Source organism: Eucalyptus grandis, chromosome 2, assembly GCF_016545825.1.
Source record: "Eucalyptus grandis isolate ANBG69807.140 chromosome 2, ASM1654582v1, whole genome shotgun sequence".
Classification (NCBI taxonomy): Eukaryota; Viridiplantae; Streptophyta; class Magnoliopsida; order Myrtales; family Myrtaceae; genus Eucalyptus; species Eucalyptus grandis.
Window position 1 is genome coordinate 41,553,956 of NC_052613.1, and position 60,974 is coordinate 41,614,929.

General features: G+C 40.4%; 5 protein-coding genes across 8 annotated transcripts in view; all 5 read left to right on the forward strand.

Moving 5' to 3' along the window:
- Nucleotides 1-1,647: 1,647 nt before the first annotated feature.
- Nucleotides 1,648-2,698, forward strand: LOC104432877. Its single transcript, XM_010045448.3, has one exon. It carries the CDS (start codon nt 1,828-1,830, stop codon nt 2,383-2,385), a length of 558 nt encoding a protein of 185 aa, XP_010043750.2. The 5' UTR covers nt 1,648-1,827; the 3' UTR covers nt 2,386-2,698.
- Nucleotides 2,699-5,895: 3,197 nt separating this feature from the next.
- On the forward strand, nt 5,896-14,893 carry LOC104432878 (vacuolar fusion protein MON1 homolog). Of its 2 annotated transcripts, none has more exons than XM_039307551.1 (14): nt 5,896-6,580; nt 8,481-8,560; nt 8,646-8,717; nt 8,830-8,869; nt 9,559-9,660; nt 9,823-9,944; nt 11,862-11,994; nt 12,118-12,209; nt 12,863-12,944; nt 13,039-13,103; nt 13,318-13,620; nt 13,728-13,819; nt 14,026-14,090; nt 14,403-14,893. In XM_039307551.1, exons 1-14 carry the CDS (start codon nt 6,386-6,388, stop codon nt 14,496-14,498), a joined length of 1,539 nt encoding a protein of 512 aa, XP_039163485.1. In that variant the 5' UTR covers nt 5,896-6,385; the 3' UTR covers nt 14,499-14,893. The 2 variants fall into 2 exon arrangements, with proteins under 2 accessions (XP_039163485.1, XP_039163486.1); XM_039307552.1 differs by having other exon boundaries at nt 6,477-6,585; nt 8,476-8,560; nt 14,403-14,694.
- Nucleotides 14,894-19,180: 4,287 nt separating this feature from the next.
- On the forward strand, nt 19,181-23,874 carry LOC104432879 (double-stranded RNA-binding protein 2). 2 transcript variants are annotated; one of them, XM_039307532.1, is made up of 4 exons: nt 19,520-19,659; nt 21,414-21,764; nt 22,309-22,528; nt 22,871-23,874. In XM_039307532.1, the coding sequence occupies exons 2-4, from the start codon at nt 21,714-21,716 to the stop codon at nt 23,596-23,598; spliced, it is 999 nt and encodes a 332-aa protein (XP_039163466.1). In that variant the 5' UTR covers nt 19,520-19,659; nt 21,414-21,713; the 3' UTR covers nt 23,599-23,874. The 2 variants fall into 2 exon arrangements, with proteins under 2 accessions (XP_039163465.1, XP_039163466.1); XM_039307531.1 differs by lacking the exon at nt 21,414-21,764 and having other exon boundaries at nt 19,181-19,659.
- Nucleotides 23,875-34,544: 10,670 nt separating this feature from the next.
- On the forward strand, nt 34,545-41,425 carry LOC104432880 (homeobox-leucine zipper protein REVOLUTA). Its single transcript, XM_010045451.3, has 18 exons — nt 34,545-35,800; nt 35,950-36,109; nt 36,523-36,608; nt 36,695-36,785; nt 36,912-37,007; nt 37,129-37,242; nt 37,339-37,422; nt 37,512-37,667; nt 37,743-37,817; nt 37,961-38,067; nt 38,228-38,411; nt 38,873-39,061; nt 39,363-39,443; nt 39,671-39,805; nt 39,936-40,270; nt 40,521-40,626; nt 40,727-40,876; nt 40,961-41,425. The coding sequence occupies exons 1-18, from the start codon at nt 35,568-35,570 to the stop codon at nt 41,108-41,110; spliced, it is 2,532 nt and encodes an 843-aa protein (XP_010043753.2). The 5' UTR covers nt 34,545-35,567; the 3' UTR covers nt 41,111-41,425.
- Nucleotides 41,426-53,046: 11,621 nt separating this feature from the next.
- The window catches only part of LOC104432881 (serine/threonine-protein phosphatase 6 regulatory subunit 3), a 9,167-nt gene continuing 1,239 nt past the window's right edge, over nt 53,047-60,974 (forward strand). The window contains exons 1-18 of one of the 2 annotated variants that reach the window (XM_039306249.1): nt 53,047-53,333; nt 54,135-54,238; nt 54,448-54,534; nt 54,628-54,703; nt 54,818-54,892; nt 55,119-55,172; nt 56,033-56,092; nt 56,215-56,331; nt 56,499-56,593; nt 56,711-56,919; nt 57,710-57,807; nt 57,977-58,080; nt 58,183-58,348; nt 58,560-58,682; nt 59,646-59,728; nt 60,163-60,301; nt 60,396-60,425; nt 60,532-60,602. In XM_039306249.1, coding sequence (XP_039162183.1) covers nt 53,295-53,333; nt 54,135-54,238; nt 54,448-54,534; nt 54,628-54,703; nt 54,818-54,892; nt 55,119-55,172; nt 56,033-56,092; nt 56,215-56,331; nt 56,499-56,593; nt 56,711-56,919; nt 57,710-57,807; nt 57,977-58,080; nt 58,183-58,348; nt 58,560-58,682; nt 59,646-59,728; nt 60,163-60,301; nt 60,396-60,425; nt 60,532-60,602 — 1,730 coding nt within the window. In that variant the 5' untranslated portion in view covers nt 53,047-53,294. The remainder of the gene's footprint in view (nt 53,334-54,134; nt 54,239-54,447; nt 54,535-54,627; nt 54,704-54,817; nt 54,893-55,118; nt 55,173-56,032; nt 56,093-56,214; nt 56,332-56,498; nt 56,594-56,710; nt 56,920-57,709; nt 57,808-57,976; nt 58,081-58,182; nt 58,349-58,559; nt 58,683-59,645; nt 59,729-60,162; nt 60,302-60,395; nt 60,426-60,531; nt 60,603-60,974) is intronic. The other variant, XM_039306248.1, reaches the window with a different exon arrangement.

Here is a 60,974-nt window from a genome sequence, read left to right on the forward strand (position 1 = left end):
TGAATCTCTTAAATTAAGAGGATTGAAAGAGGAACATCCCTTTCTTCTGTTTGGATTACGTAATCCGATTAAGGGAAGAATTTGCATTTTGATTGCCAATAAATTTGGTTGAGTTGAGCTTTAGGAATTCCCCATTTTTCAAGTTGATTTTGTTGAAATCTTCAATAAATTTTATTTCTCCGCCACGAATAGCTCCTTGATCTAAAGACACTCATGATATAGAGTTAGAAGAAGATGTTGACCGTCTCAACCACTAAGCCAATCTCATAATGTCAATCAACTATGGTCAGACTGGGTTAGGTGCTAGACCGGCCTAAGTCGGACTATGGTCATTTTTGTCTTTTGCCTTTTGTCAACCTTGTTTGTTTACACTCGAATGTTTTTTTAGTTCAAGAGAAAGGAAATAAGAGTTGGATCGCACATGATTATGAACATAGTTAATTAAACGATTCTGAATTCGTCCCCACCCCCCAAAGAAAAAGAAGAAAAAGTCCAGGGCATGACCTCAATGACTTTAATAAAAAGGGCATCAAGCTCGAGCCGGAGTGATCGGGTAGATGAATGCGGTGCACCAGTCAAGCTCCCATGGAAACTACCTCGTTCTGATGAACCGCTCTTGAACAATTTAATTTAATCGGGTTCCAGATTATTAAATAGCGCCTAACCCTGCTCTGGAAAACTGACTCGATGCTCATTAAACGAGTCCATGGAGCCTACTTGACGATTATCTCGTTCGCAGCCCTTCTCTCTTTCGATAAGAAAGAACGCCGATTCATTCGCTTCGGCTCCAAGTATCTTTTTTTACTCTTTTTTTTTTTAACAGGTTTTAGTTTATTGACGAGCGAGCCATCTGTCCGGCTACGAGGATTCCACTAGCTTTCTCTCATTTCGTGACTATTTACGAAAACCGTGGATCGCAACGTGGTTTCCTTTTTTACTCGCGAGTACAAGTATTATGATATGCTTGTTGGAGTACGAATCTCCATGTCTAAATCGTTCTGTTCATATATCGAATAAAATATTCATCAATGGAGCAAATATACGTCATTTCCAGGTTATCCCAAATAAAAGATATCGTGCTCCGTGGCTCTCTATCGTAGCTGCGGCGACGATCCAAACTTAATCTTCGTCAGCAAGGAATACGCGTGCCGCTATAATTTTTTCTTTTTTAATTCAAGTCGCATTTATCATGTTCGATTTGTATAATGATTAATTGTTAAAAGTATGACTAGCTAAATGGACCACGACGGAGATAACTAGACTACGAGTAGCAAAAGATAATTTTATTTCTCTCATCGATCGAGTGCAATCAATAACGCCTACGTATTTTAATGCACTTCTCGCCTAATATTCGTAATCATCCGTATTATATAATCAATAATTAGCTTGGGACAAACGGGTCCCGCCCTCCCCCGGGGGCCCCACTCCAGCGCACCGCGGGTCACCCCCTTCGTTTTATCGGGTCTCGGGGCGGGGCCCGGCCCAACGAGACCGCGGGTCTCCGGGCATCCGACGTGGCGCGACAGCACGGGGCTCAGGCGGGGGGGTAATTCGGTAATATTCTGTCGCGGGGAAGAGAGAGAGAGAAAGGGGAACCTCCCTTATCCACACACAACACAAACGCACACTCTCTCTCTAAAACTTCACCCCCGAACCCAACCCTTTATTAAAGCACGCCCACCTCCCTTTTTTCAAACCCAAAATACCACGGGCTCTCGTCTCTTTCTCTTCATCTCTCGCCAAAAATCAAATCGTATCGAAGCGCAGAGAGAGAAGGAAGAGAGTGGAAATTTTACAGAGCCAGCGAGAGATCTCGAGACTGGTTCGATGGCCGCGAGCAAGAGCTACTTCGCCAACCGGGCGAACTACCGCTTCTTCTCCAACGAGCCGGCCACCGCCGCCGCGGCCGCCGCCCACGACACCGGCGCATTCGAGTTCGACGAGTCCGACGTCATCTACAGCTCCCCGCCGGAGGTCCGCAGGCCCGCCTGGGGCTCCTCCGACTCATCCTCCCGCGCCTCCGCCAAGAAGTCGTCCGCGTCCTCCGCGGCCGCCAGGCGGGCGGACGGCGGCGACCGGCGCGGCTCGACGCCGTCGTCGCTGCCGGTCAACATCCCGGACTGGTCGAAGATCCTGAGGGGGGAGTACCGGGAGAACCGCCGGCGGGACAGCCTCGGGGACACCTGCTACTCCGACGACGACGAGGACGCGTGCGGGGGAGGGGAGGACGGGGGCCGGGTGCCGCCGCACGAGTTCCTGGCGAGGCAGATGGCGAGGACGAGGATCGCGTCGTCGGTGCACGAGGGGGTCGGGAGGACCCTGAAGGGGAGGGATCTGAGCAGGGTCCGGAACGCAATTTGGGAAAAGACGGGGTTCGAGGACTGAGCAGAGGAGACGGAGGAGGAAGGCGCGAGCTCCAAGTTTTCGCTGTTTTCTGAGTAACTGCGGAGGAATTTATTACAGAATATTCGTTTTAGGTAAAATGAAGAAATTTGTGATCGGATGGCGCCACATTTTTGTTTTTTTTTTTTGGTCTTTCTTGATAACTTCTTCGAGGGGGTTTCCTACTTTTAACCCCAAATTTTGGTTTTTTTTTTTTTTTTTGCTTCTCTTTTTCTGTGCTCTTGACTCTTGAGGTGGCTTTTCTTTTGGTATTGGAATGATATTTCTATGATATAAAATGTCCTTCTTTTTCCAAGCGATTCTTGACCGACTGCGAACTCCATTTCTAACTTTCTACGTGGGAACACGACAGAGGTGGATGCTAAAGAGTGATCGAGACACCCTCTGAAATCGATGGCTTTAGCGTGTGTTTAAAGTGCCGTGGGAACCCGCGGTGGCATCTCCGATTGACCTTCGATTTAAACCCTTTTCTCCTCTCCTTTTTTGAACGAGCTTTTATGGAGGTTTCTACGAATCCGCCGACCGCTAACGTGGTTCCCGCTTCGACTTTGTCAGTGGAAAAGCCAGCCTTCCTCGCCCTCGGATCTTAGCCGTCATTGACTAATCGATTCTCCATCGAGGTTTTCTCATCCATCAGAAAACGGGCTGAGGTTTCTCTCTCGGACCCAGCAACAACCGAAATCATTATCCCGATTGACGTTTCTTACCCAGACGGCTTTGGCGAATCCTTTCAGTTTAATCGGAGCTCCGTCGGACGAAATCGTGACTTTGTCGTACAACATTCGACATGCGTTTTCAAAGACGTACGGAGATGGATATCAGATCTGGACGGGACAAATCGCTCGAAACGCTAATCTCGCTCCGACGTACTCCTCATCAAGCGCGGAGCTTCTGTCATTGACCGACGAGGGCTTCGTTTCCCTTTTTGGGGTTCACGAGCTTCGTGCCGTGAGCGAGAGGGCAACATGGTCATTAACCGGAATCGCTTTTCGGGGAAAGTGACCAGACGGTGGCGGAGGAGGAAAGCAGGAGCTACCCTCCTTCTGAGGGAAGACCACCGCGATTATGGAGCGCGGAAAGCAGCTGCTGCCGCAGCGGAGACCGGGGGAGAAAGGAGGACCGTCGGATCTTGGCGGAGAGTGGGGCCGGAGACGGGTGCGGGTTAGCTGACCGCATTATATGCGATCTCGCTTTTCATTGGTCGGGCGACCTGGGTGGGGGTTGGGTGGGTGGGGGGGGGTTCGTGTCGTTTTGCGGAGCGCTGGAGTGTCGTTTTGCGGCTTCTTGTCGCGCCCGGAGGATTTTATTGCGCTGCGCAGCGCAGAGTTGTACTATGTACTTGTCTGACGGGGCTTCGGGTGGGGAAGGGAAAGTTTGAGACCGCAAGTCGGGGTGTCGTCACGCGCAACCACGCGATCGCCCGAGAATTTTTTTTTTTTACAGGCGGGACAGATTTCGGTGCCAATAGGAAATCGCGAAGGTACGCTCGTCCCGTCGTCGGGGGCCAGGTCTTCGACGTCCCATCATTGGTCGTTGCCAGTTGGTTGCATCGCCTTGATGCGGATGCTCCGTATGACGAGAAAATGTATAAAATAAAAGCTGGAGAGAATATATTCATCTTCGCTTCGGCCGGGTTACGGAAGGTGTTGCGTGCATCTCGAAAGTCCGCCGTGGGATGAGGAATCGAAATCGGACACCGAATTGGGTTTTTTGATTACGTTGCCAGTCTTGTCTATTGTGTGCGTGCGGGGGAAGCGTATGATGTCAAAGATCAGGCGATTTTCTGGGTTGATGGAATGCAGGTAATCCGAGAATTGTAGGGGGCGAAAAGCCGGTCCGAGGACGATGTACCTGGCTATTGCGAGTCGATCGATGGGCTCGCTTGTTTTGTAACCCCAAATCAGAACCGACGATGAAAAGAGGCCGAGACTTAGGGCGGAGTAGCGAGCAATGATGGACGGAGTACTATCTTTAGTCACGACTAGGACAGGAGCGATCGATGATGGATGAGTACTGTGCTCGTCGTGACTCCATCATCAAAGCTGAAGGACATTTTCTGTACTGTGCGCATTGTCGACGGAAAATCTCCATCGACGAATGTAAAAAGTGCTCGAATTCTTGAGGCCACGTTACGAGGGTGGACCAGGCGTGGGGTCTGATTGTGACTAGGCTGGGCCTCACCGAGCGGGCAGGTGTTTATGGTGGTACTCACCACTTGCCCGTGACGAATTCAATGATCTCCCTTAGCATTGTCACAAAAGATAATCTCTCGTTTAGCCTGGAAGAGAGATTGACATTATCGGCATATCCATCTCTTCGTTCCATGTCGTCATTGAAAGGGTCTTTAATTTGGCACTTACGACACAAAATTTTGCCGTGCATTAGGGGCATGCGTCAATTTGATCCCAACCGAAAAATCAAACCAAACTAAACTAGTCGATTCCGAGTGATTTCTAGATTCACATAAGGAATCGGACCAACAAATTGGCACATTTTATTTATTATTATTTTTATTTTGAAGCAAATCCTAAATTAATAAATTACATCTCAATTTTGATTGAAATGGAATAATGACTTCCACATATATAGAAGGAAACCCTAAGCATTCCTCTATAATTTTTTCCGTCCATTGATACATATTCTTTTATTATTTAAGACATATTAATATGACGCCATGCGATAGAGTAAAGACTACAAAATTCAGTGAAAAGCTAGTCGATTGTCAATTAGCATCGCACCCCCGATCATGTAAACATTTATTTAAAGAACAAACCGAAAATAACGCTCTTATTTTTCTTCTTATGTTGAAAATTTTCACTTGCACGAAACAGAAGAAACCAGGAAAAAAAGGAAAAGAAGAAATCACTGTTTCGCGAACCGTCCTTTGGAGCAGCCCAAACCGATCAGTCCAGTTTCACATAACCAACCGTACCTGAGCCGGTCCTAGGTTTCAAGTTGCTTCTCGTCCTCCATGTATTCCCTGCAGGTCCTTGTCTCGCTCCCTTCACTTTTGTCGACAATCCCTTAAGCTTCGACCCTACTTCACGCCTGAGTCGCGGGTTTGCCATAGGACGCCCGCGGGGCATGTGTTTAGCCCGATGACGCGACGCATGACGTTCCCGATCGATCAACTTTCTTGTAAAGGGCAGCTGCTTTTCTCTCCGGGCCCACCGCAAGTTGATGATAGGACCCAATTAAGAAACCACAATTAACACCTCCTCGCGTGACTCCAAAATAGGGGGAAGCATTGGCCAACCGGTTGGGCTCAGAATCCCCCGGTCCGATCTATTTTGGACTTCTCCGTTTGGGCTCTTCCCCTCGTCCTCGCCCCCGCTAACACAAGATCCGACCCGGAAAACCGGACTCGAACCCGGTCATCGGATCCTCTGCCCCCACCGACTGGTCTTCGCTTCGCGCGGCCACGTTTCAGCTGCGGAGGACAACGAGCCAAAAAACGGGAGAGGAGAGGAGACTGGTAGGAGGGAGGGAGGGAGGGAGGGTGGAAGGAAGGAGGACCCCCCGCAAAAGGCCGCGAATCCTCGTCAGATGACCTCGAAACCCTACGATCTCTCCCCCTCCGCGCGATCGACTACATCAGGAATCGAAATCGGAGGCCCGGATTCAGATATTCCTCGAAATATCTGCTGAAGCGAGGGGAAAAAGGGGCGAGCGCATCACTCCACTCCCCGCCCCCCATGTCCTCCTCCGACGGCGGCGACGACGGTTCCGCTTCCTCCGGCGCGGGTTCGGGGCCGGTGGTCCTCGGTTCGAAGCCGATCGAGGACGGATTCTCGCAGCTCCGCGTGACGGACCTCGCCAATGGCGGCGCCGCGAACGACGGCGACGGCGAGGCGGCGGCGGCCGAGGTTCCGGCGGCAGGGAGGGGATTGCTGCGGAGGTCGGTGAAGTCGAGGACGGAGGTGCGGCGAGCGCGAGAGCGGGAGGGCGGTCGGAGATTGAGGAGATCGGGGAGGCGCGGGTGATGTGGAGGAGCAATTCGGAGGGGGAAGGGGAGGCGCAGGGGAGCCCCAGCAGCAGCGGTTACGCGGGGGAGAGAGGGAGCAGCAGCGGCGGGAGCGGGATTGGGGAAGAGGAGGATGAGATTGAGGAAGTGAGGAGTGACGCGGTCTCGGATTCGCAGGCCGCTTGGATGCCTGGAAAACGGCACGTTGATGAGGTATTGTAAGTGTGGAAACCTTAGGCTTCATTTCTCATTCTCTTTCCATTTAAGTCTTGCATTGCTGAATTTGAGGAAATCACGAGATCAAAGATCCTGTTAGTAGCTCTTGAACATTATCCATTATGGTAGTAAATTTGCTCATTAGGATTTCGAGATATGGCATTGATCTAGAACCTGTAAACTACAGGTGTGGTTGTAGTTCGATTGATGCTTTGGTTTGGGAGGTGTAGATAATTACGTTGATTGGCTTTCACTAGTCTCAGTTAAGAAAATAATTGTTTGTTATAAGGCATTGACAGAGTAAACGACATTACTAAATTGGACGATTTTGAGCGCTGCCAGTGGACATTACTGTTCCATGTTCTCAGAACGGGCAACACTTTGATTATGCTTCTATACTGATGCACTTGCTCTTGTGTGCTTACTTAATAAGACATTTTAATGGTAAAAATTTAAGATGAGCCAATGTTGTACATCAAGACTAAAGAAAAAGGAGGTGGATGAGAGAAAAGTTTAGTTTCTCTTTTGTTTAACATACCTACAGTCCATAAGTCAGCTTTAGAGGAAATGAGAATGCCCAAATGAGCAGTAATTCAGCCTCATGCTCTTTCCTAATATTAATGGTAAAAATTTATGCTTCTATACTGATGCACTTGCTCTTGTGTGCTTACTTAATAAGACATTTTAATGGTAAAAATTTAAGATGAGCCAATGTTGTACATCAAGACTAAAGAAAAAGGAGGTGGATGAGAGAAAATTTTAGTTTCTCTTTTGTTTAACATACCTACAGTCCATAAGTCAGCTTTAGAGGAAATGAGAATGCCCAAATGAGCAGTAATTCAGCCTCATGCTCTTTCCTAATATTAACCAGCATAAAATATGCTGATTTTCGAAAATGTTTAGACTATTAAAAGATGAAATTTGGGCATAGACTAGACTTGTAGCATTCCTTACAAGATATGCACTATGAAGAGGTGCTGTGTGGGGGCTTTTAGTTTTATCCCCACCGTTTGATAATTGATTTTATGAGATGAACAGTAAAACAAAGGGTAACCTATATTGATGTTTACTGAAATTTAGTGGATTCTCCAATAAGATTGTTGTACAGATCACTCAAGGCATTAAGTTTTTATTTCTTAGAGAGCCTTGAATAAGTCAATTCCTATTGATGGTTTTTGTTTGGTTTCCTACTTGGAAGACAGCAAATTAAAATGGGATGAGTTTTCTCTCTTATGTGCAATTTTCATAAAAACAGAATTCAGCGCACTTTGACCACGATTTGGCCAGCTTTCTGACTAAAAATGCTACCATGGTGGTCACCTGGGCAATTTTCTGAACACTACCATTGTCCCCACATGGCCACCTGGGCATTGCTACATGGCTTAGACTTTAGCATTTCACCGGAAATGGCCTGATTTTGGTCAAAATGTATCAATTACGAGAAAAATGGAAGATTAGTGAATTGGGTAGTGAAATTAAATTTTTGGATTGAAAAATCTATTACAAAAAGTGACTACTGGTGAAATTTACTTGGCAATCATAAGTCAAATCAGAAAGAGTCAGTTCCCTAGTTTCTAAATAGTTGAGTTATTTCGAAATGATGACTGTTCACATTTATAAGTGAATATTGGACTACCAAAAGGAGGGTAAAGATCAAGGGAGGTTTTGTTTATGGCTAATAAATCAAGGAAAAGAGCAATAAGGGGCGCATTAAAGGGACTGCCTATAGGCTTTGAGTCATGCTACTTGAACAAAGACTGCAAAATTGACATTTTCTTTCAAAAAGAAAAAAAATGACAGTAAAGTTGCCATTTTCTATTCAAATAACTTGATTGCTCTATTAATTGTTAACTCGCCTGCTGTCAAAAACCCTGATTGATTCGTGAATGAAGTGCAGGATGATGCTTCAATTTCATGGAGAAAAAGGAAGAAGCACTTTTTCATTTTGAGTCACTCTGGCAAACCAATATATTCCAGGTTTCACTTTTGGCTCTCTTACGGTTGGTCATTCTTTGTTCACCAACAGAAGAAGAGTATAAACTTATCTCAACATTTTTTGCAGATATGGAGATGAACACAAGCTCGCTGGGTTTTCTGCAACATTACAAGCCATCATTTCTTTTGTCGAAAATGGGTCAGCTAACAACCGAACGTGTTTATTAATTCAATATTGGCGTTTTTTTGCTTTGTTGTTGTTCTACACTATAGAGGATATTGAGTATATCTCTTCATGAACGTCTTTTCAGCGGGGACCGTGTCAAATTGGTCAGAGCAGGAAAACACCAGGTGATTTAACCGGTGCTTATTCATTAATAGTCATCTCTTTCTTGTCTGAAATTTCCCCAGCCATCAAATATTGGATTCAGCTAGAACTTCTCTATCTCACCTTGGATGGTGCTGTCATACCTTTTGTCTTAGAAGAATCATGGAAGAGCTTCTATGGAAATTTCATGATGTCTGCTTATATTTGCAGTTTACTGTCCATGTGAATGTGATTACTGAACTTTGTGCTGCTTGTGTTAACTGAAAAGTGCTTTGTGCTGTATCTAATGTGGTGGAGGCGAATACACTCCCTTTTCTGCATCCCACCCAAAAAGGGACAGAAGAAGAAGAAAAGGAAAATAAAACCCAAATAGAAGACTTTTTTTTAATGTACTCATAATATTTTAAGTCGAGTTTTCTTAATTTCGATGATGCTACAACCCAAGAAGGGACAAAGAAGAAGAAAAGGAAAATAGAACCCAAATAGAAGACTTTTTTGTTTTTTAATTTACTAACAATATTTTAAGTCGAGTGATTTCGATGATGCTATAAAAGTAGTCGCCTTGTAGTGTTCTCTAGTGGTCCTGTTTGTAGGGTCATGAACTTGTACACGACATGGGATTTTTGTACGAATGAAGTTATGGATACTTTGCTGGCAATATCTTAAAGGGTCACTCTCTGGTTAGTTAAAGGTAGCTTCCTTCATATTTCAGGTAGTTTTTCTTGTTAAAGGACCGATTTACTTGGTCTGCATCAGCTGCACTGAAGAACCTTATGAGTCATTAAGAGGACAGTTGGAACTTATCTATGGTCAGGTAGTAAAGCTGATTCCTCTCGTTTTTTAACATTTCTAGTTTTCTGAACTTGTGTTTTAGCCATTCCTTAATAATCTCTCGGATTTGGTGTTAGAATTCAGTACTGATAGTATCTTATGAAGGTTCTGTACTAATTGTTTAGATGATTGTAATTTGATACAGATGATACTGATATTAACCAAGTCAGTTAATAGATGCTTTGAGAAGAATCCAAAGTTTGATATGACACCTTTGCTGGGAGGAACAGATGTTGTCTTCTCTTCCCTCATCCATTCTTTCAGTTGGTTCGTTTTTCTTCACCCTTCTCGATTTTCTCTTATTCTTCACAAAGTTGCATGCTTTCCCTATTAGCTGTTCCTGGCGGTTTCTAATTTTGGTTTCATTATATTATCATGTTTACTATATAATAAGCAATCTAGTCTATCTAGACGGTTAGTGTAAATCATCTGTCACAAAACTGATTAGAGAACCCGCAGCAAGTAGAAAGAGAGAAAGAAGAGAGAAGGAATAAAGAGAATGAGGAGAAAGAGAACGTAAAAGAAAGAAAGAGAGGGCTGTAGTTTTCTGTAATAACAGAAACCCTACACCCATTGTATTTATATTGAATATAAACTGTATATGACAATAATACCCTTATGTAAGTAAAAAAGGAAATAGAACTCTAATAATAAAGGAAACTCAATTAAAGTAACTTAACACTCCCCCTCAAGCTGGAGCATATAGGTCACCCATCTCCAGCTTGGAACAACCAGTAACAAAAGCAAGACGAAATAATGCTTTGGTAAACATATCAGCAAACTGAAAGAGGATTCCGAGCAATATAAATAGCTGTTTGATTATCACACATCATATCAATAGGTTGATTAATAGAAAATCCAAGCTCCTAGACAAGAGATTTCAACCACAACAATTCGGTCACAGTATGTGCCATAGCACGATATTCAGCCTCTTAATTTGTTTCTTCCTATAGATAGTAGAGCCCAATCAGCAATCGTAGTAGTAGTCGTCGTAGTAGCAGCAGTAGTAGCAGCAATGGTAGTAGTAGTAGCAGTAGCAGTAGCAGCAATAGTAGCAGCAACAATAGCAGCAGTAGCAACCACAGTAGTAGCAACAACAGTAGTATAGCAGCAACGGTAGTAGTAGTAGTAGCAGCGATAGTAGCAGTAGCAGCAACGGCAGTAGTGGTAGTAGCGATAGTAGCAGCAGTAGCAGCAGTAGCAGTAGCAGTAGCAACAACGGTAGTAGTAGCAGCAGTAGGCTGCAATAGCAGCAGTAGTAGGAGCAACGGTAGTAGTAGCAGCAGAAGTAATAGCAGCAATAGCCGCAATAGCAGCAATAGCAACAACAGTAGCAAAAGCAGCAATAGCAACAGTGGGAGTCGTAGTAGTATCACTCATGACGATAATCTCAATATAAATATATCTACCACAGAAATCTCGATTCAAATAATTATATACTTGATGGAAACCAGCAAGACCAGTCAACCATAATCAATAAAGTACTCCGATTCTTGAATCTGCTGATTAGTAAGTGTTGTAATCCATGTTCACAAACCAAACCTGATGAATTTGATATCTTCCGATCTCATATGTATCAAAACTTGAAGAGAAAACCGATAAAAATTACAGCTTTAGGTGGCTGTGCACCAACCCTAGGGGACTCTCAAACCAGCAATAGGATCAAGTAATCAGGTAATTAGACCTGCTCTGATACCATGTCACAAAACTGATTAGAGAACCCGCAGCAAGTAGAAAGAGAGAAAGAAGAGAGAAGGAATAAAGAGAATGAGGAGAAAGAGAACGTAAAAGAAAGAAAGAGAGGGCTGTAGTTTTCTGTAATAACAGAAACCCTACACCCATTGTATTTATATTGAATATAAACTGTATATGACAATAATACCCTTATGTAAGTAAAAAAGGAAATAAAACTCTAATAATAAAGGAAACTCAATTAAAGTAACTTAACATCATCCAAAGAGAAGAGGAAAGAAATGGATTATGCACTTTAAAGAAAGAATGTTTAGCTCGCAAAGGAAGAATTCTACAATGCCATATGGAGAAATGTCTTTTGTCAAGTTTAATCTTCTTTCAGACATGTTTAGCTTTAGTTTATTCTAGGCCACCTTCAATATCTATTAAGCGGTCAAATGTCATATGCTGGATATTGTTACAGAATTTGACAATTTTCAACATTTTCTCCAGGAACCCTGCTACATTTCTTCATGCATACACTTGCCTTCCACTTGGTTATGCAACTAGACAAGCTGCTGGGGCTGTACTGCAAGATGTTGCTGATTCTGGAGTCCTGTTTGCTATATTGATGTGTAAGCACAAGGTGGAGTCCTTTCCCTTTGGTGAATCTTCTGGTCATGCTTAACAGATTGGCTAGTTCACAGACAACTTGTCGGTCGATAATTAGATAGACAGATGCACAAAGCTGATTGGAGGTCATTTGCAGGTTGTCAGTCTTGTTGGTGCACAAAAGGCGTCCCTTCATCCTGATGACATGTTGCTACTGGCAAATTTTGTTATGTCATCAGAATCATTCAGGTAAGTAGAGCTGGCTTTTTGCGAGGCCTGCAGTCCATGAAAACCAATCATCTGCATCCTTGGTCTTTTATTGCTCCCATTATATAAGGTTTTTGAGTAGGGTGTTATTGGTGTCTCCTTTGGTTGTTGCTGGACTTCAAATGAAGTACTTTAAACCTGTTTTTTGAGGAAGATTTGCACAGCATATACGTATCATGCATGCTTGTGCATGAGGGTGCATTTTTTACTCTTATAGTGAATCAAGCCTGTTAAGCTAGTGACTCCATAATGGCCAGGGGAGTTGTGAGCAGTCTTTCAACTCAAAATAAACTCAAGCGATAAGAGTTAAAATTGTTTTTGACCTTACTGTGTCTGTCTTGTCCTTTTTCTTTTTCTTTTTTTTCCTTTTTGAAAACTTGGTCCCTATCTAGATATGATCGAGAGTTTCAGAATCCCTTATGTCATTCTTGATCTAATGATTTCAAGTAGCATCTTCATCCTGAGAGGTAGCACTACACGAGTGTGGTCCAATCCTTCCGTCACAGGAAGGAGCTGATTTACAAGTGAAATTTTCATAAACTTCCTGCAGCCTTTGTCCCTTTTTTCTTGTTTTGATCTGTTCTGTGGAAATTATGGAGGTTGTTCTCTGACCTTTAGTTCAATTCTGTTTGCAGGACATCCGAAAATTTCTCACCAATTTGCTTGCCAAGATATAATCCTATGGCATTCTTGTATGCTTATGTTCATTATCTTGATGTGAGTGGTGCTTGGTACTTGTCCTTGCCCCTTTAATCTGGGCACTAGTAAATCACACAAGTTGTGGCATGACTATAATATTTTTCTTGGGCAGGTTGAGACATACTTGATGTTGCTGACTACTAGTTCAGATGCCTTCTACCACCTGAAAGATTGCCGGTACTACATTCTTTCATAAATTTGAACTTGAAGCATCATCCCATCATATTTAGTTAGATGGATCACATGCTTGATGCTAGTGGCTTGTGCCGTAAAACAAGTAACACCATCACGTATGGGTTTTCGTTTCTGCTCAATACATAATCTGTACTTACCTTACCCAGGAGCAGCTTCCGAATGTGGTCCTTGTTAAAAATGCAGTTGATTTTTGCAGGATGCGGATAGAGACGGTTCTGTTGAAATCAAATGTTCTTAGCGAAGTCCAGAGATCCATGCTAGATGGTGGGATGCGGGTTGAAGACCTGCCCATTGATCCATTACCGCGATCTGGATCTTTACTTCCCCGGTTAGGTCAAGGTAGGCCAGTGACAGATTCTCAAGAAAGTTTGAAGGAGGCTTATGCAGGCATTGGTGGTCCTGCTGGGCTTTGGCATTTCATATATCGCAGCATATACTTGGACCAATATGTAGCTTCAGAATTTTCACCGCCATTCAACACTCTCCGACAACAGAAGAGGTAAAAATAGGGAGTCATGAAACAAACTTTTTAAATACTTTTTTCCCTTTTGAATTTGTGGTCTTCATATTCTCATTATTGGAATTAAGGAGTATGCTTATTTTCAGGTTATATAGGGCTTACCAGAAAATGTATGCCTCAATGCATGATAAAGGAATTGGAGCCCACAAAACTCAGTTCAGAAGAGATGAACACTACGGTAAGGGACCTTGTAATGCTAGTTCTTCACCTATCTATATGTAGGGATAAGCAGATGCTTCCAGTAGATGGTCATGAAATTGTTAAAGGAACTGACTTCAGTTATTCCAAGGACTATTTAGATGAACCCTTTAGATATTATGCTTGATATGACCTTCCATTAGAATGCTTTCGTGGTGAATATGTCTGCATCCTTTTTCTTTGCAGTATTACTCTGCTGGGTCACACAGGATTTTGAACTTTATGCAGCATTTGATCCACTTGCGGACAAGGTTTGGTTTTCGCTGTCATATTATTTCTTTTTCCAGATGTTTAGGGATTCCTGCCTCTTATTCACCAAACTTTAGGGTCATTATTTTGATCAAATCAACAGTGATCTCCTTTCTGGAAATTATATGGGCTTTCTCGACAAGATAAGACTTTAGTATGTCATCTCGTAGACTCTGTTTAGTATATCATCTCGTAGACCGTGCGCGCACACGTGTGACGTGTGCACATGCATGTGTGCATGCTTAGTCGCATATATTTGCTTCTCTTCACATAGGTATGCTCTCATTGAATTTGATTGATTTTAAAATTGTTAGGCGTCGGCGATAAAGACTTGCAATCGTGTATGTCAATGGGTGAAAGATGTGGAGAACGAGATCTTTTTGCTGGGAGCAAGCCCTTTCTCTTGGTGATGTATTGCCTGCTATATAACACTGGCTGTAGAGGTTTATTTGTTTTCTTTTTTTCCATTTTTTTCTCTTAGTTTTTACGTAATTTTAACGAGATCCCACAATTTTTTCCCCTCGGGGGAGCAATACTTCTTTGTACCCTCTTTCTTTTCCTCTTCCTCTTTTGGACATAGAGAATAATGTCTAGGGAAATAGGTCGATAGTGTCCAAAAGTTATCCCAATTTTTGTAAGGTTCGTTCTATAGCAGTGGACGTTTTGGTCCTACAGGGGTCAATACCGATAATGTTCTTGAAATTGCTACTTGTGAGTTTTCCACACCGTATACGTTGACATCTACGATCGGCTCCTTCAATATGATTTAAGGGCTTATATGATAACGTTCCTAACTTTATGGATACTGATTACTTATTCCTATTTATAGTGCGAAAACTATTCTGTGCCTTATAGTCAGAAGGGGTCACATATGGAGGGATGGGTGGTATCAACCTTCCCCTGCTTGCTCACCAAATGAAGTTTGGGAGTTACGCTTTTATGTTTTTTTTTATTTTTTTGGTAGTCATTTGCTCTTGGTCTTGAGAACTATTTGGAGTTGTTGAATATTGGGGAAATTACCAAAAAAAAGTTTTAAATTTATCGCATTTCAGTTTTCTGAATCTTTTAGTTGGATAAATTAAGTTATGAACATTTTCATGTTTTGTCAATGAGTACATTTAGTTAATTTTAACCGGAAATCGTGGCATGGTTGATGGTGATGTCAACAATTTTCATAAATTTTTTAAAAAATTATGAATTTTCTTTTTCTTTTTTTTTCCCTCTCTTTTTCTTTCTATTCTGCTAAATCCCATGGCCTACCCTCGCTAGTCAAAGGCGAGGACCCTTGTCAATCACAGGTGAGGGCCTCGCATGGACCTGACAAGAGGAGTGAAGCCTTTGCCCAGTGGCAAACTAGGGCCAATTGACCTTTGCTTGTGGTCGACAAGGGTTAGTTGGTCTCTGTATTTTTGTGGTCGACAAGTGATTTGCTGAATCTAGTAGAAAGGGAAAAATTAAAAATTAAAAAATAGAATTTGTTCGATGCAGCATTAACCTTGTATTATCAGCATTTATGTCAGCGATTTTTAATTAAAATTGATTAGATTAATTCAATTGATAAAACGTAAAAATATTTAGAATTTAATTAGCATAATTTAAAGGTTCATGATGTAAATAAAATTCTTATTCCAACAAAAGAATTGTACGATTGAATTGTTTTTTTTTTTTTTTGTAGTTTATTGAATTGTTTATGATTGAATCGACACAAATGTAATATATTTAAGATTTTTCTTGATAATTTTTTACCGGATATTCGAATGTAAAATCTCAAGCACGAAGTGAGGCTAATTTCGTTTCTATTTGATGGTCTGATTAATAATTTGAACGCTAGCTGTAGGATGAGATAATAACATTGTTGATTACTGCGGCTTTTTTTTTTTTTTTTTTTAATTCCGAAACCATTAATGACCAAAAGCTCGCATTTTCCTTTTGCTAAATGAATTTTTTCCCCGTCTTCTAATGGCCAGACAAGCTCAATTACTCCACTGGCCGCGCCGAGTGGGCTCGCTTTCATGAGGGGTTCCAAATCATTTAATACGCATTGAATCGAACGAACCTCAATTTCTTTTGTGGCCCTTCTTCGTTTTATGTGCTTGAGAAAAATATATATGAATAATAGCATTAATAGTCTCCAAACTTTAATCTAGTACTCAATGTCATCTCTAAATTCTAACTCAATTTATAAGGTTATTTCTAAACTTTTTATTTGTTCAATACAGTGTATGAATTATCGATAAATGTTCAATTTAATTTAAATAAATCTCATTGAACATTAGAATTCTTGTATATTATATTAAAGTTCATGAATCATATTAAACAGATTAAAAAGTTTGGGGATAACATAGTATATTTGATCAAAATTCAGTGATTATTTGTATTGTTTTTCTAACAAAATATCAGGGACTACTTTTAGGGTTCCAATCAAAGATCCCAACTTTTTCTCTGTTATAATTAAAAAAATTCGAGGCTCTGGATCTTGCACAAAAATCTCCATTTCGATTGCTTCATTTTTGGGAAAAAAAAAAAAAAGAGAGAGAGAGAGAGAGAGAGCAAAATTCAAAAAGGAGATCGGAAATGCGAGGCGTCCCAGACATGGAGATGACCTTTTGAGTGGGGGAATTTCTATCAATTTTTTCAACCGGTCAAAGCTTTCACCGATTTCGGAGATTTCCAAAAGGAAAAAAGCTTTGTTTCCCACTTACCTTGTCCCCGGCATTAAAGTCCGCTTCAATTGACGATTGAGCCCTTGGCAAAAATGACCGAGTTTTCCCCCAACCAAGGCTAATGACTAGTGGTGTTTACGTAATTTGGCGTCTCCGTGGTGGAGAATCCGCGGTGCTTTGAGTTGGGGTATTATCATTAGGTGGGTTGGAAAAAAGAGTGCGCGTGGAGGCCACCACATTTTTGCATTACCGCCGAGTCCACATCTTAATATCTAATTAATTTGCATTCTAAATCGGCGTGTCCACATGTATACATGCATATATAAATATATAAAAGATATACATACATATGATATTACATAATTTGGTGTGGATTTTTTCTATTTATTTGATTTCTATCGATATCGCCGAAGAAAGTTAAAATGTTTAGGTACAACTATGTTGAAATAAGAGAGATTAGAAAAATCACCAGAGTACATTATAAATCCTCTCGGAGCATTCAACTTCTATTGAGCCGCGACGATTCTTTTGTCCCGTTACAATTAATACCGACACAGGACATCTATGAGAATTAATCCTTGCATAACTACCTTGGCGGGAAATTCAAACTCTCGGTACGGAATCTTGGTTGGTTCGATTTAGGGATAGGTTGGGTCATTTGACCTGTTTTGGAAATGTATTTTTGGTGGACAATCTGGCTTATTTGTGATTTTTCCATATGATTTGTTAAACTCGTGATAACAGCGAATTAGATCTACCATTATAATGATGATATGTACTAAGTTCTCTAATCCCTGGCTTCATCTGGACGATGCAAACTTTTTTGTTTCCGTGGAACACTATAGCCCATGAGTTAGGTGATAAATTAATGAGAATGATGATGGAAGTCCTTATCGTTAGGTTGGCGCAGTGAATTTGACTTCTTTCGATTGTTGGACTAGCAATCACACTAGAGCTGGAGGACATAACTAAAATATACGTAAAATATAACTCAAATATACATAAAATACGTTAAGGATAAACAGATAAGTAGCGCGTTGACACTCTCGTTTGAAGACAATATTTGTTATTTTTACTCAATTTTATATTGCAATCGGAAAATGGGATTAAAAAAAGGGTATAACTTAATTGTTCAAATTTTCTTGTTGAAATGCACTATTTTTTTTTCTTTTTATCGGTGCTGGAGAATCTTGTAGTTAAATACCAACAGCATATCATACATAAACAGGAGCCAGATTATCAAAAGATAGACTTAAAACATCTCGCTAAAGAAGACGAAGAATTCGACCAAAAAAAAAAAAAAAAAAAAAAAAAAGAAGATAGAATAATTTCTGGAAAAGTCGGCATATCAAAAGCAAGAAAAACGTTGGAAAAGTGTGCAAAAATATTATTTAGGACGAATTAATTGGTAAAGAAAATAATAAACGCCCACGAGCGCGCAATTAAAATAATAATGTACTCGAGCTCATTCTCTCTCCTTTTCCTACACTGACCCGTTGATTTTTTATACTCGGACGTAGGAATATTTCACTTATTAACGTTGAAAATTTGAGCAAATTCGGGTCCGGTTCGATTTTTCTAAACTTTGAAGAACGCTAATTTCTTTTTTTTTTTTAAATCGATTAGGTTGACCAAAGCTCCCTTAGATCTTAATCTTAACGTGAGGCCAACTAAGGAGCAATTAATAATTAATTAGACGTGACAATTTAAGAGGAAAATAACATAAATGATTCATGAATTGTAACTCAACATACAATACAATTTGTGAATTTTTAATTTATTTGACATTATTTTTTAACTTTAGCCCAATACGTTAAATCATTTCATATAGTTTAGAGATTAGATCAAATGTGTAACAAAAGTTTATGAATTATATTAAACAGATTATAAATTTAGGTCATTCATTGAATATGTAAAAAAAGTCTAGGGATGATATTGTGTATTAAAATAAAGTTAAAAAATGACATGAATAAAACTTAAGAATTACATACTTAATATCATCCCCGATTAAAAAAACAAAAAAGCTACGTCTCGCGACCCCAGTGGATACGGATATTCAACGCCAGCATTAAAGGAACGACAGGCTTTGCTTACAGAATTAAAAAAAAAAAAAAAAAAATTAAAGAAAATTATAATAATAAAATCGGGAGAATTAAATGAAGGAAAAAGAAAAATAGGAAAAGGGGGTGGGGGTGGGGGAAATCTAGAGAAAGATCACGTCCATGCAAAAAAAAAAAAAAAAAAAAAGGAAGAAAGAAAGAAGGGCCTTAACGTTCAGTTGACTCCCCCACCCAAAAAGCAACACAATTTACTCCCTCCTTCTTTAATACCACCCCCACATCACCAAACCCCACTTTCTCCCTCTCCCTCTACCCACCCAGCCCTAACCCCGGCGATCCCCCCCCCCGCCACCCCCGCCGCCCTCCGCCCTCCGCCCCCCGATCCCGCCCCTCCCTCCGCCGCCGCTGCCCCCGCCTCCCGCTCTTTAGCTACTAGCATGCAGCCCCCGAGGCCGTAGCCTCGCCCTCCGTCGGCGAGCCAGAGAGAGAGAGAGAGAGAGAGAGAGAGAGAGAGAGTAGTGGGGAGAGAAAGAGACGAGCCGGTGGTGGTGGTGTGGGGGGGTGGTGAGAGAGAATCGGCGGCGGCGGCGGCGGCTTCGGAAATGTATAAGAACCAGCTGCAGGAGCTGGCGCAGAGGAGCTGCTTCAACCTGCCTTCCTACACCTGCATCCGGGAAGGCCCCGACCACGCGCCGCGCTTCAAGGCGACCGTTAATTTCAACGGCGAGGTCTTCGAGAGCCCCAACTACTGCTTCACCCTCCGCCAGGCCGAGCACTCCGCCGCCGAGGTCGCCCTCAACTCCCTCTCCTCCCGCGGCCCTTCTCACTCCCTCGCCGCTCGTATCCTGGTGAGCTTCCCCCCCGACCACCGCTGCTTCTTTCTTTCCTTTTTTTCTTTTTTTTTTTTTTTTTTTGCGAAAACGCCGCAGCTCGAGTTTCTATTTCTCGACTCCATCGCCTCGATCAGAGATTTCGAGGGATCGGGACTCGTGATCGGTGGTCAATGCCGCGCATTTCGGCGCCTCGTTGCCGTTGCGTTTCGCTATCGAGAGCGCCGTCGATCAGCTTATTTTTTGTTCCGTCCGATTGCTCTAGATTGCTGTTGCCGACGTTCATTTCCTGTCGATTGCCGCGATTTTAGCTGTGCTGTGTACGCTAGCTTCAATTTCCCTGCTGGTCGGTTCAGGCGTGCGTAGGTCGAAATAAGAGTTGAAATCCAGTGATGCGCGAGAGTTTTGGAGTTCTCTGTCACTTTGGGTGATTTCGGAAAAAATGCAGTAACTTGTTAGCGGCGGGCTTCTGAAAGTGAGAAGGGATGTCTAGCTGTAGGCCTTTTTGTTAATGCGTGGCGTACGTTGTAGTGTTAGCCTCGATGGTGCCGAGGCTCGTGTCTTCTCTTCTAACTAAAATTAGTAGTAGGTTCTTCGAGGGATGCGAAGAGGCGGTCACTTCCCATAATCAAACTAATTTTTCACGCGGTTCTTTGTGATGTGATCATGCGAAGTAATGTTTCGCCATAGGCAGGGGAACTTTGCAGTTCCCAAATAGCCTTAATGTTCTGGTTCATGCTTTTCAGCCATGGTGTCTCCAGCTTGTGCAATTAAAGCTGCAACAGTCTCCCTTCTCAGAATTTCTAATTCAATAGTACTGATTGAAGGTTTACTAAAAAAAAAAAAAAAAAAGATTGTTATAAGCTCGTGGTTGCTCTCTGCGCTCTCTGCAGCAATCCGCTTTAAGATCATGATACTGTTTTTCACAAAGGCCTCATTTGTGTTATAGTGCTGGTAGACATTAGAAGATGACCTCCCTTTATGATTAATGGAAACCTTTTTATTGTGGCTTCAGTATCTATGATATTGTATCGGATCATTCTGTTTTTTTTTTTTTTTTTTTGGTATTTGCACGATTGCACATAGTATCGGCATCCATGGTTATTAATCATTAAAGTTCACTACGGGCTTCGCTTTTATGATCTGCTGTGTTCATCTTGCCTCTCCTCGACAAGATTCTTGATCATGGTCTATGCTTACTTCATGGTTTTGAAAGTGGCGATCATTTGAAATTTTATGCTAGACAATTTGCACAATAATCTATTCTGCTCTGCTGTAATTAATTGATGAAATTATTAGTGCCTTTTTGATGCAATATGTTAATTTGTCTGTCAAGGTTCGATCTTGCTTTTGACAACTATTAAACTCTGTTGCTCAATTTTATTTTATTTTTTTAATTATCAGTGGCAATGAACCATGAAGATTTTCTTTACACTGAAGCTGTGAAATCCTTTATTGGATGATTATGAACTTTGACCGGTATATGAATTAAAAGAAAAGTTATGCCTTCATATTAACAGCAATTCTATGCCCTTTCTATGAGAATGAAGATGTTAATGGGGTTAATGGGTGCTCCCAGACACTTTTTAACTACAATTAACATGCTAGGAAAATGTAGATGTAGTTTTTGTGTATCCATTTCTCTTCTAATCTCTCTATTATTGACTTTGCACATTTGAAATGTCATGAAGATGTGATGTTTCTTCATGTAGTTGTGCTTAACAAGTGCGTGGACATACCGTTGACAAATGCCTTTTGGTGATCTTTCTTAGCTATCCAAGGGATGGAAGGACAGATTTTTTTGGAGTCCCTCCAGTCAAGAATTGGGGTGTCATAGTCGCTAGTCATTGCGCATCGACCATCATGCCCAGTAGGAGATGATGGTTTCCTAGGTGTAAAGGAACCACACAGATCCAAGCTTAGCTGGGTGGTTGAACTTTACTGGGTTGACAACACTATGGGGGAGGTCTTCTAGAAAAATCAGCTGGATGTGAGGATGATAGAAAGTTATAGTAGTTTAATTGGAGTGGCCAGTTACTTTTGGTTACGGCAGAAGCGTCTTGTATCCGGCAATGTTGATTGAACCTTCCCTTTTCTTACCATGGTCTTTCTCACTGGACAAGGTTTTTCATCTGCTGAATTTAGATTTGTTACTTAGTGTTCTTTGTTCTGCTTATCATGTGACAACTTTTCTGGTGTCAGTAACAATTTCACTGCAATAAAGTTTCCGGGTTGCCCGTTTGCTTTTGTTGTTAAAAGTATTTTTCACTTTGCCAACCATGTCAATTGTTGTTTGTTATTGCTGGTTCTGATGACATTAACTGCATTGAGTTGTCTAGAAATGTGGTGTATAGGCTTTATGTTAAAATTGGGGATTGCAGACCTGTTGTATAGCACTTGTAGTTCCTTTTGATACCATAGGAAAGCTTGGTTCTTTGCATTTGAATGCTTTTGTTGTGTCTCTTCCTGCATCTCTGCTGTATTCTCAAGAATTATAACTTGATTTTGAAGGGAAAATTGAATCGTGCAATATTTGGTACTGAAACAAATAGTTAGCCTGCGTATTTTTTGGTGTCATGCCACAATGCCTCCCGCACATGCCTGAAAACATTTATTATTTGGTTTAGCTTTTCCTGTTCTTTTCTAATCTTGCTCCACTGATTTCAGGATGAGACAGGAATATACAAGAACCTCTTGCAGGAGATCTCACAGAGAGTTGGAGCCCCATTGCCTCAATATACAACTTTCAGATCAGGGCTTGGTCACCAACCTGTTTTCACAGGGGCAGTAGAATTAGCTGGGATCATTTTCACTGGCGAGCCTGCCAAGAATAAGAAACAGGCGGAAAAGAATGCTGCTATGGCAGCGTGGTCATCTCTAAAACAATGTGAGTTTGTGTCTATTTGATCAAAATCAACCCAAAAGAAAATTTGAGGCGTGGCCACTCCTCTAGGGGAAAAGGCTAGGACATTTATCTTCAGCGTCCCCTCCCTACTCCCCCTTCACCAATGTGAACTATATATGATAGATGATGAAAAGTCAAAGAAATTGAGGACAATCGGTCCAGACAATTGAGTCTGTGACGACTCATTGGATTCCGTTTAGCATAAGTTCATGTCATTTCATATCAGCCAAAGATATGCAAATGGAGAACTGGTCAATGCATCTTTATATGATGTTATGGGGGACTAGAAATGTTTTTGTGTGGTGACACGTTCTTTTCTGACAGTGGCAAAGGAATCAGCAAGCTCGCCTGAAGCAGAGAGCAATGATGAGCTTGAACAGATAACTGTGGCACGAGCCTTACTAAATTACCGTTTGAAGGAGAAGATAGCATTGGGCAACTCTCCTGGTGGCTCAATACCATTTCCAAAGAAGTTCACTACTCAAAACGCTAGACCAACCAGCCCACAGCCGCAACCAGCAAGCACATCAAAGATCCTACCTTTAATATGCCCAAAGACGATGGTTCCTCGTAGCAGACCGTCATCACCAGCAAAGGACAATTTTGTGCCGTCACGATATTCTCCATCTCTGGAATGCCATGGGAACCGACCTCAGAAGTTCCCTGCAGCAGGAGCGTCTCCTTATGTACCGATCAGCCAATTTAGGGCATCTTGCAGGGGCCTTGCACCGCCTGTGACAATAAGAAATGCCATTCCTGTGTACTCTGCTCCGCCTCGTCCACCACCTGCCAGGATCTGCCCTTCCATAATGCAGGCCCCGGCAGTGCGGATTGCCCCTTCCGTGTCTATTAGGCAAGCTGTGCCAGTGTTTGCTGCTCCACCAGCTAGGAAGGAAGATGTACGCCCGGTCCAAAAAGAGGAACCTCCGGCCTTTGTTCCTTCTACACTTCCAAGTCAGTCCGCCCCCGATGTAGGAGTCAAGAATGCCGAGAAAAGCACCCTGCAAGACGAATCGACGGTAGTACAGAGGATAGATAAACTTAAAATATAATGGCGGTTTTGGAAAAGTGCGAGTGTAGGAAATAGCGTTATGGCTTTGGACAGTCTTAGGTTTGGTTTGTCTTCTGTTCTCTTCTTGTTATAAGAGTGCCCCTCCCTCCTCCCTCCTCTCTCTCTCTCTCTCTCTCTCTCGTATTTTTTCCTACCTAGTCCCCTGTTAAGAGCTACAGTCAGTGAAAGTTATTAGCTTCGGTTTGTAATTGACTTTGGTCGGCACATCATTGCTACTCGTGATGAGTTGATGAGATGTGCAATCCCGTCTTCCCCATGTTTCTCGAGCTAACAATGCATGGGCTATTGGCTGGCTGGCACACCGGGGAAGAGACGAACCTCCCTTGGTTAGCATATTGTTAGGCACTGGTACACGAGAATTGCAACTTTGGTTCAATGTCGATCTCTTTCGCACTGTGCCGTGTTGTCCAGTCACGGTTGCGTTGTTTAAAGCATGGAACTTGTCTAGAGAATGTAGTCTTTGCGCAATGGTCGGTCCCCATACCAGTTAAGTCTTAAAGATGAAACGTTGCTTTAAAATGTTGGTCATAAATTTTGTGAAAGCAATGGATTGGAGAATGTGTTCTGATCGTGGTATCACCAAAAGCTTAATCCATGCATATTGTCTAAATGAGAATCCTATTGTCCTAAGCTCCCCTCCCAGAGATCCACCACGGTTCATAGCAAATAATCAAAGATTAAACTAAGGAGACTTTCTCAGCGACATGCTTCAGTAACACTACACAGCTTACCTACATTCTCTTTTTGGCCTGTTAATTAGAATCTACTCTACCGTTTAAGCAATTCTCACTCTCCGAATTGTACTCTTTTTCTTTCTCTTTCTTTGGGTGATGTTATCAGCTCCCCCGTTTCTTGTCCGATTGACCGGTTCCTCCTGTCGGGGCCGCTTGTTTTCTTCAATGAAATCCTCAAGCAAGGCACCTAATGAATGTTACCACACACACATTGAACATTGTTAGACACTGTCGTTTCCAACTTCCCTATGGTTTAAAAAGACGATTCGTCCTGCTTTCCAAGAATGTCCGGGCCAAGAATTGAGAAACTGCGACATCTACCAACTCGATGGATGAGAAATGTGCAAATTGTCCTTTTGGTCTATTTATTTCCCCAAGTAACCACATGCACATGCACATAATTTAATCCTTCATTTCTATCTTCATCTTTCTCCCTGAGCTGAATCGAAGCAACTCTTTTTGTCCTTGCTTCTTTCTTCTTGGCCTGCTATATATATACACACAGTAGTTCACATCCAGAAGTCCGGCTTGAACCCAACACACAGAAGTAATGAGTTACCAAATTGTAGTCCTGCTTTTTCCATGAATGGTGGAACCAGCGAATCAAAACCATGGCATATTCCAGACTTGTTGAATGCTTAAAGTGTGAAAATGTTGTCCTTTCCGATGTATTAACTCTCTTCTTCCCTACATGATCATTCCCACTCACATGCACATGATTTTTCGTGATCAGCCCCAGACCCACTTTTTGCTGGCACCTCAATTAGGATTACCCTATCATTAAACTGATTAATGTCACCATTTGCAATTTTCAAATTTGTGCGTTCGATCCCTCATTTTTCATGGGTCAATTCTCTTTTTCCCCCAATCTACTGAGGGAGTAGTGAGGAGGCTGTTGCACGGGACAAAAGAGGGTGGCGAAATTATCATGATCATGCGGTTAAAAAAACCAAAAAGGAAGAGAGAGAGAGAGAGAGAGAGAGAACAGCAGAATGGCAAAAGTCAATGCGTTCCGTCATGCAGGTAGTATACAATCATTCTGCTTCATTTGTCCATGACACAATGATCATCCCTGAACCAACGTCATAGCACGTCCTTTCATTTGTTCTTTTCCTCCTTTTTCACCTTTGCCATTTTCACTTTCTCTTTCCTTTTTTTCTTTGGGAGGCTTTTGCAATTATCCTGCTCCAACTTACGATCGCCATCCATGCCAAAATGGGTCAACTTTCTGGTAGGTGTTACTTCTATTTTAACTGGGGATAGCATGACTTGGTTGGTAATCAATCCATTATGTCCTCTCAGTGCATAATCAGCTGTTCTCAATCACTGCATCGATCTATATCCACCAAGTTGTCACCCAAAGCCAATGTGTCTCACGCCCATTAGACCGACTTTTCTTAAACCAATGGATGAAAAGGCTCATCATGCGTGCTCTGGATCTTCACCTTAACGCCAGTAGACATTTTGTTCCTTAGACATGTCGCATGACATTAACTTGTAGAATACCAAACCGATGAAAAATCAGTTGGCGCTGACCGCGGCAGAGAGACCAGCTGCTCTGTAGGCAACCTCAGCGGATCCGAGACGGTGACTAGCAAAGGATGATGGTGCTACTCTTGAAGATAATTGGTTGCGACTGCTCTCAAGGAATAGTGGTGGTCTTTGTATCACAAGCTTTTTAAAAAAAATTGATGCCAGGAAGAAAGATAAAGTTAGGATCTTTAGGAGAGAGGGAGAGAGAAAATATATAAAAAAAAAAAAAAAAAATATCTATATATCTATACTCAGTAAATATAACGTAATCTGATGACAATAAGGAAATTAACTATCTTTATCGAATAAAAAAATAGAAATACTAGGACATGACGAAATCTTTAACAATATTCTTAATATCTAAAAACACCTCTAACGATATTTCTCTAATATCTCACAAGTATACTTCAACCCGAAGAGTGACGTATGTACAATATAAATATTCTCACCATGAAGGCTAGTGTCACTGGTTGATGCTTGAGATCACGAATTGTGTGGCACTTAAGTGTTCTTTGACTCTTTGCTTGGACACCTAAGCTCAAACTTCCCAAATGTATTGCTCACTCGCTCACTAGCTCACTCGGATTGTTGAGAGAGAATGCTTATAAAGAGTAAATTCGGGAGAGAATGTATTTTTATTGCTCATGTGATAGAAAATACAAATGAGAGAAAGAGTACCCTTATTTATACAATAGGCCTTTCAATTACTACTGTTAATATGCTTTTCAATTACTACCATTGATCATCCCTTGATCAAAAAGTAGAGATTTACTCTCCCCAACTATCATCCACTACATCTATCAAAATGGGTCATAAGCTCATTTATTAACCCGTACTCAATTGGCTAAATTATATATGTTAGTTATATTCAGTAAATGGGACTAAGTAAATAGGTTTAAACTCAACTCTATGATTCATAAGTGGGTTTAATATGGGTGATTTGCAATTTGTTTAGACAAAATCCACCTCTTTGACTCTCTCTCGATCTTGCACTTGCTTATTCCGTACTTTCACTTTAGTTTAGATATGAATTTCCCTGAATTTGTCAAATATAGAAATGTTTTAATAATATGGGTTGGGTTTGGTATGTATTGGGTCCTTTATAGGTCAATAGATTTGTATTGCATAGAAATATGTTAATTTAGGTCGGACTACTACCGTCTACCCTATTAAATATAAAACTATCATATATTTCATTAAATACAAGAAATATCTCAAGAAACCTTGAGTTTTTAATAGGGATGTGTAATAGGAACAACCCGAACTAGGAGCCATCCCGATCGGTCGATTTGGTCCAATTCCTAGAGGGTCCTAATACCTAAAAATGTAATTAGTATTTGAGCAATCTAGTTCTCGTTCCAAAAGAGGAATTAGACCGATTGCTTTTTATTTATATGTTTATTTATTAAAAGTAAACCTAATAATTCTAACTTAAGCCAAGCTAGTAGCAAGCCTCATTCCTTAAAGATTTTCATAGGGAAGTAGTTGTATTGTCCCAACTCCACCTTTGGTGCCTCCAAAAGTTATAGCTTCACTCTTGACTCAGCTACAAGCTCCTCAACTCTTGGCTTAGCATCCACAAGTCATATCGTGGAAATGCTCTCGGTCTTTGTCAACCTAAACATTATGGACATCTTCGATGGGCATTTTGGGTTGGTGATAACAATTGACTTGGTTCTCTTATCGATCATGGCATTCGTGCTATCGAAGAATTCCAAATCCAAAATAAGATCATATCCATTGAGTGAAATTACCTCGATTGAGAACTTGTCAATCCAATCACCGATGTGTATTTTGATATTCTGAGCAATGTCAAAAGCCAATACATCATCTAAGTTAACCTACCTTGAATCGATGTCCAATTGGTTCCACTAGAAGTCCTAAAATCTTCACTTCTTCGCTCGACAATAACCTATTTGATGCATCGTGTCGACCAAGGCATTACGTTTTGTCCTATTAACCTTGACTTTCACGAATGACAATCTTGTACTTAAAGGCTTCTTTGGCGGTACTTGAGTCTTCACGGAGTTGAGAATCTTTACTGCTCCAAGCCTTGCTTCTCTCTTCTCTTACTTTGGTTTCTATTCTTTCTATTCACATTGAATCGCCGAAAGTTTGCCCCTCTTCGGGCAATCTCGAGGAAGGTGAAAGCCTTCGCAAAAGAAGCACTCAATCGACTTTCCATACATTTTACCATGTGGCTTCATTCACTTGCCACTTAGAGGCTTTCCTTGTTTTTCCCATCAACCATGGATAGCTTCTTCCTCTTCATCCTCGTTATGGTGGTGATTTGCTTCCCCACCTTTTTCCTTGGACTTGGGATCTTCAAACCAATGGAGATCAACCGAGGACTTAGCTATGGCGAGAGCTTCCGATAGCTCTTTCACTTCTCAGAATTCCAATTCCAACTTTGCCCAGGCTTGAGCCAATCCAAGAATGTAAATAGTGCCTCAGATTCGGCCATATCCGGAATCTCCAACAATGGCTTGAATAACTTCCACACGTGCTTGTGAATATCTCCTTTGTGTAAGAGACGGCGTAGATTGCTCCAAGCTTCATTCTTGGCACACTCTAGGAAAAATTGTTTGTGGAAAGCGACGATGAACTCAGACCATCGAATGATCAGTTTGGCTCCTCGCCTTTCATCATTACACCGACCCCTCGACTAATACATAGTCGTAGTTTGTACCTTGGTCACATTGTCCTTAATTTCCATGGCGTCAAAGTATTCCATGCGCCATTTGAAGTCATCCACCTCTTTGGCAGGCCAATCTCCCTTAAACTCCTTTGGCTTAAAAGCTTTCACTCTTGGACTCAGCATCATGGTGACCGCTCCTAGCATTGGTTGCCTGGCAAATCCTTGAGTTCATCTTTGACTATCTCTAACTCACTTGTCATGACTGACCTATAAGCTTCGAATTCTCTTTTGACTATCTCGAGCTCCTTTCGATGGTCACTCGTCAAGGTCTCCAGGGCATCACCTCTCATATGCGGCGACCCGATAACTGCATTCAAGGCATCCGAGAATTCTCCACGAAGTGACTCTTTGATGGCGTCAAATTGCTCCTTCACCTCCTTGCATAAATCATCATCCATCATCGATTTCATCTTGGCGAGTCTCTTTCGAAGGAGGATAAGAGATCCTTGGGGAAGCTCTCTTAGCCCTCCCAGGGGTGTCTTTCTCTTGGACAACCTTCTATTGAGCCTTCTCACCAACCATAGCAACAATGGTAGCCTAATTCTGACATTCTCTTGAGCACACGGCATGCACCACAAACTTCTCTCACTCATGCTCTTTACGATACGCTGATATCACTTGTCATGGGGTAATGCTTGAGATCACAAACCGTGTGGCACTTAGCTCCCTTTGCCTCTTGCTTAGACGCCTAAGCTCATCCTTCCCGATATACGACTCACTTTCTCACTAGCTCACTTAGATCGTGGAGAGAGAATGTTTAGAGAGAGAAGCTTTACAAGAGAATGTACTTATGTTATTCAAGTGTTGGATCATACAAATGAGGAGGAGAGCACCCTTATACATACATAAGGCCTTCCAATTACTATCGTTGGTCATCCCTTTATCGACTACTGCTTATTATATTAAATACAAGACCAGATCTATTCCATATTAAGGATACATTCATTTTGTTGAAAATGTAGTGTTTTCGGAAAATGTTTTTTAAGAAGCCACTCTTCACCAAAATGTAATTATTTTCCGGTGTTTGACCAAAGCTTGAAAATGAAGTAGAGAATATTTTATGTTGTTTGATAAGGACATTTTTTTCCTCCTTGCACTCTTCTTTGATTATTTGATTATTTTATTTTTTAAAAATATTTTTATTTATCTTTTTCTTTTCTTTGTTTTGATCTTCTCCTTCTTCTTCTTCGGTCAATCATTGGCCAAAGGCGAGCTCAAGCTCCCTTGATGCCAACGAGCTTGAGACTTGCCTGTGACCAATCCCAACCATCATGGTTGGCAACTAGTCGAGATGTAAAAAAGAAAAAAAAAAAAAAATTAAGAATTCGAATTTTTTTTAAAAATGGAAAAGAAAGAAAGAAAGATTAACATAGGTGTGAGATAAAAAGAAATTAAGTGAGGAAAATGTTTTCCTTGTATTGAAAAGTGAAAAATATTTTCCTTATTTTAGAAGTTTTTTTTTCTATTAATAGAAAATATTTTCCCAATCAATTCATTTTCTATGAAGCGAACGTTGGAGAATTAAGAAATATTTTTTAAAAATTATTTTCCACTAAACGAACAGAAATGAATACAAGAAGCATCTTGAAACGGAAATATACATTTTCAACGAATCTAGTTTGAGGCTTACTCCGTTTCCATGGATCATATCTGAGGGCGGTGATGGAGACTACTTCAATAACTAAATAAATGAAAAAGGGAAGGAAAGGAGAAATAGGAAACAAGACAGAAAGGGGTAATGTTTTTGCTTCGGCAACACCCCTAACCACCAAGGGAGAAAACGGTGGTGGCATCTTTATCCATCTTCGTGAAAACAACAGACCCCGATTTCAAATCATGTGGAAACACCGGGGATCTCCCCAATTACTAAGTGTGCCCTTCAAGCAAAGTTGAATCGGATAGAATTGGAGGCGCCCCAATCAAAAAAGAAAAAGAAAAAAAAAAAAGAAAGATCGATGAAAAAATTTGAGAAAAAGAAATTGAGAGAGAAGAAGAAGAAGGGGCAGCAAAACGACACGAAACTGTGTCGCTTCAGATTTATTCTTTCCGCAAACGTTGTCCGAGAGCGGGGCCCACCTCCACTTCAACCGCACCAACCCACAGAGCCCTGCCACGTGGGCAGCCCATCGATTTACGCAATGATTTTTCTTTTTCGTTTTTCTTTTTCTTTTTTTTTTGGCCTCTTTTCCCCCACCCCCACCACCCCCCACTGATTCTCGATGTGTGTGCATGAGCCGGCCCAGACAGGGCGGGCCCACCGATCGGAGCTTTGATTGGACCGAGATGGGGCCCAAAAGGGCATTGCAACTGGCAAACATTCCTTCACTATGACAAAAGCCTCGTTGGCTTTCCCCCACAAAAAAAAAAAAAAGAAAAAAGAAAAAAACGAAGACGAAAAAGCATAAAGGAAAAACCCCCCGCTTCCCCACCCGAGCCAAATTCATCCTGTAAATTCAATTCATGTACATCAATCTCATCTTAACCGTCGATTCCAATCGATTTTTCCGTTTAACATAAATTCAGCAGGACTTTACAGCTCGAATTGAATATGAAACGATAAGCTTTTCATTTACTTCGAAGGACTATATAGATGTTTTGGTGAATACATGAGATGTCGTACAAAAGACGCGGAGCGAAACCCGAATGATCGAATTGGGGGATGGAGGGACCGACGATGGACAAGTGGAAAAGGGAAGGGGGCAAAGAGAACAAAAGAGCGAACAGGAGAAGAGGGGGGACAAAGTGGAAGGATGTTGATCCCCATCAAGGCCCCTAAAGTTTCGAAAAGAGAAAAAATAGGGAGTGTACCCATTTTGACTTTTGCCCATTTGCCTCATCATGTCCCATTGATTGTCCAGTTTTTGGACCTTTCAAAGGCCATGTTTCTTTTGCAATTAACCTCCTCCTCCTCCTCATTCTCAATCACTGTCTTTTCTCTCCCCTTTTCTTTTTCTGATTTTCCTTTCCCCCACTTCCCCTTGTTTTTTTTTTTTTTCGAAAAAATAAGTTGACCCACTCGAGGGAAAAAGTGAAAATTATGGTGAATCCTTTGAATCCATGCTGTGGCCATATTTAATTATTCATTTTACCTTAGTTGTTGGGGGTTGTTAGTTGCGAAAATAATCATTTCACCACATGGTGGAAAGGTTAAGGAGAGACCCTTATTCTACCCTTAGACCAGTTAAATGACTTCGCGTTAGTAATACAAAGAATTCATCCGGTTCGACGCCCTAGAAAATCATGAAACTTTTAGATTTTAGTTTTTCGAAAAGACACATAAGACTAGTGGAGTTTAATAAAAATGAATTGATATACCATGTTGTATATTTAAAATGGTCAAATTCATATGGGGATGTTGACCGGTGCCACTTCTCTTTACCTTTAGCTTTTCCACAAAAAGTTGCTCATCGGCTAAACATGAAACCACACAATTAAATTAATCTTCTTTTCTTTTCTTTTTTTTATGTGGATTAGTGGCGCCTGGTAATCCGGTGAGGCGGAATCCATACAAGCACGGCCTTTTTCGATTTCGGGGTTTTTAATATTGTCACGGTGTCGCATAAAAAATGCACAATCATTGGACCCGAAAAGATTAATTTTAACTTGATCGGCGAAAATAACATTATCTTATACGCCCCCTTCTTTGTTGCTTGCGATGCAATGCAGAATCTCAGTGCCTGCTTCCCTTTTCCTCTTCTTTATTTCATTCATATTGAATTTTTTCTTATTTGTTTTTTCTGGGTTTGCTTCTGAAATGAATTAGCTTGGAGAATTCTTTAAATGGGGAAAAGAGAGAGAAAAGGGATAAATGAGAATTAGAATTAAAGTAAAATTAAAATAAGGAGAAGGGGAGATGCTTTTTCTATGTAATTTGGGGGGCGAGTTTTGTGGGAGGCATGTGAGGCCTGCTTCGCTTTTAGCGCATGCCAAAAAGCGCAGGCGAAGATGGCGAGCCGCTGCATCGGTCGATTTTATTATTTCACGACATTGCATTATCGATTTTGGTGAATTTTTGGGTGGGAGATTTCGTCACTGTTTTTGGCAGCTGACCCGACAATCTTTGACCGGCCAAATGTGGACTAAACCGTGCTTTTGGAGAGGGGGGAAGGGCTGATGAAGTGGGTTTATTTCTCCACGCCCGCAAAGCGAATGCGAAAAGTTTGAGAGTGAGTGTAGAGTAAAAATAGAATAGGAATGACAAAAAAATAAAAAATCTCATTTATGGGCTTAGATATTCTTGTTTTGTGAGGATCCTACTTGGCAAAATGATTTATCATGGGTTTTGCGTAGTCTATATAATTGTCAATAAAGGAATCGTGACCGTTCAGAGTATTCCCTTATAGACTCGAATTGCGTGAAACAAACTCAAGCCATTGCCACTGCTGGAAAGCATGAGAAGCGAGTGTTATGTGGGACGGTTAATGTGCTAATCGAAATACTTGTTTTTAAAACCGTTATGAGATAATAATCTGTCAAATTTAACTGGATTACTTGTGATTTTAGAATCCCGCGTGCCTTGTATGATCCTTGGCTCAGGATCCTAATACTCACGAGAATATTGGTGATTTAAACAGGGCAATTTGCAACACCATCATATTTCGATACACGAGACAAGATGTATTACTTGATCTATGGATACAAATGTAAAATTGAGTGGATAAAAGGGGAAGAATGTCACATCATGCACTAGCTAACAATATTCGATAAATGAATAGTTTGATTAATCATATCAATTACTACACCGCGTTAAGAGAAGTTCCATAAATATCATACGCTCAAAATGTCGCTTTTCAATCATCTCAAAAGAAGAAGAAGAAGGGCATTTCACATATGCAAAAAGGAAAATTGATGAAATAACGAAGAAAAAAAAGTATAAAGTAACGTGCATGAAGTTGATGACTCCATAGAAAGTGTCTGACCAAGGCGGTCATGCGCCGATGGACGGACGGCGCCGGAAGAGACCCGGAGTATATGTATGCATGTACTTTCGATTCATGCACATTCCCCTTTTTCCTTGTTTCTTTTTTATTTTATATTTCGGGGTTACATGCGAGTGGTAATAAATGAGATAATTGGTCCGGAATTAAGAAACCGCCCCGTAGGAAAGCCAAGGTCCAAGGACAATTGGTCCCCTCCCTTCCCATAGGGTTTTTATAAGCTTGTGTCCTTTGCTTGCGTTTGGAGAATCTCGAGACTCCCATCCCTTTCTCATTCTCATGTCTTTTTCTAATTTCCCCTCCCCCTCTTTTAAGAAGAATATTCTCCTCATTCCGCTTGGTATTGATATGCTTCATTCTCTCTTCTTCTGACCCCCCTCAAAAAAAAAATTATTTTCTTCTCTCTCTCTGTTTTCTTTTTTTCTCCCTTTTGCCACAGCTATTTTCCCCCAAAAACAAATGCCCTGAGAAAAGAAGAGAAGCGAACTTTAGCTGTGCAAAGTTTTTGACTAAGTTGGCCCATCTCACTTTGATTTAGTACCTTATGTTGGGAGCTAATCGAGTTAAATTGCTATCCCTAAGTCTTCGGTCAAGTAGCAAACTGATCCTTTACCGCTATAATGCTTTAGACGGAAGAAGATGAATCTAAGGTTTATTTGAGAACATTAATTAATGAAAATATGATAGTTTATAATAAAAATCCATAATACTGGTAGGGGGAGTGTTTGTAGGGAGTGAGGGTGTAGGCTTAGGGGTAGGATGAAGAAGTAGAGTGATGGCAGACTGTGGGTGGGGGAGGCAGTGGGGGCCTGAGATGTCATTTCAGCAAAAGCTGATGGCTTCAATTGTAAAATGTATATGACCCCTCCTCCTCCTCCTCCCTTCCTTCCCCTCCTTCCCAAGCAATAAAGAGAAAACCTCAGTGCCCTGACTTGACTCTCTTGTCGTTTTGCAAGGAAATGATCTTCTTTTCCCCCCCCTTTTTTTTTTTTTTTTTTTTTTTTTGTAGTCTCTTTCTCTCCTGTAATGACACAAACGCACACCCCTCTCTCTCTGTTCCAGACCCAACACTCACTGTTTCAGCTCAGTCTCACATTTACTTCCCTCTCTCTCTCTCTCTCTTCTCTCTCTCTAGCTGGTGTTCATCTGCTGGACATCTCATTCAAAATCCCTGAATTCTCGCACAAATCTCTCTCGTTCCCCCCCTTTGTCTTTCTTGACTCTCGAGTCATGATTAGGGTTCTCCGTTCTTCTGCTCCTCCTTCTCCTACCTCGCCTTGCATGACATTACCCACCTCTCCATAGCTGCTCCGGATACTGGGCTCTTTCTTCCCAACCAAGAGCCTCGCTTTCTTCTTCTTTCTGTCGTTTGGGAATTCAAAGGAGAGATCTTTGTAGATATAACCTGGCTTAGTTTTCTTTCTTGTTTCGTTTTCTGTCGTCCCTTCCTTTCTTCTTTTAGATGTGAGGCAGCTGGGGCTCTGGGGGGCTTTTTAGCTGGTTATTTTCTTGGGTTCAGTAGGGAAGAGGAGGAGCTGGTTTCGTTTGCTTGTCTTGGAAAAAAGAGGGGAGTTTCGCGAGCGAGTTCAGGAAGAAAAGATAGAGAAGGGGAAAAGAACCGAAAAGTTCGCCTTCAAATCTTGGTAAAAAAGGGTCTTGGATCTTTTTGGCCATTTACAGCAAAAATTCTCTCGAGAGGGACGGTGTGTCTTCGTAGCTCTATCTGCCCGTAACGGCAGTCTAGAGAGAAACGAAGGAAAAAAAGAAGAAAGAGATACGGCACAAGCGTTTGTGCTGTCTGAACGCAGCCAAAAACTGAGTCCTGCTCAAACCCATCTCTTGGTTCTCTTTTTAGAACCCTTCTTCCACAAGCCTTTGCGTAAGACCGCAAAAAGAAAAGAGAAAATTCTGAAGAAGAAGAGTCCAACAAGCTTTCTTTCACAAAGAGAGGGGCTTTCGGGAGACAAGCTTCGACGGAGAAGAGTCTTTAACTTAGCACCAATATAGAGAGCGTCTTCAAGCTCGGGTTTGGTCGAGGGAGAAAGAAATGGCGATGACGATGGTGCCTCACAGGGAGAGCAGCAGTGGAAGCATCAACAAGCACTTGACCGACTCGGGCAAGTACGTGAGGTACACAGCGGAGCAAGTGGAAGCTCTCGAGAGGGTCTATTCAGAATGCCCTAAGCCCAGCTCTCTGCGCAGACAACAGCTGATTCGGGAGTGCCCCATTTTGTCCAACATCGAGCCTAAGCAGATCAAAGTCTGGTTTCAGAATCGCAGGTAAAGCACGGGTTTATGCGTGATGAAGAGAGTTCATTCAAACCAGTCTATTGGGTCGTGCAAAAGAATCGTCTTGTAAGGCCTGTGGTTTATGTCAACAGGTTTTCCTTGGTAATTTTGCGATAAAGGTTGTTGTTTGGCCTACGCAGGTGTCGAGAGAAGCAGAGAAAAGAGGCCTCAAGACTCCAGACGGTGAACAGGAAACTGACGGCCATGAACAAGCTCTTGATGGAGGAGAATGATCGGCTGCAGAAGCAGGTTTCGCAATTGGTATGCGAAAATGGCTACATGCGTCAGCAACTCCATACTGTATGTTCTTACTTCGTGTTTGCTGTGTACTTGGTCTTCTTTGTAGTTAGATCTCTTTCTTTGATCAAAGATCACGGTGAAGGTTAGAGAAACAGATCTTGAAAACTGACTAGCTTGCACTAGAGATGATTCCTCTGTATTATATGACATCTTTGGAAAATAAGACGCTGGAATTGGAATCAAATCTCGAGAGTTTTGCGTTTAGTTTTGCCCAGCCCGTGCTAGTTATCATATGATCGTTGAGAGTGGCTTTTTCCCCCTTTGAATTATAAATGTAGCTAGAGAAAGATCTTTTGGTCTCCAAACACCCATTTCGGTTTGATTTGCTTCTTTCCTTGCTGAATAAACTATTTTATATTTTCCTTTACACAATTTGACACTGCTATTGCGAATGTGTTTGGAATTATTTGCAGACATCGGCTACTACTACCGATGCAAGCTGCGACTCTGTAGTTACTACTCCTCAGCACTCTCTCAGAGATGCAAATAACCCTGCTGGGTAATCCCAACGAATAGTGGACATGGCTTGCTATTTTACCTCAGAATCTGCGATTGTGGACCTAAGATTTATCATTTTCTCGACAGGCTCCTCTCCATTGCGGAGGAGACATTGGCGGAGTTCCTCTCCAAGGCTACAGGAACTGCTGTCGATTGGGTTCAAATGCCTGGGATGAAGGTTGCCATTGCCTATCAGAAAGCTTGATTTCCTTTCACTTCTACTCTCTCTTGTTTCGTGTAGGGATGAAATGTTGTTCCCATAACTCTAAGCATATCTAATAAGATTCGTCAATTGTTGTTTCAGCCTGGTCCGGATTCGGTTGGAATCTTCGCCATTTCACAAAGTTGCAGTGGAGTGGCCGCTCGAGCCTGTGGTCTTGTTAGTTTAGAACCAACCAAGGTAAGTCATACATTGCATCAGGTGAACTTTTGGGCAGTTCTTTTTTGTTAGGTATGTTAAGAAAGATCAGAGTGGCTAATTTTTTATTAACTCGATCTCAAATCTTATTAAATTTCGGCAGATTGTAGAGATCCTCAAAGATCGTACTTCATGGTTCCGGGACTGTCGGAGCCTTGAAGTCTTCACCATGTTTCCTGCCGGAAATGGTGGAACAATCGAACTTGTTTACACGCAGGTGAAAAATCTGGCTTATGCATTTAGTTGATTATGGTGGGGTTTTCTGATTTTTCCTGGCTGTAGTGACCATTTGTTGTATGTTAAACTGCATCAGATTTATGCTCCAACTACTCTGGCTCCTGCGCGAGATTTATGGACTCTCAGATATACCACGACTCTAGAAAATGGCAGTCTTGTGGTAACATTGCCTGCTTGCTGCTTTGTTTTCTTTATTCTTGTTAGGTTTATTTCTTAATCTTCTTATTCCCTTGGTATTCTTGTTCCAAGGTATGTGAGAGATCTCTGTCCGGATCTGGTGCCGGCCCCAACCCAGCTTCAGCAGCTCAATTTGTGAGAGCTGAAATTCTTCCTAGTGGCTATTTGATTCGCCCATGCGAGGGTGGAGGATCAATCATTCACATTGTTGACCACCTCAATCTCGAGGTCTGTAGTTTCTCAAAGATGACTTTTGCCATTCTACTCAAGAAACGAAATTTCTTATTTAGCATCTAATTGCAGGCCTGGAGTGTTCCTGAGGTTCTTCGGCCACTTTATGAATCATCCAAAGTTGTGGCCCAGAGAATTACTATTGCGGTAAGTTCTGTTTGTTGCCAGATGTCACCAACTTAATTATGAATGAAGGTTTATGGTTTTGGAATGGTTTGGGAGAGGCATAGTGGAGAATTGTGGATTAAGAATGTTAGATGGCCATTGATACATTATTAATTTCTGTCAAGGCTCTTCGATACATCCGGCAAATTGCTCAGGAGACGAGTGGGGAGGTGGTTTATGGTTTGGGAAGGCAGCCGGCAGTTTTGAGAACTTTCAGCCAAAGATTGAGCAGGTAGCTATCTTGTGCAACTTAATTTCTTGGATCTTCAGGCTGGTAGCCTATATATTTTGTCTCATTATTCCTATTTTGTCTCATATATATATATATCTGTACTAATCATAATGATGAGTCACTTTGCTAATATTACCTTTCAATGGTCTACTTGTTTTAGAGGCTTTAATGATGCAGTAAATGGATTCAATGACGGTGGGTGGTCATTGATGAATGGTGACGGAGCCGAAGATGTCATGATTGCTGTCACTTTCTCTAAAAAATTGAACACTACATCAAATCCTGCTAATCCCCTTTCATTTGTGGGAGGAATTCTATGTGCCAAAGCTTCCATGTTACTACAAGTAAGTTTGATTCACTGACATCAAAGCATGTTGCATTCATATCTTGATCTATACTTTATTTTGATGTGCGACGTAGGTTTGGACTCCATTGATTAAAAATTTGTCACCAAACATTCAGTTCATAAGATGGAAGGTTAAAACTTATGAATTAGATAGATTGACTAGGACGTTGTTTAGTTGTACTGATGGAGTAACTTCATTTAGTTCTATTACTATCTTTGGTCTTCTTTTTCCCCTTGATGAGTTCACTAGGATGTCTGAACATTTTCTTCCTTTTCCTTTGGTCATTGTTATGCACGAGAGTTGTCATTAAGTATGATGATCAGTTGGCTTTGCCCATCTCCTGATCTGGAAGATGAAAGTATTGAGGAACTCTTATACTTTCTATGAGTCTATTGTATGTTTTGAACTTTTAACTTCACTATAAAGCATTTCACTGATGAAATGTTTTTGCCTGCCAGAATGTCCCTCCTGCTGTGTTGGTTCGGTTTCTGAGGGAGCACCGCTCAGAATGGGCTGATTTCAATGTGGATGCTTATTCTGCGGCATCATTAAAAGCTAGTCCATTTGGCTATCCTGGTATGAGGCCCACAAGATTCACCGGGAGTCAAATCATCATGCCCCTTGGTCACACAATTGAGCACGAAGAGGTACTTTTTAGGATGGATAGGAGGTTCAATATGCCAAACTTCGAGACTGAAAAAGTACTTGTACAAGCTTCTTGTAGTTGAAAACTTCGTCAAGCAACTTATATATACTTAAGTGCTATTCCTGAATGTATCAAGTTCGAATGAAGCAATTGAGATACATAATATTGTTTCAGTTTAGAAGAGCACATAATGTAAGAGGAGCATGGTGAATTACTCAGACAACCTGAAAGGAGCATGGCGAAAACTCAATTTCTTGCTAATTATGGAATGGGATACTTCTAACTATCATTTTCTGATGCAGATGCTTGAAGTTATCCGTCTTGAAGGCCATTCTCTTGCTCAAGAAGATGCTTTTGTATCAAGAGATATTCATCTTTTGCAGGTGCTCTTCTCAGTCCGATGTGGAGTATATATGGATAGAGATCATAGTTTTATCATTCCCGTTTGTTTTAGCTTCTATCTTTTTCATGATATGTTAGTTAAAAGATACCTATAGGCCACAGAAGGCCTTAAAACCCCAAAGAGAAATACATCAGATGTTAGTGTAATTTATCGTAAGTTATTTAACAACGGCCTTATTGTCCTCTTATCTTTACCTATTTTGGGCAGATATGCAGCGGGATAGACGAGAATGCAGTTGGAGTCTGTTCCGAACTTATTTTTGCGCCAATTGATGAAATGTTTCCTGATGATGCTCCACTGCTACCCTCTGGTTTCCGTATCATACCACTGGATTCAAAATCAGTTGAGTTGACCTGAGTTCTACTGAAGTTTTTCAGTTTTGCTCATCTCTAATGAAACCTCTAAACAGATGTTAATGCTAAATCAGCTATTAGTTATCCTAACAGGCACTAATGCTTTCATTGCTGTTCAGTCTGATGTACAGGATTCTCTAACGACAAATCGGACCCTTGATCTGACATCGAGTCTTGAGGTGGGGCCTGCATCAACAAATTGCGTTGGAGATGTTGCGCCAAGCCATGGTGCACGATCTGTTCTGACTATTGCCTTCCAGTTCCCATTTGATGCCAACACACAGGATAATGTGGCAGTCATGGCCAGGCAGTATGTCCGTAGCGTTATTTCGTCTGTGCAGCGGGTTGCAATGGTCATATCTCCATCAGGATTGGGCCCTTCCATTAACCCCAAGCTTTCACAGGGATCTCCAGAAGCTCTAACACTTGCTAACTGGATCTGCCAGAGCTACAGGCATGTTCTGATAATTTGATTGAATTGGTCTTCTTTTGGTGCATCTCACTCTGTGTTTGTTGTGATCTGCCACTCATCAAGCTGATGCTCGACTATCTCTCTCCCTCTTTCATGTGTGCATGTGCATTCAAGAGGAGGAAGAGAGATCAGTGGACCGCCTTACATAGCTAACATACCTTATGTAGAAACTATAGATGCGACACTCAATTCTTCTGTGTCTCTTAACTGATAGGATTTTGTTCTCTGGCAGCTTATATCTGGGAACAGAATTGCTGGGATCTGATTTGCTTGGTGCTGATTCTATGTTGAAGACTCTTTGGAGTCATCAGGATGCCATATTGTGTTGTTCATTGAAGGTATCAAATATCTGTTATTTGTGTTACTAGGAAATTGTTAAAAGTAAATCTCGCCATGTAATAGCAATGACTCATGAAAGTCTTCCTCTTGGTTTGGCAGTCTATTCCAGTTTTCATCTTTGCAAACCAGGCAGGACTTGACATGTTAGAGACCACTTTGGTGGCTTTACAAGATATCACTTTGGATAAGATATTTGACGAGTCAGTCCGCAAAGAATTGTCCCCCGAGTTTGCCAAGTTAATGCAAGAGGTATTTTTATCATTCTTTAAGCTACATGATGATAAGCATTTGGGATGTACGAAAATGTCTAATCTGCTCTGAATTTCATCTCAGGGGTCTGCCTACTTGCCCTCTGGAATTTGCATGTCGACGATGGGGCGACATGTCTCATATGAACAAGCGATCGCGTGGAAGGTCCTTTCTGCGGAGGAGAACACTGTCCACTGCCTCGCTTTCTCTTTCGTGAATTGGTCTTTCGTGTGAGCATAGCCTAATATATTCTTTTTTTGAACGCCCTCTTGCTGCTGTTGAATAGATGTGAAAAAACTAAGAGGGGTTAGGAGTTTTGTCATACTGAAAAAGAAAAGAAAGAACACATCCAATTCCCCAATTTTTTATTTAATGAAAATTTCCATGTGATGTGCATAATCTCTCTTGCCTTTAAGAGGTCGGTCCTTTTGGCGTGGAGCTTCAGGGTGTTGTTTCTAAGGATCCTTGAGGAATGGATCCCCACTCCCTTGATGACCATCTCAGAAAAAAAGAGCAAATATAGCTTTGTTGGTCTTGGTACCTTTTGAATATTTGTGCTACCAATGTTTTGTATGATGGCGAAAGAATTCGAGGAGACCCGACCCGACCCGTCCTAGGATCGGTCCCTCGGGATCGTAGAACTGCACATCCATTCTTTGCTGTCCTTTTCTTGGTCACTGTAGCTAGCAGCACTCGCTCTCTTTTCAAATGATACTCTTAGTACAGTGTGAACTTGATAAGTGATTAGAAAGAAGGTAGCATGAAGCTTTCTTTGTTTTTCCTTCCGGTTCTGCGGCTTTATGTCCTTGTCGGTTGCCGGTGAGAGGCTTTGTATGTCAATGCGAGAATCTTTGTTCAGAAGCCTTTATGATTCCGTTCTTTTGCAGATGTCCAGCAAAGCTGTCCACCATATTTTCCTGAATCCGTCTCACATGCTTTGCTTTATGCAGTCTCGTCTCTTTTTGGTCCTTTTGAAACCTTTTTGGCTGGAACGTGACAATGGTGGCCATGGCTGAGTAATTTACTTCATCTGCTCCTCCTCCAGATTTCAGGCTGAGGCGATCTACCTGCAGATCACTCCTTAAACCCCAGCACAGTCTGCATTAAATACAAAGAAAATTATTTTCCTCTACCCTTGTCCCTCCACCATTCATTGAAATCTTGTACCCTTTTTTCTCTTTCTCGATGCGAAGTTCATCGATTTTCTTGGAAAATTAGATTAGATGGGACTTCACAGAACACCTGTTTTAAACCGGTCGGACTGACTATACGTTTTTGGGTCTTATTGGTTTCTCATCACTAGCAGTTTGCTGGTTAGAAAAACGAGCGGTTTGAATGGGTACTCGACCTGATTGAATCGGCCGCGCAATCTGGAACTTTTTCAAAAGCTGGTCCAAGAGTCATCATTTTCACAACTGGACACCCGTACTACAAGCTAGTGGGCCGGCCGCTCATTGGCAAAGGCTTGGCTAAGGGAACCATCATTTCATATATTATGATATTACTAATTAAATTTTTCTGAGACCAGGCGATCACCTTTTTTCTCGTATCTATATCCTCCGCACTCGGCCGGCAAATTTGCAATTTCTATCCAATGGTGGAGGCTCAGCCCTACACAAAAAAGTAACAGATGCTCACAAGACTCGAACGGTCCATGGTGGTAACAATCTCCGCTTCTCCCATCTTTCTTATCCTATGAGATTCTTATCCTTCTCATAGGGGGAGCTTGCAGTAAACTCTACTAGTCCTAGGGGGCCGGTCGAACCTTATGGTACGAAGGATAACCGATATCTCAAGTCCAAGTTTGGACTAATGATTACAACTTCCTCTACTCGTTTAATTATAAATTGTTCTTCCCTGTTCGGTAGGATACCTCCAATTTGCGGACGTGAAGTTTTGAAGTTTTGGCATTTTTCGACACAAACTTATATAAGGAAACCCTATTGTTTGATTCATTATCAAGTCGAATTCCATTCACACTAGGTGGCATTTTTCCATATGAATCGATTGGTGTTGGAAGATAAGTAGAGTACGCAAACCTAACTTTTGACGTGACGTTCGTTTTGTGGCATGCAAGTTATGATAGAAAGTCAAAAAAAGCAAACCTTGATCGACATCTCAACAACACTGTCGTTCCCACCATTTTCTGTGTCATAAATATAAGGGAACCAACCCCCTCACTATTTCGATGAAAGCGTGAGTTATGGCTTTTTTCAACCCTCATTAACTCTCAGATCAAGATATGTATATATCTCCATCTCCGCACCTGTCGAATTTTCAAATACTGAATCTACATTAAGATCTATTCGAATAATAATTTCTTTGCGATACATTGATTAATGGGCTTTTTCTATGGTGCACTAGCGATGCAAAGAGAATCATTGGACAACCGAAGTTCGGGCGCCGGCAATAATATAGCTTTTGACTATGGCAACCGTATTCTTTTCGATAGTAAGTAAAGTTCCTATTTCGCAAGAGGTTGCATAAAATAGAGTGTGACTAAACTTGTCAAAATGGGTTCAAAATATCTTATCGGAATTGACAAAACTGGTCAATTTGTGTGGGGCCTTTCTTTCTTTCTTTTTTTCGGTTAGCCCAACCCAACTTGCCCATTTGACACATCCTAGGCATGATTTGAGTAAACTCTTAGGAAAAATTCTAAATAAGAGTCTAAAGTACCTTCATTTTCTCAAATAAGGATCTTAAGTGGATTTTATTTTAAATAAGGGCATTGAGTGCCATGATTTTCTCAAATAAGAACTTGAAATAAATCTTGTTTCAAATAAGAATCTGAAGTGGTTATATATGTTTCAAATAAAAGCCCGACTTTTTGGGAAATCAAGGGTATTTTACTTGATTATCTTTTTTTAAATTTTTTGCTTTTTTTCTTTCTTTTTTCCTTTTCCTAATTTTGCTTACTTCTTCACTAATGGCCGGTTGAGCACCACTGATGTCAGAAAGGGTTGGGTGAGGGCCACCCTTGCCAGCCCTTAACAGCCCTTGTTGGCCATGAGTGAGGCCACCATCGTTAGATCTGGCAAGGGTTGACCTTCCTTGGGGACAACGAGGGGTTAGCAATCCTCACCCTAGGGGAGGGCCCTTGCGACCATTGGTAGGGTTGGCCCTCACCAGATTTGGGCAAGTGTCACCTCACCAGCAGTTGGCGAGCATTGCCGAGCCCTCGTCAAAGGGAAAAAAAAGTGAAAAAAGGAAAGAAAAGAAAAGAATAAAACATAATTTGAGATCTAGGCGACCGTTCCCTCGCCAACGGCTGGCAAGGGTTGCTAAGAGTCTGTTTGGCAATGTTCTTTTTTTGTGTTCATGAAAACAATTGTTGTTTTTTATGTTCCAGGGAATAAAAAAGGAATAGAAACGCGTTTGTTTGCGTTTTTGTTCCATATCTATTTTTTTTGTTATCGGAACAAATTTGGAATAAATAAGAAACAATTGGAAATAAGAAACAAGAAAAACTTATTTCTTGTTTTTGGAACACTTATGAGAAACAATTTTTCTCTCTCCTATTTTTTTCTTCTCTTTCTTTTCTTCTTCTTTTTTCTTTGGCCGACGAACTCATCAGAGGGTCGCTGGCCTCTGGCGAGGCTCGGCCTTGCCGAACTGGCAAGCTCGAGCTCACCCAGCCACGCCTCGAGCCTTGTCCTGTTGTGGCTAGGTGAGGCCGCCCGGCCCTTGTCACCGGTCGCTAGCCATGGCCGAGGCCAGCGGGTCGACCAAAATGAAGAAAAAAAGGAAGAAAAAAAAAAGAAAAAAAAAAAAAAAAAAGAAAAAAATTAAAAAAAATTAAAAGAAACAAAATAATTATTCAAGTTTACCAAACATGTTTCGGTTTTTTTTTTATTCTAGGAACAAGCTTACCGAATATCTTATTATGTTTAAAAATTGTTCCCGAAACAGAAATAATTTTTCTATTTTTGTTTCTTGGAACAATTTTTGAATAAAAACGTTACCAAACGCGCTTTAAGCCTTTGTCACGGATGCTAGCTCTCGCCAAAAAAGAAAAAAAGAAAAGAAAAGTGAAAAAAAGAAAGAAAGGAAAAAATAATTTAAGATTAAAATTGAAATTGGACAAAAATACCCTTACTTGGTCATAATATTTAGCTGACCGGCAACTAGCGAGATTATATCTTTATTTAAAATTACCATGGCCACTTTAGGTATTTATATGAAATAACGATATCCATTTCCGGACCCTTACTTAATATTAAAATTGTAATTGGACGAAAATGCCCTTAATTGTTTGGAATTTTCTCAAATCCTTATTTAACTGGGTAATCTCTTTTCTTTTCTTTTTTAAATCATAGAGATATCTACGTCACGGCCTCTCTCGTCACAATCACGTTGTCTATTGAAAGCCCTTCGTGTTTACGGCATCAAACGTGATGAGAGGGTTTATTCAGAGCAATCACGGTGTGGCTAAGAGGAGGTCGGGCCGTCTCCATCGTCACCATCATCTTCGATTACAAGCCTTTGAATTGACTTTTCTTTAATCGCCGAATGTAAGGATGGAAATCAATTCCAAAATAGGCGAAGACGATTACCCCCAAAAAAAAAAAAATAAAATCTCATCACAGCCTTCTTTGATTTGGCCCGTTTGCTCTCGACTATTTTCGGACAGTTCGATATTTAGTTCCTCGGATCTCATCACAACCTGGGGTGAGGAAAGGTTCTTTGATTTGGCCCAGTTTGTTCTCGACTTAGAGCACTGGCTACGAACCACGGTGTCGGGGGTTCGAATCCTCCTCACCCACAAGTTTTATGGGAGTAAGAACATCATGATCGGGATAGCAGACCAAGGCCATGGAACTTGGTTGGGTCTTTTGTATTTAAATGGCCTTCCTTTTTTCTTTTTATTTATTATTTCTCGTTAAGGGCTGAAAAATGAAATAGAGTATGTCCCAGTATATTTGTTTTTTGTTTTACGCCCGTAACTCTTCCTCAGCCAGACTTGGTCAAAATAGCAAGCAAGCCAAAATATTAAAAGCAAAAAACTGTTCGACCAACCAACAACTGCCCAAAAAAAATCTGATTATGCTTTTGATTTTTATTAAGTCGATTAATCATGTCGAGAATCGAAATTAGGGCCAACATCCATTTTCGGGACACGAAAAGAGATCGATCCGCGAGATGCTTTGGTCTTTTACTAGATACCGAGGACGAGGAATTCGTCGCTTTTCCTATGGGCGAATCAAGGATTTGACGGTTATCTTTGCACGCGAAGGAAAGCAGAGAAAGGACCATTTGTAGCTCCTATCTTTATTCGTGCAATTTGACTTTTGTTGGACGAAAAGTTTGAATGCCTTGAAAATTCTTAGGTGGAAGGCAAGATTTGCTCGTGGGATCGCGTGCGATCTTAAAGCTGGAAATATTTAGTTCTGAATATTGGATGAAAAAGTAAGATTTTCTTGTCTAGACGACGAAAAAAATTCAAACGAATTCATTTGACTAGTGCGGTTGCGCCAAACACGGATAATCATCAGAAATTGTACAGTTTTTGTTTTTATTTTGGATCCGATAGTAACTATCCAATTCAGGTGCACATTTTTTTCAATTTTTTTGTTTTTGCCATTTCAATCATAAAAATTGCGCTAATTTAGTTCTAAATTATTGCACATGATTCTAATATAATTATTTCAATCGAGTTGAAAATCACCAACATGAGGGTTTAATTACGATTATCGGACCGTCATGTTAGTGATATTTGACGAAAATTAACCGGAATAATTACATTAGAATCTCACGAGCCTAAACCGGTAAAAGTTTAGGATTGAATCGTACAATAGGATTAGGTAAAATTTCAAATAATAATTTAAAATGCCATCATTTTCTGAAATAATGGTCCAAAATGGACATTTTTCAAATGAGGGCCTAAAGTAGCCAAATCGTCTCAAATAGGGTGAGCGGTTCCAGGTTCCCGGTTTGGTTCCTTCCGGAACCTGGAACTACTCTGGTACAGGTTCTGAGGAACCTGGAACCTACCCGTGGGAACCGGAACCTACCCCGTCACAGTTCCAGTCGGTTCCCAGTTCCAACAGGTTCATTTTTTTTTTTTTTTTTTTTTGTTATTTTCAGATTTGAACTATAACATATGCGCACGTTACCCAAAAATATAACGTACGCGCACGTTATCAAAAAAACTATAACGTACGCGCACGTTACCAAAAACTATAACGTACACGCACGTTACCCAAAAAAACTATAACATATGCGCACGTTACTAAAAAAAAATATAACGTATGCGCACGTTACCAAAAAAAAAATATAACGTATGCGCACGTTACCAAAATAAACTATAATGTACGCGTATACTACACGGTAACTTCCCATTGACATGTTATCTTGATACATTAACTTCGCACTGCACAACAATAATAGAATATAATTAGAAATTTCAAAACAAATAGCAAACTAGAAAGTAGAAATAAAACACCACTAGAACAAGAATGTCTAGAGGTACAAGTTTTGAAAACAATTTCGATTAAACCTTAAATGGACTCAGAAAATTCTGAAATTTGGACACGTTGTATTTAAGACCTAGAGGTACAAGTTTCATGAAGAAATCGTAGTCTAATTCGTTCTGGATTAAAAGATAAAATCGATTTACTTTTCCTGTTCTCTACTTGCACAGTTTTTGAAACATTTTTGGTTAAATAGGCAAATGAACTACTTTACGAAATTTAAATATGTTAGGGAAGACATGAAGAAGATATTTCATGCAGAACACATTTCCAAAAGAACCTCATACAAAATGATATAGTCCACGCATTGCAACTTACAAGATCCGAACACATCAGATTGCACAGTTTTAGAAACATTTCCGATTAAATACTCAAATGACCTTCAAAAATTATGAAATTCGACTATGTGATAGCCAAGACCATAAGGTAGATACTTTATGAAAACATCGAAGTCAAATTCGTCCTAGATAATTAAATATGGACGGTTAAAATCCCTGTTCGTAGTACCGTAATTCCAGATCTAAGCATCTCCAAAGGACCACGATTTCACCTAACTATTCTTGTTTTTTCTCTAAATTTTTGATATGTTGTACCTCAGGATGTCCTTTACAACTTTTGTTAAGAAACCGAAGTGAAATTTCGACAAAAAGGTTACCTTACAGTCCATGCATTCATCAAGGGTCGGTCCCAAAATCTCCAGATCCAGTCTTTCTAAAGAATAACGATTTCACCCACTTATACTTGTTTGTTTTGTCCCAAATTTGAGTATGTTATACTCCAAGAAGTCCTTTACAACTTTCATTTAGAAGCCGAAGCCTAACTTCAACTAGAACATCACATACAAGTCACTAGAACATCCAAGGTCGAGCTTTTTCTGCCCTAAGTAACCGGTTCTGGTTCCGGGACCGGTTCCGGTTCAGTGCAGAAACCGGTTCCGGTTCCCAGAAAAAGGAACCGGAACCAGAACCGTCCCCCTTGGAACCGAACCAAACCGGACCCTCCTCCGGTTCGGTTCCGGTTCTCGGGTAACCCGGAACCGCGCTCATTTAGTCTCTAAATCATGAGAATTTTAAGTGACCAAATTGTTTAAAATAAGGATTTTGGTTGATTGGTGACTATTTCGATCATTAGAGATGGGCTATTTTAGTAAGAAAAAAAAAGTATTTTGTTTATTGTTTTAGTTTTTCTTTCCTTTCCTTTTCTTTTATATTATCTTTTTCTCTTTCCTCCCCTCCCCTAAGTTCAGCTGACCTCCGCCATGGCTGATGAAGAGAAGAGCAAAAAACGAAAAAAACATAAAAAAGGAAAAGATTTTAAAAGTTGAAAGACGAATATACCCTTTTTTTTTTTTTTTGGTAACTCAGCAATCCCCGTCGCTAGTAAGATTATGCCATTTTTTGAGACTGAATGGTCATTTCCAACAAGGCAATGATACTATTCTGAAACAAATTTCACTTCATGGGTGGTAAGACAATTATTTGAAAAAAATGAGGGCATTTTAAATTTCACTTATTTTAAAAAAGATATTTATTTCAAATAAAATTTACTTTAGACTTTTATTTGAAAAAATGAGAATATTTCAGATTTTTATTTGGAATTTTTCCATGGGATTATGATTGATCGGGTAATTTTATCTGAATAACATGTTTGTTTCGAAAGGAAAGCCAACTTTCGGAATCGTGGAAGGAAAAGACAGAATTCTCGGACCATGTTTGATTTGTGTTTTAAACAAGTTTTGGAGGATTCCATCTACGCGTTCAGTCCATCATCCATAATACAAAAATGAATAATACGGGAAGATCGTGGGTTAATCAATCGTTAAACCCTATGATTTGACTAGCAGAGGAACATCAGATTGCAGGATGCATGAGTCGTTTGACTATCCCTTGCCTCCATAGCTGCATAAATGCCAAACGTCCAAACCGAAGTTAAGAAGAATCCCTCTTTGGGTGTTTCGCTTTCTTTGATTTAACATACGTGCATCGTCTATAGTAAAAGAAACCCTAATCTTGCTAAGCATTTAATTGCGCCAAAACAACCCCGGACTTTAAGGAGATTTACCCATTAAGTTTGGATTCGAGATCAATGAATTTTTGGCTACAAAAATGTGATGAGTCACCGGAATCATTGCTTTGTAATTATCACGTTAGTTATTGAGTTCGAGACAGAAAACAAGACAAAGAACTTGCAAGAGTCGTCACTAGCATTATAATACCAAATTGCTCTGGACGACTTGGATCTTCATATCTTGGACGCTTCTTTGATTGCTGTCGAGCGCGCATTCGTTCGCGAGGGTGTCAAGGAGACGAGGTCCTCGAGACCCACGATTGATTCGTTGTACCTCGAGCATAAGTACAACTTTTGTGCATTCTGTCCCAACATTGCACTGTCTGAACCTGATTATTTAATGGAAATGACACGTCCGAGCGACAAGGGACAGGCAAGACCCTATGGCTCACGTCTCGCGTGCTCTTAATGCGCTTAAATAGTGATAAATTCTTGGCCGCTTTTAGAGTTTATGCGGTTCAGCGTCTCCAAGCGGCTTTGAGCCTCAAGGCGTAATTTTATGGGTCTTTGACGCACCGTTCTGCTTTGTAATTGCTCCAAAAATCAAGACAATTCTCCTTTGCTGTGGCTTTGAGGCTTTTAAGGAAAGTAACTTTTATGGGCTAAACAATTTTCTTTTTCCCAACCTACCGTCATCAAAATATCTAAATAACTATCGAGGCAAATCCTAGTAGTCACTATTCTCACATGGAAATAATAGGGTAAGGAGTTCGATTTCCCATCTTCTTATGAGATTGAGATTTGGATATTTAGTTTCAAGTATGAGATTCTACTACCACGCTATGCAAAGAAGTATGATAAAAGTTTAAAAGTGAGTTGAGAGTTAAAATAAAACATACAAAATAAAAATGTATATAAATGCCAATTTTACTATCACGAACATAGCAGAGACCAATTGCACTATTCAGAATTGCACAACACTATTATTGCCTCGCCTAGGGTCATGTGACCTAAGCCGCGACCGCCTAGGACCACGTGATGTCAATAGCCTGTTGCCTGGAGTTAGGGGTGAGCATTAGTCATTAATCTTGGACTGGCCAAACTTCGTTAGTCCTGGCTTAATCCCCAATGGGGGATTGAGTCGAATCCTTGGTCCCTCGACCCGTGGACTCTATATTATGTGAGTTGGTCCTTAGTCCTAAGACTTATAAATATATGATTAATATCACGAAAAACTTAAAACTAGTATATTTACGATAGTTTTACCATAAACTAATTTTCGACCATAAAAAACCTATAACTAGTATCATTGTGATAAATTTGCCTTAAATGACTATAAAAAACCCAAATTATGATGAACTTATCCAAAATTAATTTTGTTAATTGCTAAAATCTTAAATTAGTGCATTTGTGATAGATATATCATTCATTAAATTAGATTTTTTTTGGGTAAAAATTCATTAAATTAGATTAATACCATAGAAAATCATAAAATTGGTACAACCGTGACAAATGAAAAGTAAAATCACAAACTGGTATATTAGTTAACTGTTATGTATCATTCAACTTAGCAATTTGATAGTAAAAATTAATAGAAATGAACAAATGGCAAAGTATCACAAGTGTATCGATTTTGAGTAAATTTGTCAAAGATATACTAATTTGGGGATTTCGATTGTCAAAAAATTAGTTTTAATAAATTTATCAAAAGTGTACTAGTTTGAGATTTTTAATGATATTAACCCTATAATGTACAATATATAAAATGTTATATATTTTTGTCTCCTATTATCTCTACCTCTTTTTTTTTTGTGGTTTTACTTGTAAATTAGAAAGTAAAATCCTTGCTTAGATTTGACCATAAAAAAAAAAAAAAAGAGAAACCCTCTTTGCTTATCTCAGCCTCATATCACTCATCTCTGGCCTCTTCTTACTTGTCTCACAAGCGCAATTTAGCTACCGAAATCGCCCTTTTCTCTTGGCCCACTTCACAAGTAGAGCTCAACAATCACAAATGAAAATTTCAATTGTTATCTTATCTTAAATCGGCCCGTTTCTCGATTCCAAACTTAACAAGGTTGGTTTTTAGTTAGAAAAATTGAGGATCGGTACATATAATGTTGGTCATTGGGTTAAGCATAGGATTGGCCTAATGCTCACCCCTACTTGGAGTCGCGCAAGATGTTGGCATTGCCTGAGCTTTTCCATCACAGCATCGGTAGTGTGTCGCATGAGCTTTCTTCCGCTCTCCCTTTTTTCTCTATCTTATTCTATAAATTGCTTTAGCACCAAGTATTTCACAACATGTTTGCTAAATATCATGTGCTTTTCGTGGCGTTCATTTGAGCAACGTCCCGTCCTTTGCTTAATCGCAAAGCTCGAAAACTCTGACCGCACATGTGAGTTGGGAGGACATTCACCTATAACCGGAAGATCGGCTCTTAAAATATTGCTTTTGGGTTGCTTTTTGCCTGGCTTTTTGGGGGGGCCTTACGACACACACGTGTCTCCTAGGTCACACGTAAATTACCGAACTAGCCACGCCCCACATCGTACGTTAAAACCAATACGTACCACATCATTTTTCTCTCTCTTTTCTTTTGGCTTCAATTGATTTTCTTTTTCCTTCTTCTCCGACCTTTCTTTCTTTCTTTCTTTTTTTTTCATTTTTCCGAAAATGCGTGTGTGCTAAGTGGCGTGGCGTGGCGTCCAATGGAATCTGTGAATTACGGAGCGCCCTCTTTTGTACCAGCATTTTCGGCCTTGTGTGGTTCCCTTTCGGTCAATAATAACTCGAAAATTAAAGGAAACTTCTTTTTACTTCTATCTTCTCATTAAAATTATAATTAATATCACAAAAACTTTAAATTTATACACTAATGAAAAATTTACCCCAAACTAATATTTTGATCATCAAAAAATCAAATTGATATAATCGTGACAAATTTATCTTTTCGTTAAATTAAATTAATATCATAAAAAAATTAATATACCTATGACAAATGAGAGGTAAAACATTAAATTCGTACACTCATTAATGTTTTGGGTCGTCTAACTCAGTAATTTAACGGTAAAATTTAATGAAAATTAACGAAAAACAAATTAACCACATATGTGCAAATCTAGAGTTTTTGGTCGTTAAATAATTAGTTTGTGATAAATTTATTATAAATATATGAATTTGAGATTATTGTAATATGAATTCTAAAATTTAAAATATTATTCAGATCTAGAAGAGTCGTAAGCGAATCTATGTATCGATTAGGATTAAAAAGGATAAGGAAATCAAAGTGCCACGAGATGTGAGAAAGTTTTGAACTAAATAAGATCAAAAATAGAAAAGCTGAATCCAAACGGATCTTTACTAAAATAATCTGCCCACCCCGACTTTAAATATTCACGTTGAACATCGGGGGGGTGGTAGGGCAACGCAACGCCATGTCACGAATTACATCTCCAAATCAACGAAGAAATCACAAATCGAAGGAGAAGTAGAGGGAAAAAAACAAAATTAAATTAAATAAAGAAAAACGAGAAAACTGGAGGAAAATACTTCCACCCCCTCTCTCTCTCTCTCTCTCTCTTTTTGGCTTCGATTTTTCTCTAGACGCCCCTCTCTTCGTCCTTCTCGATCTTCACGGCTCGCTCTCCTGCCTCCGTCTTTCTCCCCCACCCCATCTGAATCCCCCGCCCCGCCCCGCCCCCGCCGGAATAATTAGGGTTTTTCCGAGCTCCTCCCCAGCAACTCGGCAGCCTGCTATTCAGAGTCTCTCTCTCTCTTTTGGAACTCGAATCTCGAGCTCGCTGCGCCGTCCGGCAGCCGCGCCTCGATTCGCGCTCTTCCTTCCTTCCTTCCTCCCGAGGGCGCTTCGGATGTGACCCGCCCTCCCGCCCTCCCCGCGCCGCCCTTCCCTCGCCATTCGCCGCTCCTGCCGAAGATGTTCTGGAAGCTCCCCGTCCTGTCCGCCTCCTCTCCTGTGAGTCCCCGATTCTTATCCCTAATTTCACCCCCCTCCTCCCCCTCCCCTCCGCTCCAGCTGGCATACGGATGCCTTTTTCCCGCTCGTCTCGGTCTCGCCATTTCGAGAATCCGGATGCTGTCGGCTCGCGGCGGATTCTTGTTTTCTTTTCTCTCGGCGCTGCTGCCTGATGTGGTTTTTCTTCCGCGGCAATTAGAGCCGCGTGCCTAGTTAGATGCGTCCCCCGAGTTGTTGTTTCTTTTTTTTTTTTTTTTTTGTGCGTACCAGCAGTGGTGGCGTGGTAGTTTGTTTTTACTTCGCGGTGCTGGATCGTGTTCGGTCTGGTGATTCCGCTCGAGAGAGCTGAAGTCGATACGCGGTGTTCTCGTCTTTAGTTATCTAGATTTAGTCAATGTGCCGGAGTGCGCTGTATTCGAGTGTGTTATGTACTGGCATTCTACTCAGGCGTCTCGCTGGTGTCGTGCATACGCATTGCGAGAGTTCTCTTGCTGAATTGTTAGTTGAGATTTGAATTGCTTTCGAGGATTTTTTTTTTTTTTTTTTGCATTGTTGGGCTTTGTCTGAGATAGTATTCTAGGTGGATACCGTCTTAGTTTGATCGAACAGTGTTTGTTCGCCTCGGAAAACGAAGCATCGGTTACAATTGAACTTCACTGAATTTGGTTTCTCTTGCATCCTGCTTTAGTGTTGCAGTATGTGCTGTACCCTCTGTTGTTTTTCTTGAGGAGAAGTTTGAGAATGCGTCTGCGTTCGATCACAGCTTCAGTCCTACCTCTGAACTTATCGTTGCTTTTACAGGTGGAGTCGCTACTCGACAAGGAAGATTACACATTGGAGGAGCTTTTGGATGAAGAAGAGATTATCCAAGAATGCAAAGCTTTAAACAGTCGTCTAATTCATTTGTAATTTCTTTTTGCTGTCACTGAGGACATTTCCTTGGATTTACTGTTATTTTGTTATCCTATTCATTTGAATGTTTTGACACAAGGTTTTCATACATTTGGATAATTACCCTCCGCTGGATGTTGATGCCTGTAAAACCACACTGATTGTGGCGTGAAGTAGAGTTCCATTCATGCGTTAGATGCTTATGAGATGTATATATTTTCAGCCTACGAGACAGAGCTCAAGTGGAGCAGTTGTTGCGGTACATCATTGAAGAAGCTCCTGAAGATGCTGAGGGCAAACGTGCTTTCAAGTATGATCCCTTGCCATGACAGAAGGGAAATAATGCTCGTTATGTACTGTATAGTTTTCTTCCTTGACAATTTGGAATCTGCCACATTTTCAGGTTCCCCTTTATTGCCTGTGAGATATTTACTTGCGAGATCGATGTTATTCTCAAGACTTTAGTGGAGGAAGAGGAGGTTTTGGTTTACGAGTTTTTGTGATAGTCCTTTTTTTTGTGTGTTAAGAGTGTATGCAACAGTGGCACTCTTTTTCTAATTCATTTATTTATTTATTTTTAATTGTTGCTCCAGCTAATGGACTTGCTTTTCTCATTCTTGGATCCAAACCGTCCTCATAGTGCATTGCTTGCTGGGTACTTTAGCAAGGTATACATTTCAACATTGCAAAAGTGGTGTTTGATAATTTGGTGAAGGGCATCCTGCTCATAGCCATTTGAGTTGTAAAATAGGGTTATTGATACTTTGCTGACATGAGGATTTTCAGTCCTCTACTCTACCAGTACAAAATGTTCTGTGCTTATGAATTTCGCCCCTCGAAACTACCGGTTCTTGCTTCGAGCATCCAGTTAAAATGGTTTATTTTGCATTGCAGGTGGTTGTATGTCTCATGTTGCGGAAAACTGTTCCACTTATGAATTATGTTCAAGTGAGTTCTTGATAAGCTCTTTTCTGTAGCATTTCTTTCATGATTAGAAGAAATTGTTAATTCCTCTTTCAATTTGAGGTCAACTAACCATTTAATGTGTTGGTGATGTTGTTAAAGAGTCTAAATATCCCATTTATTACAAAATATTTGACCCACGAAATCCCACTTGCATCATGGGAAAGCTGGTTGGGGAACTAAAATGTGGTACCGTGATCCAATATTTCATTTTTGTTTGCTTAATGAGTAATGTCATTCAGTCAAATCTGCCAAACAGACAAATGAGCCAATATTTCATAAAACCGGTTGTGGCATGATATCGAGTTTTAGAGGTTCTATTGTAATCATCTATAGTTAAGAAGTCATTCTGTTATGGCAATGTCAATTCTTAACTAGTGCGATTGTGGGTTGTCAGGATTGGATATGCTAGATGGTTATTGGTACCACATTCCTCCTTCCCTCCCTCCTCCTTCCCCCCTTCCCCTTCTCTCTCTATGATATTTTGGCTTGGAAAACATCTCATTCCGGGCTTATGAAAGTGATCTGATTCAGGAGGCTGGCTGGGGTGCATAAATAACCAAAGGGTGGTGTGTGCTCGTAGGTCACATCTTATACTTTATATGTACACGTGTCTTTCCCATGGCTGATGATAATGCCGTAACTCATCATATTTTTGTCTGCACGACAAGCATCTTTGTATAAGAGAAATGGAGTGCCGTTGATTGATAAATGCATGCTTGATTTTCAAAGTCATGGATCTCTTGTAGTGTTATCATTAAACTTACAATTTACGATTAATTGGTTGATTGATTTTTGCATCCAATGATACTTTTTTGAGTATTGGTAACATTTTCTTCTTATAGGCTCATGAGGATGTTTTCTGCAAGCTTGTTGATTTGATCGGAATTACATCAATCATGGAGGTAACTGATATTTCTCCCTTGTTGCACTTAATCATAAACTCACTTGATTATGGTTGCTATTATACTGTAACCATGTGAGGAGTTTGTTCATACTTTTTTAATGAAACAACCTTTCTACGCAGGTACTGGTGCGACTTGTAGGTGCTGATGACCATGTCTATCAAAATTATTTGGATGTGATGCAATGGTTAGCTGAGAGCAATCTGCTGGAAATGATTGTCGATAAACTGAGTCCATCTGTAAGTGGCAATTGTTGCATTTTTATTTTTGGATGTATTCAGATGACAGTTGAGAAACTGAGTCCATACCCATTTTCAATCCCCATTGATCAATTTTTCTCCCTTCCCAGTTTTCAAACAGAGCCTAAGTAACATTCTAATGACTGTTTTGTCTTTCTGTTGATCAGTGCCCTCCTGAAGTTCAAGCTAATGCTGCTGAAACCCTGTGTGCCATTACTCGAAATTCACCATCAGCTTTAGCCACAAAACTTTCATCTTCAAGGTTTGCCTCATTGCTATTGACTTGTTTCCTTTATTTTGTGGTTTGTAATTTCTAGTAAGGATCCGTCACTGTGAGTACTTTTGAAATGGCCTTTGATGTTTTTTATGATCCATGCAGCTTTGTTGAAAGAGTCTTTAGTCATGCATTGGAAGAGTCACCTTCAATATCCGGCCTTGTCCACTCACTTTCAGTCTGCATCTCTTTGCTGGATCCAAAAAGATCGGCGGTTTCTTCCTCTTTGTTTCATTCTTTCCGTGGTCAACACATGTACGAGTGCCCGATAACTGTTAATGCAGAGACTATTAATGCGATGCTTCCAAGACTTGGTATGTCTGAATACTTTCTTCTTTGGTATCATTTGCAAAACATTTTGAAAGGCTGTTCTGTTCTCATCCCAAGCATGTTGTTTATGTGCTTCAGGTATGTGAGACAAGCTTATGCACGTTTTGTTCCCTTCAATAGATAGTTGTATATGCTTTACTATGATAAGGCAATTTCTCTTTTGATTTAGAAATTCATAAAGAGTCATTGGGAGGAATTTTTGCTGTGATTGCTTGCGTTTTGTATTAAATTGTCATGGTGCTTCAACATTGAAGCCTTTGTCCGGTCATCTCTGTGTGTGGTGCAGATCATGTGATTTGACGTATTATAATAGAACTCTATGCATTCTGTGGTAGTCTTCTCTCCTTGCTGTAAGCCTGTAAGGATTCTGTTGGTTGAGAGTGGTTTTTAGTGGATCAAGTGAAGATCATTGTTCCACCTCTGATTTCCGTCGCATAAGCTGACATCACGTATTAAAAGCATCTCACCTTGTATAGTGATAATCGGTAATCTCTGAAATTGCTTAATTTGTGTTGAAGATGCTAGTCATATGAGTTTGACTCTAAGTGTGTGTAATTAGGAGCCTTCCGGGTAAAAGATTGTACATGTACCATAAAGTCTTGAGCTTTTAGAGGTGTTGAAATTCGTTTGGAGTGTGTTCCTATGACTACCTGCTAGCAGAGTTTCTGTACATCAATTTACATTTGTTTCTACTTCAATAAATGATATAGTCAGGTCACTCCTCACATTGAGGCTCTGTGATTTTTTCTTACTTTTCAATTAATTGATCTGCAGGCGACTTGCTTGTGCTTTTGAACGTGTCATCAGACCAGAGGGTACTGCCCACTACATATGGGGAACTTAGGCCACCTCTTGGGAAGCATCGTCTAAAGGTTGGTGCAACTTCTTGCAGCATTTACTTTTTCTTTACCACCGAGTTCGACTTACCTTACTTTTGATATTAATGTTGATGAAAGATGGAGTAATTTGTTGCAGACCTTAATGATCTTATTTTCTGTAAGATGGTAAGTGATGGTTTTTCTTTCCATTCTCTTTTTGTAGATTGTGGAATTCATTGCAGTGTTGATGAAAACTGGCAATGAAGCTGCCGAGAAGGAATTGATTAGCTCCGGAACAATTCTGCGTGTTTTGAATCTTTTCTTTGAGTAAGATTCTTCTTTTTTGCAATTAGAGCCCAGGAAACTGCATTACTTATGACTTCGAGAGTTATCTTCTTAAAAAACTCATACATTTACTTTTGCTTGCAGGTACCCTTACAACAATGCGTTGCATCATCACGTAGAGAGTATCATATCGTCATGCTTTGAAAGCAAGAGCACAGAATTGGCTGATCATCTATTTCGAGATTGCGATTTAATAAAGAAAATGTTAGAAACAGATAAACAGCCTGTTCTCTCTGGTGGTGATGATAAGGTAGACACATGCTTCAGATGCAAGATTATGCCATATCAATTATAGTCCTTAATTATTTTACAAGTGATGCAACATCATTGTAACACACTGGACTCACCTTAATTCTTAATTAAGTTTGATGAAAGGGGAAGGTTTATTGACACAGGCTCCAGGATTTTCCATAGAAAATCTAGTATGTTTATAAGTCTGCATTTTGGTGCTCCTTTTGCAGCCAACTATACCCACTGCTGGAAAACAAGCTCCTAAAGCTGGGAATCTTGGACACATTACTCGGATCTCTAATAAGCTCATCCAACTGGGTAGCATCAATAGTCATATTCAGAACTATCTTCAGGTGGGAAGGTTTTTTATGCTTCTTTTGCATTGGTTTCTAAAAGGTACTTGTTATTGTAGATCTCATATAATTGTTACTTAATCTTAGCTCTTCCACTATCTATTGACCTTGATTAGGGTGAATTGAATTTTAAGTACTCCCACATGCGTTAATTAGATTTTTTCTAATTAGTTTTACCAACATATATTTATTTATGCATTTTATACTATTAATTTACTAGGGAACATTGTACACTATTTGTACTCAAAATTGATTTTTTTTTTTTAAAGTTCTGCAAAATTGTTTTTAATTATGTGAAATATTTCAAGTTTTGCTTTTATGTTTTGATGTGGACATTATTATTTGGAGAGGCGCATGTGCCCTAGTGTCCCACATAAAGGCACCATTTGTTAAGTTACTAAGAAATTGTCTTACTCCTATGCAGTTGATCTACAATGGGAAAGTCAGGGTTCTCGTTAGGTGTTATTCCATTATTACTTGCTATCCTCATAATCAAATCATCTAGGAGGTCATTAGTATCCTTTTTATTTGGCCACGCAGTCGTATTTCTCTCATCTTAAGTTTTGTTTGGGTTGGGCAACTATTTCCTGATTCTTAATTATGAAGTGTGGCTTCTTATTTACCTAGCAAAATAGCTCCCATGTACATGTGTGCAAAATATGAAAAAGATGTTAATAGTGGAAGAAAAGGTGTGATTTGGGTTATATCTTAAGTGTAGAGATTTTTGGGTCAACATGATGGCTACAATGGCATTTTATCTGCTGTTTAAAAATGTATTTTATTATTCAATAAATGCCTAGCCTGGGTGGGAGAATGTTTGGGGTTTAAGGTTGCCTTTGGGTTTACTTTACAGGAAAAAAGAGATGTTCAAGATATTGATCACTGAGGACTTCTTCAGATAGTCCTTTTACATAGTTCTCACGATATCTGCTGACATATCTTTGCTTACAATGTTTACTGTAGGAAAATAGTGAATGGAGTGAGTGGCAAGCCAATGTTCTTCAGGAGCGTAATGCAGTTGAAAATGTCTTCCGCTGGGCATGTGGGTAAGTTCTCGCATAAATTTCGGTCTGCATTGTTAGAGAAATTGTCACCATATCAGTGGCTTGCCAATCACTTTGTTGGTTCTATTTTTTCTGAAAATTCATTTTTCCCTTTTAGTATCGGGTCATGGCGTATTTACTACATTCATTTTTTCTATATCCATAAGACAAATTAATTCTGGAATTCAAACACTTCTACACAAGTATTAAGTTATGCATTATCGAGTTACATGAGCTTGTTCCTGTCGCCTGTTCAGGTGCAGGGGCATATTATTCTTTTTGCCTAACATCCTCCCTTCTTTTAAATTCTTAATATACATCTCATGGACGAAAATTCCATCAGCATTGTCTTTTCTCATTGAATTTTCGTGCACGTTTTCGCAATTGTTCTCTTGCTTTGGCTGTTGCTAATAAGGACTTCTCCTCAACACCTGCAGCCGCCCAACTGCATTACATGATAGGACAAAGGATAGTGATGAAGATGACCTACATGACAGAGATTATGATGTAGCCGCCCTAGCAAATAACTTAAGTCAGGCTTTGAGATACAAAATATACGGAAATGAGGATGCAGAGGTAATCTTGCACTTTTAACTTTTTTCTTTCTTATCTGAACTTATGTCATCTGCCCTATAACCTTTTAGCTGAACTTACATCTTATTCTTTGCAGGATCATGGAGCTCTTGATCGAGATGATGAGGTAATGATAATTATTAAGAGCATTAATGTCAGACAGTTATAATTTGACTCAAGGTTAACCCTGGAAGCGTTGTTTAGCTATATTTGAATTGATGTTCATAATGCAGGATGTTTACTTTGATGATGAATCTGCTGAAGTTGTTATATCATCCCTCAGACTAGGTGATGATCATGGGAGGTAATTATTTATGTGATCGACAATAGTTGAGTTTCAGTGAGAATCTGAAAAGGAAGTCTGGACATAGGAATTAGTTCTCTAGGAAATTTGCAGTTAATATTACTCACTCCCTCTTGCTCCAATACAGCTGTAAAAAAGGAAACATATCCAAAAGTAGACCATAACATTATTGAAAGGCAGCTTTTCATCTTCACTCATGCGGCTAAAGCAATTGTTGTCGTTTAATGTGTGAAAGGTTTCTCTTGATTTTCTATTTACTTGGTGCAGATCTCTCTTCTGGGCCTCCATTGCATTATGCTGCTTAATTAATGCAGCGATTTCCAATTGTTACCTGCTTTTGGTGAACTGCACATCTATAATGACAATGTTACA

Excerpts from the sequence above, each read along its gene's own strand:
- LOC104432877 (XM_010045448.3), top strand. The coding sequence starts at position 1,828 with ATGGCCGCGAGCAAGAGCTACTTCGCCAACCGGGCGAACTACCGCTTC.
- LOC104432878 (XM_039307551.1), top strand. The coding sequence starts at position 6,386 with ATGTGGAGGAGCAATTCGGAGGGGGAAGGGGAGGCGCAGGGGAGCCCC. Across the intron at positions 8,718-8,829 it reads ATTTCTTTTGTCGAAAATGG|CGGGGACCGTGTCAAATTGG; the intron begins GTCAGCTAACAA and ends ACGTCTTTTCAG. Across the intron at positions 13,621-13,727 it reads ACTCTCCGACAACAGAAGAG|GTTATATAGGGCTTACCAGA; the intron begins GTAAAAATAGGG and ends GCTTATTTTCAG.
- LOC104432879 (XM_039307531.1), top strand. The coding sequence starts at position 19,414 with ATGTATAAGAACCAGCTGCAGGAGCTGGCGCAGAGGAGCTGCTTCAAC. Across the intron at positions 19,660-22,308 it reads CCCTCGCCGCTCGTATCCTG|GATGAGACAGGAATATACAA; the intron begins GTGAGCTTCCCC and ends CACTGATTTCAG. Across the intron at positions 22,529-22,870 it reads GTGGTCATCTCTAAAACAAT|TGGCAAAGGAATCAGCAAGC; the intron begins GTGAGTTTGTGT and ends CTTTTCTGACAG.
- LOC104432880 (XM_010045451.3), top strand. The coding sequence starts at position 35,568 with ATGGCGATGACGATGGTGCCTCACAGGGAGAGCAGCAGTGGAAGCATC. Across the intron at positions 37,423-37,511 it reads TAGAAAATGGCAGTCTTGTG|GTATGTGAGAGATCTCTGTC; the intron begins GTAACATTGCCT and ends TCTTGTTCCAAG. Across the intron at positions 40,271-40,520 it reads TGGATCTGCCAGAGCTACAG|CTTATATCTGGGAACAGAAT; the intron begins GCATGTTCTGAT and ends GTTCTCTGGCAG.